Here is a 61,451-nt window from a genome sequence, read left to right as displayed (position 1 = left end):
AGAGGGTTTCTTATAGAAACATATATAATTCTTAGAGGATTGGATGCAGGAAAAATGTATCCGATGTTGGGGGAGTCCAGAACCAGGGACCACAGTTTAAGAAGAAGGGGTAGGACTGAGATGAGAAAAAATCTTTTCACCCAGAGAGCTGTGAATCTGTGGAATTTTCTGCCACAGAATGCAGTGGAGGCCAATTCATTGGATATTTTCAAGAGAGAGTTAGATTTAGCTCTTAGAGCTAACGGAATTGTTGTGAGGCAAATGAAACTTTTACACTTCTCGTAATTGACATAACTTCATTTAAGCTTTAAGCAACTCAATTCTGTAATACGTCTGGCAAACATGGCTGATTCCGCAGGCCTTTCCCGCCCACTTCAGGAATCAAGGGATATAGGGGAAAAGCAGGAACGGGGTACTGATTTTGGATGATCAGCCATGATCATATTGAACGGTGGTGCTGGCTCGAAGGGCCGAATGGCCTACTCCTGCGCCTCTTTTATATGTTTCTATGCTGGTTTATACCAAAGATAGACACAAAGTGCTGGAGTAACTCGCTGAGTAACCCCAGCACTTGGTGTCTATCTTTGACAATAAAACTCTTAAGCCTTTTTTCCCCCACAGATGCTGCCTGACCCACTGAGTTACTCCAGCAGCTTTGTGTGTGTGTATTTTTCCCCACAGATGCTGCCTGACCCACTGAGTTACTCCAGCAGCTTTGTGTGTGTGTACTTTCCCCCACAGATGCTGCTCTGTACTGTACACTGACAATGACAATTAAAATTGAATCTGAATCTGAATCTGACCCACTGGGTTACTCCAGCAGCTTTGTGTGTGTGTGTGTGTGTGTGTGTGTGTGTGTGTGTATTTTTCCCCACAGATGACGCCGGGCTCCTCCTCCAGCAGCAGCTCCCGTCCCTTTCTTTTTTGTAAACAGCTTTGTGATCTGGGGAAACGAAACCTAACGAATTGAAAGCAGCAGAGTTTGCGCGTCTGCTCGCTGTTGCGCTTTGGGCCACAGATCAGATCCGCTTCGCCTTGAACAGTCGTGTGCCAGTGGGCCCTCAGTGAAAACCAAAGATCATAGAGGAGCTCTATGGTGAAAGGAGATAAGGAGATCTTTGGTGAAAACAGCGAGCATGAAGATGCTGGGACTCAACACTCTCCACTTCTTAATGTTGCAACCTGGTATTTATTATTCTATTATATTCTCTGTGCGTTATTAATATTCTATTATGTTCTTTGCATTCGCTCAACTCCAAATACGTTCTTGCTTTAGTTCCCTTGTTAGTGCAAACGTTCACCAGCTTTGCAAGCACATTAGTCTGCTGGAGCTGCAGTCACAAACAGAAACCTGCAACAAACACAAACACTCACCTGGGACACAAACGGCTGGACTAACTCAGCGGGTGTTTTTTGTTGTTGAATTTATTTTATTGGAAGCAATTGTACAGGAATAAGACAATCGACATAACAGTCATACAATTATTGTACAGCTTCAATTTTAACATTGAAACCTAAATTTTTAAAAAAGGGAAAAAAAGAGAAAAAAGGAGAGAATGAAGAAAAAGAAGTAAAATAAAAGAGAGAAAAGAAAAGACACAAAACTACCAACGTTCCCCCAACGTGCGGTTGTGGGGAGTGGGAGGAGGCGGCTGCTGCATGCAGCGTCACACACACTAACTATCCACCCCCCACCCGCACTCAAGCTAATTACCCCCCTTGATATTATATTTATATTATTAATTTGCTCCTTTTACCCCATAACCATTCTATCTACTGACGCATAGCCCCCAACTTGCAGTCACATCTAGAGGGGGGGGGGGGGGGGGGGGGGGGGGCAGAGAGAGAAGGGGCAGAAACACAGAGACACAGACACAGAGAGAGGGGAAAGAGGAATAGGGGGGAGGAGGGGAGGGTGAGAGTGAGGGGGAGAGAGAGGAGGTGTTGAGAGGGGGGTGAGGTGGGGAGCAGGGAGGGGGAGGGTGGAGGCAAGAGGGTAGGGGGTGTGGAGGGGAGAGAGAGAGAGGGGGGGTAAAGGGGGAGAGAGGGTGTGCTGAGGGGGTGAGGTGAGGAGAGGGGGAGTGGTGGGGAGCAGGGAAGGGGAGGGAGGGGGGTAGGGGTGTGTGGAGGGGAGGGGGGTTTAGGGGAGGGACGGTAGGGGAGAGAGGGGGGGGGGAGGAGAGGAGAGGCGAGAGGAGAGGACAGGGGGGAGAGAGGAGAGGGGGAGAGAGAGGAGGGGGGGGGTTGGGAGAGAGGAGAGGGATAGGGAGAGAGAGGTGGGGAGAGAGAGGAGGGGAGAGAGAGGAGGGGAGAGAGAGGAGGGGAGAGAGAGGAGGGGAGAGGGAGGAGGGGAGAGGGAGGAGGGGAGAGAGAGAGAGTGCCTTTTTACTTCAACCCAAACCCAAACAACCATTTGCAGGCAGTGCTTTTTTACTTCAAACTAACCATATATTCATTTTCAAACCACATTAAGGGTACTCACAGTGATGTAGACATTTGTTCAGTGACAGAGACTAATTGACAGAGCTCCATCTTGCAGAGACTAATTGAGGCACACCACTTCCTGGTTTTATAGTCCCTCCCTCCAGCAGGGGCAGCAGAGAGAACGGTGAATTTTGTAAAAACATTAATATCTATCATTTTTCATCAACGGGAAAAATCCTCGTCACACATGCGGCAGAGTGGGGCTCTGAGCGAGGTGGCCAAAAATGACGGCCGTAGGTGGCGGCGTTCTCTCGGAAATCGCAGCACAGACGGCCAAACGCGGTCAAGAACAGAGATTTAGTAATATAGATGGTGAGGCCACATTGTGCTCAGTTCTGTGCACTGATGTCACAGGAAAGATGTTGTCAAGCTGGAAAGGGTGCAGAGATGATTTACCAGGATGTCGCCAGGACTAGAGGGTCTGAGCTACTACACGCGTGTGAAGAAGGGTCTCGACCAGGAACGTCACCCATTCCTTTCTTTCCAGAGATGCTGCCTGTCCCGCTGAGTTACTCCAGCATTTCGTGTCTATCTTTGAGCTATAGGGAGAGGTTGCACAGGCTGGGACTCTATTCCTTGGAGCGTAGGATGATGAGGGGGTGATCCTATAGAGGTGTACAACATCATGAGAGGAATAGACCAGGTGGAGATGCACAGTCTCTTGCCCAGAGTAGGTGAATTAAGGACCAGAGGACATAGGTTTAAAGTGAAGGGGAGAAGATTTAATAGGAATCTGAGGAGTAACTTTTTTTCTACAAGGGGTGGTAGGTGTATTGAACAAGCTGCCAGACGAGGTAGTTGAGGCTGGGACTTACAACGTTTAAGAAACAGTTAGACAGGAACTTGGATAGGGCAGAGTGCTGGAGTAACTCAGCGGGTCAGGCAGCATCTCTGGAGAACATGGATAGGTGACGTTTCACAGAGTGCTGGAGTAACTCAGCGGTTCAGGCAGCATCTCTGGAGAATAAGGATGGGTGACGTTTCACAGAGTGCTGGAGTAACTCAGCGGGTCAGGCAGCATCTGTGGAGAATAAGAATGGGTGACGTTTCGGGTCGGGACCCTTCTTCAGACCAGAAATGTCACCCATCCTTTTACTCCAGAGATGCTGCCTGACCCGCTGAGTTACTCCAGCACTCTGTGTCCATCTGCGGTATGAACCAGCATCTGCAGTTCAGTACCAAGAACACACAGGGTCCCAGCAGGGTGGGGGTGGGGGTGGGGGTGGGGGTTAAAGGTTGTGAAGAGGGACTATGGGGACTGTAATGATTACTTTTGTAACTTTGTCGGTGTTAGATACGTGGTGACTCTTTGTGTACCTTCAGCATTGTATGTAAAACAAAAAATGTCACTGTACCTACATACTTGTCACAATAACGTAGCATTGAATCATTGTTTATGCACGCTGCCTGACCCGCTGATTTACTCCAGCATTTTGTGACTTTTTGTGTATTAACCAGCATCTGCAGTTCTTTCTTTCTACATTGATGGTTTTTTTTTAGTTTCGAGATACAGCGCGGAAACAGGCCCTTCGGCTCACCGGGTCCGCGCTGAACAGTGATCCCCGCACACTAACACTATCCTACACCCACTAGGACAATTTTTTTTAAAACATGTACCAAGCCAATTAACATACAAACCTGTACGGGTTTGGAGTGTGGGAGGAAACCGAAGATCTCGGAGGAAACCCATGCAGGTCACGGGGAGAACGTACTAACTCCGTACAGACAGCACCCGTAGTCGGGATCGAACCCGGGTCTCCGGCGCTGCATTCGCTGTAAGGCAGCAACTCTACCGCTACGCCTGTAATATCTGATTTGACTTGTATAAACCAGCATCTGCTGCACGGGTGGCGCAGCGGTAGAGTTGCTGCCTCACAGCGCCAGAGACCCGGGTTCGATCCTGACTACGGATGCTTGTCTGTACGGAGTTTGTACATTCTCCCCGTGACCTGCGTGGGTTTTCTCTGGGCGCTCCGGTTTCCTCCCACACTCCAAAGACGTACAGGCTTGTAGGATTAATCGGCATCGGTAAAATTGTACATTGTCCCTGGTGTGTGTAGGATAGTGTTAGTGTGCAGGGATCGCTGGTCAGTGCGGACTCGATGGGCCGAAGGGCCTGTTTCAGTGCATAGGTTCTGAGGGAATGTGTGGGGTGGAACTGCAGATGCTGGTTCAAACCGAAGACAGACACAAAAAGCTGTAGTAACTCAGCGGGTCAGGCAGCATCTCTGGTGAAAAGGAATAGGTGACGTTTCGGATTGAGTCTGAAGAAGGGTCTTGACCCGAAACTTTCCTCCAGAGATGCTGCAGAGATGACCAGTTGAGTTACCCCAGCGTTTTATGTCTGTTGCAGGTTTGGAGGGATATGGGCCAAACACAGGCAGGTGGGACTAGTGTAGATAGGGTGGGTGTGGGCAAGTTGGGCCGAAGGGCCTGTTTCCATGCTGTTTCACTCTGTGACCCTGGCTGTGGTCTCATTATGCTATTACAATTGGAATGCCTGTACATAAGCCTTAAAGGGCCTGATTCCTCACTGTGTGACTGTGACTCTATGACGATGCCCCTAACCTGTGAATGCCTCACTGTTACAGCATTGCTGTTCACTCTGAGCGCAGAAGACACAAAGGAAATTTATGTTGTGTTGGGCGAGAGAGCGGTGTTACCTTGTGATGCACACGAGAAGCAGGAGGTTGGCTACAGCGCTATCAGTTGGTACAAGGTAAGGACAACTACAGCATATGGGCGCTGTCTGTACGGAGTTTGCACGTTCTCCCCGTGACATGTGACATGTTCCCGATGCTGGGGGAGTCCAGAACCAGGAGCCACAGTTTAAGAATAAGGGGTAAGCCATTTAGAACGGAGACGAGGAAACACTTTTTCTCACAGAGAGTGGCGAGTCTGTGGAATTCTCCGCCTCAGAGGGCGGTGGAGGCCGGTTCTCTGGAGACTTTCAAGAGAGAGCTAGATAGGGCTCTTAAAGATGGCGGAGTCAGGGGATATGGGGAGAAGGCAGGAACGGGGTACTGATTGGGGATGATCAGCCATGATCACATTGAATGGCGGTGCTGGCTTGAAGGGCCGAATGGCCTACTCCTGCACCTATTGTCTATTGTGACCTGCGTGGGTTTTCTCCAGGATCTCTGGTTTCCTCCCACACTCCAAAGACATGCAGGTTTGTAGGTTATTCGGCTTGGTATAAATGTAAATTGTCCTTAGTGTGTGTGTGTGTAGGATAGCGTTAGTCTATGGCATTACCGCTGGCCGGCATAGGTGCAGGAGTAGGCCATTCGGCCCTTCCAGCCAGCACCGCCATTCAATGTGATCATGGCTGATCATCCACAATCAGTACCCCGTTCCTGCCTTCTCCCCATATCCCCTGACTCTGCTATCTTTAAGAACCCTATCTAGCTCTCTCTTGAAAGCATCCAGCGAACCGGCCTCCACCGCCCTCTGGGGCAGAGAATTCCACACTCACAACTCTCTGTGTGAAAAAGTGTTTCCTCGTCTCCGTTCTAAATGGCTGACCCCTTATTCTTAAACTGTGGCCCCTGGTTCTTGACTCCCCCAACATCGGGAACAGTGTACAGTTACAGGATAAATGGTCGCCGTTCGTGATGCGGGAGAGGGTTTATGTTTGTTATGGTCACGTGTACTTGGCAAGGCCACCAGCGTAATCAAGGACAAGTCTCACCCCAGTCACTCGAACAAAGGAGGACTCGGCATGGGGGGGGGGAGACCGCCTTGAGGGAGGGGGAAGAACAATGAACAATGGGGTCTGGGGGGAGAACAGAGGGGGACCTGGCGCGGATACTGTGTATACTTTGTCAACGCCCTTTTGTGGCAGCTATTTGCATACGTTGGCTGTGGCAAGCAAAGAATTTCCCTGTGACTTCTCAACAAACAATTCATTAATTCCCCCCTCAGGCACGAGGTTCAGAAGTGTGGGATGCAAGAGTCCCCGTGACAGTAGTCATGCCCAGCCACGTAGCACATGATTCTGGCCTGGGACATATGTTGTTTGTGATATATATTAAGTTCTTGGATAGAGTGGATACGGGGAGAATGTTTCCACCAGTGGGAGAGTCTAGGACCAGAGGCCACAGCCTCAGAATAAAAGGGCGTACCCTTATAAAGAAGATGAGGAGGAATATCATTCGTCAGAGGCTGGTGAATCTGTGGAATTCATTGCCACAGAAGTCTGCGGTAGTTGTCAGTGGGTATATTCAAGGTGGAGATTGCCAGGTTCTTGATTAGACAATAGGTGCAGGAGTAGGCCATTCGGCCCTTCGAGCCAGCACCGCCATTCAATGTGATCATGGCTGATCATCCCCAATCAGTACCCCGTTTCTGCCTTCTCCCCATATCCCCTGACTTCGCTATTTTTAAGAGCCTTATCTAGCTCTCTCTTGAATAGACAATAGACAAATTAGTACAGGTGTCAGGGGTTATGGGGAGAAGGCAGGAGAATGGGGTTGAGAGGGAAAGATGGATCAGCCATGATTGAATGGTCGGAATAGACCAGATGGGCAGACTGGCCTAATTTTGCTCCTATCATTTGCGAGCTCATATACGACTTGGACGTCAATGTATCGGAAGGAAGTGCAGATTCTGGTTTCAATCGAAGATGGGCACAAAAAGCTGGAGTAACTCAGCGGGACAGGCAGCACCTCTGGAGAGAAGGAATGGGTGACGTTTCGGGTCGAGACCCTTCTTTCAGACTGAGGGTCAGGGGATAAGGGAAACGAGAGATATAGACGATGATGTGGAGAGATATGGAGGACTATGAATAAAAGATATGTAAAAAAGTAGCGATGATAGAATCTAGGCCAATGTAGATGGGTTGGTTACTGAAGCCCCTGTCCCACTTTCACAACCTAATTGGCGACCTCTGCCGAGTTTGCCCTTGACTCGTACTCGCAGCATGGTCGCCACGAGATCGTAGGAGGTCTTCGTAACTCTTCCTCATGCTCTTGAGTGGTCTCCACGTACACGTGGCCTCAAGTAGGTCGCGGCACTTTTTACAGCCTGATAAAAAATGTCCACGGGTTAAAAAAAGGCCAGCATGGAAAAAAGTGATACTTTTTATTCGTAGGTAGGTCGTAGTAGGTTGTGATGGTAGCCGTAGGTAGTCGTAGATAGTCGTAGGTCGGTAACTGGCCCGAGAAATAAAAAATGCAAACATGACATCATTTTATCATGTGATCAATTTCCACTCGTAGATAGTCGTAGTTGGTCTTAGGTGTGGAAGACTAAGATCGAGGGGGATCGTAGGTGGTCGTAGACATAGTCGTAGGAGGTCGTAGACATAGCCGTAGGAGGTCGTAGACATAGTCGTAGACATAGCCGTATGAGGTCTTTTACTTCGGCGAGTCAACACAACCTTGACATTTTTTTCAACTCGTCTAGGGTCTACTAAACTCGTGGATTAGGTCGTCCAAGTGGGACAGGCCCTTTAGTTTGTAACTGATACCAAATAATGGTAGAGTGTGAGGAAGTATACAGCAAGATAGAGATCAAAGTCAAACTTATTCGTCACAATGCCACCAACTAACGTACAGGGAAATGAATTGCAGAAATGAGCAGAGAAATAGCAGAAGGGGTTTAATTCGAGCATCTGTGAGTACTTCCACTTTGGGAGGTTGGATGTACAGTTAATACCAAGACCCTTAACAGAGGTGATGTTGGGGGTACAAGTCTCTAACTCTATGAAAGTGGCAACTCAATTGGACGGCGTACGGAATGCAGGCCTTCATCGGCCAGGGGGATTGAGTACAAGAGTCGGGAAGACATGTTGTTTCTTTGTCAAACTGTGGTCGGGTCACAGTTGGAGTTTTGCGGGCACTTCTGGTCGCCATTACAGGAAGGATGTGGGCGGCTTTGAAGGCTGTGGGGAACGGCAAAGATCCTTTAGTGACTGATATACGATGAAACAATGGGTTGACTGAGCTTGTATTCACTGGAATTTAGAAGGATGAGAGGGCATCTTGTAGAAACATGTAAAATTCTTAAAGGATTGGACAGGCTAGATGCAGGAAAAAAAAATCTGATGTTTGGAGAGTCCAGAACCAGGGGTCACAGTTTTAAGAATATGGGGTAGGCCATTTAGGACTGAGATGAGGAAAAACTTTCTCACCCAGAGAGTTGTGAATCTATGGAATTCTCTGCCACAGAAGGCAGTGGAGGCCAATTCACTGGATGTTTTCAAGAGCGAGTTAGATTTAGCTCTTGGGGCTAAAGGAATCAGGGGATATGGGGGGCAAAGCAGGAACGGGGTACTAATTTTAGATGATCAGCCGTGATTGGGTGGGCGGCGCGACTCACCCGCTGAGTTTCTCCAGCACTTTTGTCTGGCTTGAAAGACTGGTCTGCCCACTATAGTCGCCAACTATTCACAGGGCGCTGTCTCTCTGCTGCGGGTTTGTTGTTTCCATAATAAGATTCCTGGCATCAGCCGGTGAAAGATAAATATTGCAAACAATCTCTCTGTATTGTATGGTAGACAGAAATGCTGGAGAAACTCAGCGGGTGCAGCAGCATCTATGGAGTGAAGGAAATAGGCAACGTTTCGGGTCGAGACCCTTCTTCAGACTAGTGTGAGGGGGGTGGGGTGCGGGAAGAAGAAAGGAAGAGGCGGAGACAGTGGGCTGGGGGAGAGCTGGGAAGGGGAGGAGAAAGCAGGGACTACCTGAAATTGGAGAAGTCAATGTTCATCTCTGTATGTATAATTAATCAGACTAGACTTTTGGACTTTAGAGATAGGGTGTGGAAACAGCGTTTAGTATTACGGTTTAGAGGTACAGCTCGCGCATGCGCGGAAGCAGGCCCTTTGTAGACTTGACGGGCCAAATGGCCCAATTCTGATCAGATCACTTATGGGGAGAGCACATGTGACAATTATTATAATTATAGGAAGGATGTCAACAAAATAGAGAGAGTACAGAGGAGATTTACTAGAATGTTGCCTGGGTTTCAACAACTAAGTTACAGAGATAGGTTGAATAAGTTAGGTCTTTATTCTCTGGAGCGCAGAAGGTTAAGGGGGGACTTGATAGAGGTCTTTAAAATGATGAGAGGGATAGACAGAGTTGATGTGATCAAGCTTTTCCCTTTGAGAATAGGGAAGATTCAAACAAGAGGACATGACTTCAGAATTAAGGGACAGAAGTTTAGGGGTAACATGAGGGGGAACTTCTTTACTCAGAGAGTGGTAGCGGTGTGGAATGAGCTTCCAGTGGAAGTGGTAGCGGCAGGTTCGTTGGTATCATTTAAAAATAAATTGGATAGGCATATGGATGAGAAGGGAATGGAGGGTTATGGTATGAGTGCAGGCAGGTGGGACTAAGGGAAAAAAGTTGTTCGGCGCGGACTTGTAGGGCCGAGATGGCCTGTTTCCGTGCTGTAATTGTTATATGGTTATTATATATGGTTAATCAACTGAACTATCATGGGTAGGGCTGCATGGGCGGATGACCTCAATGGGCTGAATGGCCCTAATTCTCTTATCTCTCGTGGGGTTATTTTTGGAAATGCTCACTTCGCAATGTGAGAAGTGGAACCGAAACTGTGACACTCTTCGTGGTGGGTGGGGACTACCACAGAAAAACAACCCAGCTAATGTGTTAATAACCCCAGGAATTACCCAATTCCATTGTTTCAAGTCACGTATTGTCTTTCCGCAACTGGATAGCACGCAACAAAAACTTCGGTACACGTGATAATAAACTAAACTAAAGAGTCTTAGAGTGAGACTGCGTGGAAACAGGCCCTTCAGCCCAACCTGCCCACGCCGCCCAAAAATGTTTGGCCCATATCCCTCTAAACCGGTCCTATCCATGTACCATGTCCAAAATTTTCTTCGTCGGCGGTCACTCGAAACGAGTATGACTGTCCTCTCCGGAGAACGCCTGTGCGTGACTTTGTTTAACGTGGGGAGACTGGTGCACAGTCTTTTCTGCTGCAGCCTTCATCCGCCTTCCCAGCCGTTGTGATGCTCCACTAAGGTCAGCCATCGTCCTCCGCCTGTTCCACCATTGAGGTCTTGGTCGGATTGCTCTTTGTCAGGGACCTCCCCCTCGCTCTTACCGCCATGGCAAAAGGATTTGAGTATAGGAGCAGGGAGGTTCTACTGCAGTTGTACAGGGTCTTGCCATAGAGGGAGTACAGAGAAGGTTCACCAGACTGATTCCTGGGATGTCAGGACTTTCATATGAAGAAAGACTGGATAGACTCGGCTTGTACTCGCTAGAATTTAGAAGATTGAGGGGGGATCTTATAGAAACTTACAAAATTCTTAAGGGGTTGGACAGGCTAGATGCAGGAAGATTATTCCCGATGTTGGGGAAGTCCAGAACAAGGGGTCACAGTTTAAGGATAAGGGGGAAATCTTTTAGGACCGAGATGAGGAAAACATTTTTCACACAGAGAGTGGTGAATCTCTGGAATTCTCTGCCACAGAAGGTAGTTGAGGCCAGTTCATTGGCTATATTTAAGAGGGAGTTAGATGTGGCCCTTGTGGCTAAAGGGATCAGAGGGTACGGAGAGAAGGCAGGTACAGGATACTGAGTTGGATGATCAGCCATGATCATATTGAATGGCGGTCGGTGCAGGCTCGAAGGGCCGAATGACCTACTCCTGCACCTATTTTCTATGTTTCTATGGGTGGCCCTACCAGGAGCATAGCTCCAGACGGCATCGCTCTCAGGATCTCATGACCACACGAGCTTCTCCACCACGACAAGATGACACGGAGAAGAAAAGTTTCTTAAACGTTGCGATAGTCCCTGCCTCAACGATCTCCTCGGGCAGCTCGTTTCATACACCCACCACCCTCTGCGTGAGAAAGATACTCCTCAGGTTCCTATTAAATCTTTCCGTCCTCTTCTTAAACCTATGTCCTCTGGTCCTCGATTCCCCTACTCTGGGCATGAGACTGTGTGTCTACCCGATCTATTCCTCTCATGATTTTATACACCTCTATAGGATGACCCCTCATCCTCCTGCGTTCCAAGGTATAAAGCCCCAGCCTGCTCAACCACTCCCTATAGCTCAGGGCCTCGAAACTTGGCAATGGGACTGTTGACTGTTCTTACAGTTTGCAATACACATATTGGCACATATCCAAGTTTTAAATATTGCTCCCTTTGTTCACTTAATCAACGTCTATAAATTCTTGAACTTGCCCCAACTCGAAACCCAATCAGAAGACGCCCAAGATAGTTTCAAAATGAACTTGGCTCAACCAGTTCATAAAGAAAAACAGCTCAAGGCTGAGTTCATGAAGAACTTGCACTGTTTACAGTTTTGTTTATTGTCACGTATACCGAGTTACAGTGCATTTTGTTGCGTGCTAACCAGTCAGCGGGAAGATAATACATGATTACAATCGAGCCATTTACAGTGTACTGAAATGTGATAAGGGAATAACATTTAGTGCAAGGTAAAGCCGGCAAAGTCCGATCAAAGATAGTCTGAGGTAAACAAAAATGCTGGAGAAACTCAGCAGGTGAGGCAGCATCTATGGAGCGAAGGAATAGTTGACATTTCAGGTCGAGACCCTTCTTCAGAGGACTAGAGGGTGTGAGCTATAGGGAGAGGTTGAGTAGGCTGGGTCTCTATTCCTTGGAGCGCAGGAGGATGAGGGGTGATCTTATAGATGTGTACAAGATCATGAAAGGAATAGATCAGGTAGATGCACAGAGTCTCTTGCCCAGAGTAGGGGAATCGAGGACCAGAGGACACAGGTTTAAGGAGAAGAGGAAAAGATTCAATAGGAATCTGAGGGGTAACTTTTTCACACAGAGGGTGGTGGGGGTATGGAACGAGCTGCCAGAGGAGGTTGGGACTATCCCAACGTTTAAGAAACAGTTACGACAGGTACATGGATAGGACATGTTTGGAGGGATATGGACCAAACGCTGGCAGGTGGGACTAGTGTAACTGGGACATGTTGGCAAGTTGGGCCAAAGGGCCTGTTTCCACGCTCTATCACTCTATGACTCAATTTACAATAACATGTACAATACAAAATAATTAAAAACAAAACCCACCACCATAATGAAAGTCAAACAAATATTATATTCAATATATTATTCAACAACTATTTCCCCATCCAATGATTTGACTGGTTGTATACAAAGCATTTTATTGTACCCAGTTAGATGTGATGATAAAGCATGTGTAAGCAAGAACTGCAGACGCTGGTTTAAATCGAAGGTAGATACAAAATGCTGGAGTAACTCAGCGGGACAGGCAGCATCTATGGAGGGAAGGAATGGGCGACGTTTCGGGTCGAGACCCTTCTTCAGACCGATTGCAGGGGAGTGGGCGGGACAGAGATAGAATGTAGTCAGAGACAGTAAGACTGGTGGGAGAACTGGGAAGGGGGAGGGGATGGAGAGAGAGGGAAAGCAAGGGCTATCTGATGTTAGAGAAGTCAATGTTCATACCGCTGGGGTGTAAGCGGACCAGGCGAAACACGAGGTGCTGTTCCTCCAATTTGCGCTGGGCCTCACTCTGACAATGGAGGAGGCCTCGGGACAGGAAAGTCACGTTGGGATCATGCATCATTGGATCATTGACTAACTCTCCCTCATCTGTTTATGCCTCTGTAGGTAGGTGACGATGGTATCAGGTTGTCAGGCATTGTTCTGAAGAATTTCAGGGAGAAGAGGGTGAGGAGCTATTTAGGATGCACCATGATTGTCACAGCCTCATCCGTCAGTCCCTACACCTTGACCATCTACAACGTCTCCAGTGAAGACCTGGGAACATATCGTTGCTCTCTGTGGGCGCCGATCGGCGAGAAAAATAAAAGCGGACTTGTGAGAGCGACTGTCAAGGGTAAGTTAGACAATAGACAATAGGTGCAGTAGTAGGCCATTTGGCCCTTCGAGCCAGCACCGCCATTCAATGTGATCATGGCTGATCATCCACAATCAGTACCCCGTTCCTGCCTTCTCCCCATCTCCCCTGACTCCGCTATTTTTAAGAGCCCTATCTATCTCTCTCTTGAAAGCATCCAGAGAAGCTGCCTCCACCGCCCTCTGAGGCAGGGAATTCCACAGACTCACCACTCTCTGTGTGAAAAAGTCTGGATGCTCTCAAGAGAGAGATAGATAGAGCTCTTAAAAATAGCGGAGTCAGGGGATATGGGGAGTAGGCAGGAACGGGGTACTGATTGTGGATGATCAACCATGATCACATTGAATGGCTGTGCTTTCTCGAAAGGCCGAATGGCCTACTCCTGCACCTATTGTCTATTGTCTATTGTCACTTATGACCTAAGATACATCTTAGGTAAGCATCTCAGATACAGTACAAGTGTATAGCAGCAGTACACTGAGACGGTTTGTACGTTCTACCTGTGACCACGTGGGTTTTCTCCGGGTGCTCCAGGCTTCCTCCCAAACTCCAAAGACGTGCAGGTTTGTCGGTTGATTGGCCTTGGTAAAGATTGCCCCTGGTGTGTAGGGTAGTGCTAGTGCACGGGGGCGATCGCAGGGCGGCGCGGACTCGATGGGCCTGTTTCCGTGCTGTATGTCGAAAGTCTAAAGTGGTCAAAGTCACAATGACACATCCCGGCACGATGCTGGGAGTGAAGGAAATGAAACCGACGGGAATCAGAAGTCACGATGACCAGAAACTATTTGCAAGGCAAAACTTCCTCAGTAACCCAGAGTATTTGCATGCGTTGAAGTCATGCCGGATGGAATCTTGCCAACTGAGGGACTGAAAGGTTATCACAGCTTGTTCGTGGTTCGTAGGTTCACAAGATCGTAGGTTCACGAGATTGATCCCTGGGATGGCCGGACTGTCATATGAGTATTCACTGGAGTTTAGAAGGATGAGGGGACCCCTTATTGAAACATATAAAATTATAAAAGGACTGGATAAGCTAGATGCAGGAAAAATGTTCCCAATGTTGGGTGTGTCCAGAACCAAGAGCCACAGTCTTAGAATAAAGGGGAGGCCATTTAAGACTGAGGTGAGAAAAAACTTTTTCACCCAGAGAGTTGTGAATTTGTGGAATTCCCTGCCACAGAGGGCAGTGGAGGCCAAATCACTGGATGGATTTAAGAGAGAGTTAGATAGAGCTCTAAGGGCTCTAGAGAGGGGATCTCATATAAGATTGTTAAGGGCTTGGACACGCTAGAGGCAGGAAACATGTTCCCGATGTTGGGGGAGTCCAGAACCAGGGGCCACAGTTTACGAATAAGGAGTAAGCCATTTTGAACGGAGATGAGGAAACACTGTTTCTCACAGAGAGTGGTGAGTCTGTGGAATTCTCTGCCTCAGAGGGCGGTGGAGGCAGGTTCTCTGGATGCTTTCAAGAGAGAGCTAGATAGGGCTCTTAAAAATAGCGGAGTCAGGGGATATGGGGAGAAGGCAGGAACGGGGTACAGATTGTGGATGATCAGCCATGATCACATTGAATGGCGGTGCTGGCTCGAAGGGCAAAATGGCCTACTCCTGCACCTATTGTCTGTTGTCTATAACTCGACAGCAGCTACAGTGAAGGAGTTGCCATGGTTACCGGTCAGCCCTCCAGGATAGCGAGAGTGTTGGAGGAGCTGTTCGTAGATAGTCGATGCGAGGCGTAGAACAGGTCCATTCTGAACTCCTCCCGTGTTAAACGCGGGGGCATGAGGAACGGCAGAAACTGCAATCCTGAGAAATGGCACAATGCGCTGGAGGGACTCGTCGGATCAACCAGCATCTGAGGGGGGGGGGGGAAATGAACACAAGGGAGGCATGGTGGCGCAGTGGTAGAGTTGCTGCCTCACAGCGCCAGGGACCCGGGTTCGATCCCGACTGCGGGTGCTGTCCGTACGGAGTTTGTGCCTTCTCCCTGTGACCTGTGTGGGTTTTCACCGGGTGCTCCGGTTTCCTCTAAAGATACACACCAGCCAACATGTCCCACTGCCTGTGCTTGGCCCATATCCCCGATACCTGCCCAAATGTTTCGTGAACGTCGCGATAATCCCTGCCTCAACTACCTCCTCCGGCAGCTCGTTCCACACACCCACCACCCTCTGTGTGAAAATGTTGCCCCTCAGTGTCCTATTAAATCTTTCCCCTCCTCACCTTAAACCTATGTCCTCTGGCCCTCCATTCACCTACTCTGGGCAAGAGACTCTGTGCATCTACCCAAACTGTAGATTGATGATGCATGTCAAGCCAGCATCACTAACTCCACCCCACTGTGACACTTATACTAACACTTGCTTCCAGCACAGTTCAGTTCGAGCAGCCAGGATGTACTGACAACTAACCACCCTTTATGCTGTTAAAATCTCAGTGCTGATTAAAGATGAATTTAAATCACAATCTGTGTCTGGTGTACATCTACATGGTGTCAGAAGTGGTTTGATCCTTCTGTATATCATTTTTGTGAGTTTTTATTTTGCTTTATGATGGCCTCTTGTCGAAAGCCCGACCCACTAGTCTTTGATGCGGATATCGGCTTGTTCAGGATTGTTACCAGCGGTTGGTGGTCCGTCTCGACCGTGAAGGTGTTTCGATTTCGCTATTACCTACAAAAAGGGTAAGAACATGCACTTCGCGGCCACTCTCGTTCACCTCGGGCATCTTGTGAACAACATCCCTACGAACAGGGAAATTTCACTGTGTTCGGTGTTGATTTTATCTCCACCAAGCAACTGCGCACCCTGGCCGCGCATACTGCCACTGACGATACCCTCCAGGATTCTCTACTCCATCGTCAAAACAGGCTGGCCAGACAAACAATCCAACACGCCAACAGAGGCGCAGCCGTTCTTCCTGGTCCGTGATGAACTGGTGGTTCAGGATGGTGTTGTAGCCACAAGGTAGTGATGCCCTCATCACTACGCGATAAATACTTCCAAGAGGCACACAGTGGACACCCAGGAACCAATGCCACACTGGCATGTGCTCATAGTCTGTTCTACTAGCCGGGAAAATATATATATAATATATATTTATATTATGGTATATGGACACACTTATCTGTTTTGTAGTAAATGCCTACTATGTTCTGTGTGCTGAAGCAAAGCAAGAATTTCATTGTCCTATACAGAGACACATGACAATAAACTCACTTGAACTTGAATGGCCAAGTACATCCGGGACCGCATAGCCTCCTGCCCCACTTACAACAACCTTGCGCCTCATCGGCAGAGGCAGTCCCTTCTGCAACGACCTCCACCAGCACCGGCCTGGACGTCGCTGGCGAATGGTGCGGAAAGCACTACCTCGTTTTAGTCGACTCCTTTTCCAACTGGTTTCAACTGGACCAGCTGACCTCCCTCACGTCTGAGATGGTCATCAAGAAGCTGAAGAGACACTTCTCCGCCTACGGCGTCCCTGTCAGCCTGAGAACCGACAACGGTCGGCAGTTCACCAGCCACACGTTCCAGCTTTTCGCAGACCGATGGAACTTCCAACACGTCACGAGCAGTCCCGAGTATCCACAGAGTAATGGTCTCGCCGAACGCGCTGTCAGAAGCGCCAAGCACCCGTTGGAGCGAGCGCGCATTTCAAGGTCGCAGACATGTATCTCGACCTCCTGAATCTCCGAAACATTGCCAGAGCCGAAACCCTGGGATCGCCAGCCCAGCGACTCATGTCCAGATCGACAAGACCTCCAGTCCCGATCGCACAACAGCAGCTGGTCCCTCGGGTGCTGAAGCCTACCGCCGTCCTGAAACGTCTCCAACAGAAGCATGACATCCAGAAACGGTCATACAGCAGACCTCTACTGCCGGGCCAGGTCGTCCGTCTACAAACTCCAACTGGACATTCCCGTCTGGGCACTGTTGTCAGCCCGACTGACGAACCACGATCCTACATAGTGGACTGTGAGGGAGCGGTATACTGGAGAAGTCGACAACACCTGCTTGATGTGAGGGAGCCCCGCCCACCGCCTGCTGGTCCCTAAGCTCCGCCGCTCCAGTTCCAGCCTCCTTTTGCCATGTCTTACACCCCTCCACGTCCCACGGTCTCCACTAACCATGGGGATTCACCTCCTGCATGCTTCCCCTTTCGGTCCCCGCAAGCCTCTCCCGCGCCATTCTCACCTTTCAGGAGAGGGAGGGGAGGAGGGTTGGGTCCGCACGCGCTCGGGCCGTGTGAGTAGACCACCAGACAGATATGGCGAATATATTTAACTCCATGGCCTGGGTGCCCCTTCCACACTTAGTCTATAGGGGGAAGGATGTAGATTGACCAACCAACCACACACAAGCCAGCATCACTAACTCCACCCCACTGTAACACTTATACTAACACTTGCTTCCAGCACGGTTCAGTTCGAGCAGCCAGGATGTACTGACAACTAACCATCCTTTATGCTGTTAAAGTCTCAGTGCTGATTAAAGATGAATTTAAATCACAATCTGTGTCTGGTGTACATCAACACAAACAATCCCTCTCATGATTTTCCCATTGAGAGTAGGGAAGATTCAAACAAGAGGACATGACTTCAGAATTAAGGGACAGAAGTTTAGGGGTAACATGAGGGGGAAGTTCTTTACTCAGAGAGTGGTAGCTGTGTGGAATGAGCTTCCAGTGGAAGTGGTGGAGGCAGGTTCGATTTTATCATTTAAAAATAAATTGGATAGGCATATGGATGGGAAAGGAATGGAGGGTTATGGTCTGAGAGCAGGTAGATGGGACTAGGTGAGAGTAATAATAATAATAATGGATGGGATTTATATAGCGCCTTTCTAATACTCAAGGCGCTTTACATCGCATTATTCATTCACTCCTCAGTCACACTCGGTGGTGGTAAGCTACTTCTGTAGCCACAGCTGCCCTGGGGCAGACTGACGGAAGCGTGGCTGCCAATCTGCGCCTACGGCCCCTCCGACCACCACCAATCAGTCACACACATTCACACACAGGCAAAGGTGGGTGAAGTGTCTTGCCCAAGGACACAACGACAGTATGCACTCCAAGCGGGATTCGAACCGGCTACCTTCCGGTTGCCAGCCGAACACTTAGCCTATTGCTGAGTGTTCAACACGGACTAGAAGGGCCGAGATGGCCTGTTTCCGTGCTGTAATTGTTATATGGTTATACACCTCTATACGATCACCGTTCATCCTCCTGCGCTCCAGCGAATATAGTCCCAGCCCGCTCAACCTCTCCCTATAGCTCACACCCTCGAATCCTTGCGACACCCTCGTCAGTTTACCAAGGCGAAACACACAAAGTGCTAGATTCTTGAAAATACTTGAAAATAATGCCTGTTGTATCATATAACTCCGTACGGACAGCACTCGCAGTCGGGATCGAACCTGGGTCCCTGGTGCTGGGCAGTCACGGTGGCGCAGCGGTAGAGTTGCTGCCTTACTGCAAAACTGAGACCCGGGTTCGATCCCAACTGCGGGTGCTGTCTGTATGGAGTTTGTACGTTCTCCCCATGATCTGCGTGGGTTTTCTCCGACATCTTCAGTTTCCTCCCACACTCCAAAGACGTACAGGCTTGTAGGTTAATTGGCTTGCTGTAAAGGTAAAAATTGTCCAGCATAAAATTATCCAACTTCGAGTGCTGAGAGATGCTCTCCATCTAGAGCTTTTCAGCGTACTATATCCAGATCCAGATCCACATGTGCTGCCTGGTTTTCAAGAGAGAGTTATGCCCCTGTCCCACTTAGGAAACCTGAACGGAAACCTCTGGAGACTTTGCGCCCCGCCCAAGGTTTCCGTGCGGTTCCCGGAGGTTTTCGTCAGTCTCCCTACCTGCTTCCACTACCTGCAACCACCTGCAACCTCCGGGAACCGCACGGAAACCTTGGGTGGGGCGCAAAGTCTCCAGAGGTTTCCGTTCAGGTTTCCTAAGTGGGACAGGGGCATATGATTTAGCTCTTGGGGCTAAAAGAATCAAGGTATATGAGGAAAAAGCAGGAACGGGGTACTGATTTTGGATGATCAGCCATGATCATATTGAATGGCTCGAAGGGACGAATGGCCTATACCTGCAACTATTTTCTATGTTTCTGTTTTCTGAGTGAAATTTGTTTCTATCTAGGTGGTGCAAGGACAGAAAGTACGGTCTCGACCATGTGGTTGATGATATCCATGACAAGTGGCCTGTGCGCTCTTTGTTTAATCTGTCTTCTGATCAAGGTAGGTCAGCTAAAATTTGCGTTGGATAAAATCAGTTCTGTTTTTTATTAATAGATATACAGCGCGGAAACGCCCTTCGGCCCACCGAGTCCGTGCCGACCAGCGATCCCCCGCACACTTCACACTAAAAACGCACACCTCCAGATTCAGGGACAGTTTCTTCCCAGCTGTTACCAGGCAACCGAATCATCCTATCACAACGTGATAATACATTTGTTAATAAATTAAATGGAAACTAGATTCGTTTTTTTCCGGGATGCAGCGTGGAAACCAGCGATTCCACACCAACCAGCGATCCCCGCACACTAACACTGTCCTCAGTGTCAAATTCGGCCCGAAACGTTGCCTATTTCGTTCGCTTCATGGATGCTGCCGCACCCGCTGGGTTTCTCCAGCACTTTTGGCCACCTTCGATTTTCCAGCATCTGCAGTTCCTTCTTGAACAATAATCAGTTTAGTTTATTGTCACGTACCGAGGTACAGTGAAAAGCTTTTGTTGCGTGCTAACCAGTCGGCGGAAAGACAATACATGATTACAATCGAGCCATTCGCAGTGTACAGATACATGTTAAAGGGAATAATGTTCGAATTACGTTTAGTGCAAGATAAAGTCCAGTAAAATTCGATCAATGATAGTCCGAGGGTCTCCAATGAGGTAGATAGTAGCTCAGGACCGCACTCCAGTTGCTGGTAGGACGGTTCAGTTGCCTGATAACAGCTGGGAAGAAACTATCCCTGAAACCTGAATCCAAAGCTTGTTTCTCATCGCTAGCAATATTGTGGGAAGCAAGGTGGCGCAGCGGTAGAGTTGCTGCCTCACAGCGCCAGAGATCTGGGTTCCATCCTGACTACGGGTGCTTAATAGTACCGAGTTTATACGTTCTCCCCGTGACCTGCGTGGGCTTTCTCCGAGATCGTGTGTTTGTCGGATAGTATTAATGTACGGGGATCGCTGGTCGGTCTGGACTCGGTGGGCCGAAGGGCCTGTTTTCGCACTGTATCTCTAAACTAATCTGTTAGAACATAGAACAGTACAGCAGCACAGGAACGGGCCCTTCGGCCCACAATGTTTGTGCCGAACACGATTCCAACACCAACCCTTACTTGCCTGCACTTGATCCATATCATGTGACAGGAGCAGAATGAGGCCACTCGGCCCATCAAGTCTACTCCACCATCCAATCATGGCCGAACTATCTCTCCCTCCCAACCACGTTCTCCTGCCTTCTCCCCACCACCCCTGACACCCGTACTGATCAAGAATCTATCCCTGCCTTGAAAATATCCACTGATTGGGTCTCCACAGCCTTCTGTGACTCAACAGACAATAGGTGCAGGAGTAGGCCATTCGACCCTTCGAGCCAGCACCGCCATTCAATGTGATCATGGATGATCATCCCCAATCAGTACCCCGTTCCTGCCTTCTCCCCATATCCCCTGACTCTGCTATTTTTAAGAGCCCTATCTAGCTCTCTCTTGAAAGCATCCAGAGAACCTGCCTCCACCGCCCTCTGAGGCAGAGAATTCCACAGACTCACCACTCTCTGAGAAAAAGTGTTTCCTCGTCTCCGTTCTAAATGGCTTACTCCTTATTCTTAAACTGTGGCCCCTGGTTCTGGACTCCCCCAACATCGGGAACATGTTTCCTGCCTCTAGTGTGTCCAAGCCCTTAACAATCTTAAATGTTTCAATGAGATCCCCTTTGAAACATATAAGATTCTGCTCATGCTGTGACATATACGAGTTGGGCCGAAGGGCCTGTTCCAGTGGGGCGAGAGTCTCTGCCTCCGTGACTGATGTCGCCTCTAACATTTTCCTGGGTTTGCCCCGTTTTTCCCGTGTTCCCAGGTCTGCAGCGGACGTAAGGAAAAGTACGGCAAGCTGGGCCAGGATTTGTCAGACTGCACCATCCCAGCCAAGGACTGTGGGGTCATCAAGACGTGACGAAAAGAGTCCGGCTCTGTGAAAGAAAACTTCAAAACACAACTCAAAGACTGTATAAGAGGGCCAAATACACTGAACTCTGGCAGCAGCTCCACAAGCACAGATTAATCTATGTACTAGACTAAGTGTCACATGGGAAGCCTGGTTTCACAACACAATATTCCACCATTCAGGCATAGCCCCAACTGATAGGCACGGCAAGCGTAAAGTGGATTTATTAAAGCTTAAAATGACTTGACATAACAACAGTTTAAATGTTGAAGATAAGATTTATTCAGTCCATTCTTTCTTGTTGCGACCCTTGTTGCGTTCTGCAGCCGGGGGAGGGGGTCGGCTTCAGGCGGGGCCTGTTGGGAGCCGGTGTGGGATGGAGCGCTGCCACAGCCCACCTTCAGGAGGGGAGGGGAACGGCATCAGTCAGAGGCTGGGGGGGGGGGGGGGGGAGCATCCTGCAGCTGGGGATGGGACGACTTCAGGCAGGGTCCGGCAGGAGAGTTCTGTATACGGGGGAGGGGGACGGCATCAGGTGGGGCCTGTCGGGGATTGGTGAGGGGGGGGAACACTGCCGTGGCCTATCGCTACCTACCCCGGCCGCTTGACGTAGCCTATCGCTGCCGCTTCAGTCGGGGACCGGTGGGGAGTATCCTGCAGCTGGGGACGGCTTCAAGCGAGGGCTGTCGGGGGCCGTTAGGGGAGGGGAGAGCGTCCTGCAGTCGGGGGAAGGGGACGGTTTCAGGCGGGGGCTGTTGGGGGCCATTAGGGGTGGGGGGGGCAGGAGCTAGTGGGGGGAATGATCCTGCAGCTGGGGATGGCTCCCGGCCCCACTCAGTAGCTCCCGGCCCGGGCCCCGGCCTCACTCAGCGGCTCCCGACTCCACTCCGCTGCTCCCGACTCCACTCAGTGGCTCCTGGCCCGTCGTGGTGGTCGCTGCAGATGCTCTCTCCACGCTTAAAGCGGCCTTTTCACGGGGCGACTTGACGCAAGAGTTAACCAGAGTTTAACATCGTGGGAACCTCGTGCGATAACAGTACGGCATTCGTGGACCACCGTGGCGCTAACGGCAGGTAATCGTGTATCTTGGTCACTCGGGAGAAAATTCAAGAAAGTTTGAATTTCTCCAAGAGTGACTTGTACACTTGTGGGTGAGCATTGCAACATTATATGGACGTAGTGGCCAGTGCGATATCCGTAATAACTCTTGCGGGTACCGTGGGAACTCCTGCGAACGGTGAACCCGGAAGCTGGACAGAGGGGACAGAAGGTGAGTAAAAATTGTCTTCTGTGGGATTGAATTTAAAAAATAAATAAAAATAAAGATTTGCATCCGCATATTGAATTGATTGATTGATTGAATACCTTTATTGTCATTCAGACCTTACGGTCTGATCGAAATTTCGTGCCTGCAGTCATACATACAATCATACAATAATAAACACAAATTAACATCACCACAGTGTATCCTCCAAGCACCTCCTCACTGTGGTGGAGGCAAAAATCTTAGGGTTACTGTCTCTTCCCTCCTCATCTCCCTCTGCGCTGAGGCGATTCCCCACCGGGCGATGGCAGAAACAGTCCCGCGGCTCACCGAACCCCGCAAACGGGCCGGTTCAAACACCGCGGCCCGGGGGTGGTCGAAGCTGCCGCCCTCCAGTCCAGCACACGCAGCCGCTGGCCCGCGGCTGAACCCCGGACTCAGGTCACCGCCGCCAGAACGCCGTCCCAGCCACCGGAGCACCGTTCCAGCCCCGAGCCGGATCGCCCCCACGTGAGTACCGTTCTCCCTCGGGCTGGGCCACTCCGACGGGAGTGCCGTTCTCCCTCGGTCTGGGCCACTCCGACGGGAGTGCCGTTCCACCCTCGGGCTGGGCCACTCCGACGGGAGTGCCGTTCCACCCTCGGGCTGGGCCACTCCAACGGGAGTGCCGTTCCACCCTCGGGCTGGGCCACTCCGACGGGCCACAGCCCCTCACGGGAAAGTCTCTCAGCCCCTCGCCAGGCCGCTCTCACGAGAGCGCAGTTCCAGCCCCGGGCTGGGCCACCCTCACGGGAGCTCAGGGCGAGTCCTGTCAGCTGCCTCCAGAGTCCCGAGGTCGCCAGCTCCGCCATTAGGCCTCAGCGTAGACGGAGGCAGAGAAGGGGGATACGGCAAAAAGGTCGTATTCCCCCGAAGGGAGAGACAGCAAACCCCGTTTCACCCCCCACCCCCCCCCCCCCACATAAACACGACCTAAAAACCAAAAACGTAACTAGACAAAACGAAAAAAATACAACACAAAAAAGTAAAAGACAAACGACACATATGGACATCAACTTATTCATGAGTTATGTTAATGAGATTCAAGAAAATAACTATAATCTTTAAAAGGGACTTTACTGAAAGGTTACGCATTTTTATGGTCCGTGAGAAATTTTTCACATGTACTTCTTTGAGAGATACAGGTCGGAGTCCTCGCCGACTAGCGATCGATGCCTTTCCGAAGCAGGGTCCGGAACGCTACCAATCAATGTTGTACAGAGACCCGTGTAAGGAGTGAACTGCACATGCTGGTTTAAACCGAAGACAGACACAAAAAGCTGGTGTAACTCAGCGAGTCATGCAGCATCTCTGGAGAAAAATAGCTGATGTTTCGGGACGAGACACATCTTCAGACTCAATTCCGATTAGGCTGTCTGAAGAAAAGTTCCGATTCGAATCGCCACCTATTCTTTTTCTCCAGAGATGCTGCCTGACCCGCTGACTTACTCCAGCTTTTTATGTTTTTCTTCCCAGATCTGACTTACCTGCTGAGTTACACCAACATTTTGTGTCCTTCTGTGCGTATTAACCAGCATTAACCAGCGTCTGCAGTTCCTTTAGACATTACCTAACTTCAGATTTTAGAGATATAGCGTGTGGGAACTCCTGCGAACGGTAAACCCGGAAGCTGGACAGAGGGGACAGAAGGTGAGTAAAAAAGGTGGTCTCAATATCGACAAGGGAACATGTGTCCTTCGAGGACGTCCCACCTAATTGTCATTGTTGGATAATCTTTTTAACAGGAACACTTGCAGAGATGGCTCCCAGAAAATCTCAAAGAAAGGGGGTAAAGCGTGTCAGAGATGTTTTTGCCATGTTGCTCTATTCAGTTTCTATATTGTTTCAGTTTCTATATCTATATTGTTGCTCTATTCAGTTTCCCAGGGGGTCGGGACGGGACTGGAGTTGGGAGGGAAAGGTGGGGGAGTCGAGGGAGAGAAGGGGGAGACAGATGGGGGTGTCTTCATTTACTGGCGGCGGGTGTCTGTCACTGAAACAGGCAGGTGAGATTTCACATCCACCTTGTGTGTGCCTCTCTCTCTCTCTTCCTCCCTCTTACACAGGCTGAGAGACTCTGCCTCCGTGAGTGTACGTCTCTTTCTCCCCCTCTCCCACACACAGTAAGACCGAGGTACTGTGCTCAGTCCATCTGTGTCTCCCACATACACAGTAAAACATGTCTCCAAATGAGCCAATTCAACCAAGGGAGGTTTATAGTGTGTACACCTAATCTCCTATGTGGGACCTCATTTATAGTGTGTGAAAAAAAAAGTTACATCATTTGTGTCACGTGTAGTTCACGATGTTCATTCAAGATTTAACGCGAAAGCTCGGGAGACGGACAAGTCACTCGCACAAATAACAGAAATGCTGAGTACCGTGGGAACTCTTTATCTACCCCCCGTTATATCGTGCGAGACTCGTGCTGGACCACGACCACTTCACTCTGGTGACATCTTGCGTCAACTCGCCCCGTGAAAAAGCCCCATTATTCTCCTCACCGCCGGTGATTGAAAGCGGGTGCTGGAAGTGGCGTCGCCGTCTCGGCAAATGGCAGGAGAGAAAACCAATCTGTTGACAGAAGAGGAGACCAATCTGCGCGTTTTTTTACGATTTTTAAACTAACAGCTTTGTAATTTTCCACCAATCAGAACGAAACTTAGTGCACTTGCAGCACAGGAGAACGGCGCAAACCGGAAAATAACAAGATCAGAGTTTTAGTTACGTAAATAATAATAATAAAAATAGTAATAATAAAATATAGAAATAGAAATAATACTAGACCAAGTGGGACCCGTTGGGTCCCTGTCACACGGTAGGCCTGGTCCACAAAATGCAACCCGTTCCCCAACGCAATAATCCACCACTCACCCATCGCCACAAGGGGGGGATGAAGAGAAAGGCTGGGGAGAGAGAGGGTGGGTGAGAGAGGAGGGGGTGGTTAAAGAGAGGCCGGGGGAGGGAGAGAGCCGGGGGGGGAGAGAGAAAATAGCCAATAGGTGCAGGAGTAGGCCATTCGGTCCTTCAAGCCAGCACCGCCATTCAATGTAATCATGGCTGATTATCCCCATTCAGTACCCCATTCCTGCCTTCTCCCCATGTCTCCTGATTCTGCTATTTTTAAGAACCTTATCTAGCTCTCTCTTGAATGTATCCAGAGAACCTGCCTCCACCGCTCTCTGAGAAAAAGTGTTTCTTTGTGTTTCTAAATGGCTTACCCCTTATTCTTAAACTTTTGTCCCTGGTTCTGGACTCCCCCAACATCGGGAACATGTTTCCTGCCTCTAGTGTGTCCAAACCCTTAATATCTTATATGTTTCAATAAGATCTCCTCTCACCCTTCTAAACTCCAGTGTGTACAACCCCAGCCGCTCCATTCTCTCAGCATATGACAGTCCCGCCATCCCGGGAATTAACCTTGTAAACCTACGCTACACTCCATCAATAGCAAGAATGTCCTTCCTAAAATTAGGGGACCAAAACTGCACACAATACTCCAGGTGTGGTCTCACTAGGGCTCTATACAACTTCAGAAGGACCTCTTTGCTCCTATACTCGACTCCTCTTGTTATAAAGGCCAACATGCCATTCTCTTTCTTCACTGCCTGCTGTACCTGCATGCTTACTTTCATAGACTGATGAACAAGGACCCCCCGATCCCATTGTACTTCCCCTTTTCCCAACTTGACGCCATTTAGATAATATTCTGCCTTCCTGTTTTTGATACCAATGTGGATAACCTCACATTTATCCGCATTAAACATCATCTGCCATGCGTCTGCCCACTCACCCAACCTGTCCAAGTCAGCCTGCATTCTCATGGCATCCTCCTCACAGTTCACACTGCCACCCAGCTTTGTGTCATCCGAAAATTTGCTAATGTTACTTTGAATCCCTTCATCCAAATCATTGATGTATATTGTAAATAGCTGCGGTCCCAGCACCGAGCCTTGCGGTACCCCACTAGTCACTGCCTGCCATTCTGAAAGGGACCCGTTAATCCCTACTATTTGTTTCCAGTCTGCCAACCAATTTTTTATCCATGTCGGCACTCTACCCCCAATACCATGTGCACTAATATTGCCACCTAATCTCCTATGTGGGACCTCATCAAATGCTTTCTGAAAGTCCAGGTACACTACATCCACTGGCTGTTTAAGAAGGAACTGCAGATGCTGGAAAATCAAAGGTACACAAAAATGCTGGAGAAACTCAGCGGGTGCAGCAGCATCTATGGAGCGAAGGAAATAGGCAACGTTTCGGACCGAAACCCTTCTTCAGACTGATGGGGGGGGGCGGGAAGAAGAAATGAAAAAGGAGGAGGAGGAGCCTAAGAGAGAGGTGGGAAGGGGAGGAGACAGCAAGGGCTAACAAAATTGGGAGAATTCAATGTTCATGCACCCAGGATGCAGACTGCCCAGGCGGAATATGAGGTGCTGTTCCTCCGATTTCCGGTGTTGCTTGCTCTGGCCATGGAGGAGACCCAGGACAGAGAGATCGGATACGGAATGGGAGGGGGAGTTGAAGTGCTGAGCCACCGGGAGGTCAGGTTGGTTAATGTGGACCGAGCGGAGGTGTTGGGCGAAACGATCGCCAAGCCTACGCTTGGTCTCACCGATATAGATCAGCTGACATCTAGAGCAGCGGATGCAATAGATGAGGTTGGAGGAGATGCAGGTGAACCTCTGTCGCACCTGGAACGACTGCTTGAGTCCTTGAATGGAGTCGAGGGGGGAGGTAAAGCGACAAGTGTAGCATCTCTTGCGGTTGCAAGGGAAAGTGCCCGGGGAGGGGGTGGTACGGTAGGGAAGGGAAGAATTGACAAGGGAGTTGCGGAGGGAGCGGTCTTTGCGGAAGGCAGATATGGGGGGAGGTGGGAAGATGAGGCGAGTGGTGGGGTCACGTTGGAGGTGGCAAAACTGACGGAGGATTACTTGTTGTATGTGACGGCTGGTGGGGTGGAAGGATAGGACTAGGGGGACTCTGCCCTTGTTGCGAGTGGTGGGATGGGGAGAGAGAGCAGTGTTACTGGGTATGGAAGTGACCCTGGTGCGAGACTCATCTATGGTGGGGGAGGGGAACCCCCGTTCCCTGAAGAATGAGGACATTTCATATGCCCTGGTGTGGAATGCCTCATCCTGGGAGCAGATGCGGCATAGACAGAGGAATTGGGAATGGGGGATGGAGTCCTTACAGGAAGCAGGGTGGGAAGAAGTGTAGTCCAGATAGCCATGGGAGTCAGTAGGTTTATGTGGATGTCGGTCAGAAATCTATCACCTGCGATGGAGATAGTGAGGTCAAGGAATGGTAGGGAATGTCGGAAATGGTCCAGGTGTATTTGAGTGCCGGATGGTAGTTGGTGGTGAAGTGGATGAAGTCAGTCAGTTGTGTGTGGGTGCAGGAGGTGGCACCAAAGCAGTTGTCGATGTAGCTGGACCATGTATGGTCCAATGTATGGGCAAGTCTATCTTGGGATGACATTATGTGCTGACTGTGGTTTTGTACTTTGTACTCTGTGTGACGAGATTAAGTTGTGGTCAATACGTCCTTCTTTACTCCATTGTATAAAGGAATGAGTTCGGGCGCTGCTTCGGCAGAGAGACACGTTCAGACTCCTGTACTCTGTGAGATCCTCATGTATTAAACATTCAGTTGGATCTAAATTGCTGTGACTGTAGTTTGTTGGGAAAATATTTCTAACAGGGGGGGAGAGAGAGCTCGGGGGGGGGGGGGGGAGGGGGAGAGAGAGCCCGGGGGTGATGAGAGCCTGTGGGGGGGAGAGAGCCCGGGGAGGGGGAGGGGGAATTTACCCTGGGGAGAGAGAGAGCCCGGGTGGCGAGAGAAGAGGTGACCGAGGAGCTGAGAGAAAGCTCGGGTGCTCTTTGGAAACCTGAGCCGAGGCGCGAGCGTGCAGCGCTCGGGACCTCGGAAACCCTCGGAGGTGCTCGGGAGTGCTCAGGAGCTGCAATACAGAGCTCACTTGCTCGTTCTTTCTGCGTCTTTTGAAGAACTGGGGTGGGGGTGTGACGTCACTCGCTGCGGGCCACGAGGAGCCATTGTGATGTCATCAGCGAGACCATCTCGTTTATTTTCCAAGTTATTTGAAATTTTTGCACATTTTCATATATAACTCGAGAAATAATGCATGAAATTTTCAGATAAGGCGATGTTTGACATCACAGTCTAGACCCTTGGTCTAGTAACAATTATAAACCCTGCAGCTCCGAAAGACTCAGCAGAATAAATACAGCACAGATCCACCCCATTACAGATAAGCCAATGTCCTGTTACCCTTTCGACCTGATCTTATTGTTTTACGATGTGTCATTTGTCCTTTGACAACAGAGAACAGAACGGAAGATAGACACAAAGTGCTGGAGTAACTCAGCGGGACAGGCAACAACTCTGGAGAGAAGGAACGGCTGAGGTTTCGGGTCGAGACCCGAGACTCTTCTTCAGACTCTTCTGTGTGTTCTGTTCTGGGCATCGTGTTATAGGAAAGATGTTGTCAAGCTGTTGCCAAGAGAAGATTAACGAAGATGTCGCCATGACTCAAGGATGTGAGCTATAGGGAGAGGTTGAGTAGGCTGGGACTCTATTCCTTGGAGCGCAGGAGGATGAGGGGTGATCTTATAGAGGCGTATAAAATCATGAGAGGAATAGACATTCAGGCAAGAGGAATATTAAATATTGTCTGGCACACAACAGGTGAACTAATATCTGCCTCGCTTGCCCGACAGGTTTGAGGCAAGATTACATTTCAAACTCATTAAGTGATTCAATGGAACCAATTCTTTAATAACCCTTTGTATCAAAGCCGCTCCCAAAATGTCAACATTTGGAACATGTCCTGGCAACATGGAATAGGCAGGGTCAATGCACACGGCCTCTATTCCAGGGAGCGCAGGACGATGAGTGAGTGATCTTATAGTGGTGTACAAAATCATGAGAGGAATAGATCGGTTAGATGCACAGAGTTTTATTACAAGAGGAATCGAATATAGGAGGAAAGAGGTCCTGCAGTTGTACAGGGCCCTAGTGAGACCACACCTGGAGCATTGTGTGCAGTTTTGGTCCCCTAATTTGAGGAAGGACATTCTTGCTATTGAGGGAGTGCAGCGTAGGTTTACAAGGTTAATTCCCGGGATGGCGGGACTGTCATATGCCGAGAGAATGGAGCGGCTGGGCTTGTACACTCTAGAGTTTAGAAGAATGAGAGGGGATCTCATTGAAACATATAAGATTATTAAGGGCTTGGACACACTAGAGGCAGGAAACATGTTCCCGATGTTGGGGGAGTCCAGAACCAGGGGCCACAGTTTAAGAATAAGGACTAAGCCGTTTAGAACGGAGATGAGGAAACACTTTTTCTCACAGAGTGGTGAGTCTGTGGAATTCTCTGCCAGAGGGCAGTGGAGACGGGATCTCTGGATGCTTTCAAGAGAGAGCTAGATAGGGCTCTTAAAAATAATGGAGTCAGGGGAAATGGGGAGGGCAGGAACAGGGCACTGATTGGGGTTGATCAGCCATGATCACATTGAATGGCGGTGCTGGCTTGAAGGACCGAATGGCCTACTCCTGCACCTATTGTCTATTGTCTATTGAGTCTCTTGAGGACCAGAGGTTTAAGATGAAGGGGGAAAGATTTAGTCAAGACTGTTTTATTCTCATATGTCCCAGGTAGAACAATGAAATTCTTGCTTACAGCAGCACAACAGAATGTCTAACCATATGAACATTGTAAATAATAACCAGAGAGAAAAAAAAAGTTCAGTGTGTATATCTACACATCCACACATACTCAAAAAACAAACAAAACCAGTGCAATAATAATAATAATAATAATAATAATAATAATAATAATGATAGTCTATTGTAGTTTGGAGCCTATATGTGGTTGTAGTGTTTAATAGCCTGATGGCTGTAGGGAAGAAGCTGTTCCTGAACTTAAAAGGTAAACGGAGCGAATGAATAATATTAATATAATATCAAGGGGGGTGGTTAGTGTGTGTGACGCTGCAGGCTGCCCCCATCCCACCACATTGAGGGGACGGGACGGGACGGGACCCAACGGGTCCCCCATAGTCTAGTAACTATTAGAAGTCTGATCTTGGATGTGTGTGTATTTATTTGTGTGTGTGTGTGTGTGTGTGTGTGTGTGTGTGTGTGTGTGTGTGTGTGTGTGTGTGTGTGTGTGTGTGAGTGTGTGTGTGTGAGTGTATGTGTGTGTGTGTATGTGTGTGTGTGGTGTGTGTGTGTGTGGGTGTGTGTGTGTGTGTGTGGTGTGTGTGTGTGTGTGTGTGTGTGTGTGTGTGAGTGTGTGTGTGTGTGTGTGTGTGTGTGTGTGTGTGTGTGAGTATGTGTATGTGTGTGAGTGTGTGTGTGTGTGTGTGTGTGTGTGTGTGTGTGTGTGTGTGTGTGTGTGTGTGTGTGTGTGTGTGTGTGTGTGTGTGAGTGTGTGTGTGTGTGTGTGGTGTGTGTGTGTGTGTGTGTGTGTGTATGTGTATGTGTGTGTGTGTGTGTGTGTGTGTGTGTGTGTGTGGTGTGTGTGTGTGTGTGTGGTGTGTGTGTATGTGTGTGTGTGTGTGTGTGTGTGTGTGTGTGTGTGTGTGTGTGTGTGTGTGTGTATGTGTGTGTGTGTGTGTGTGTGTGTGTGTGTGTGTGTGTGTGTGTGTGTGTGTGTGTGTGTGTGTGTGTGTGTGTGTGTGTGTGTGTGTGTGTGTGTGTATGTGTGTGTGTGTGTGTGTGTGTGTGTGTATGTGTGTGTGTGTGTGTGTGTGTGTGTGTGTGTGTGTGTGTGTGTGTCTGTGTGTGTGTGTGTGTGTGTGTGTGTGTGTGCGCGTGCTTGCGTGCGTGTGTGTGATGTTCATCTGCATTTCACATCGCTTCAAAAACACGACGAGCTAACGGTGAGATTTTTACATATTCCGATAGGGATTTACGCCATGATGTCAAAAAGCACCTTATCTGAAAATTTGATGCGTTATTTCTTGAGTTATTTATTAAAATTGTTCACAAATCTGAAATATTTTTTAAAGTTAACGAGCTGATGACGTCACAATGGCCGATCCTCGCGGCCTACAGCGTACTATTTTCCACGCGCATTCTGCAGCGCACTGTTTTCCACAGCGCACTGCGAGTTACGTCACCCCCCCCCCCGACTCGCAGTAATTTGGTCGCCGCCCGCTTGCAGTTGCCGTCTGCCCCGCCCCGCCCACAGCCAAGCCGCCCTTCCCTTCCCCTCCAGGCTCTGGATTGAAGCCGCTGAACACGCAGTCATTTGGTTGGGGTTCTTCAGGCTTCTGAGGTCCCCCGAGGTCCCGAGCACTCCCGAGGCATGACGCCCGCTCAGTGTCTGCACCGCCCGCTCGCCGAGTTCAACTCCGCCCTCTCCCTCTCTCTCCCCTCTCCCCCCTCCCTCCCTCCCTCTCCCCCCTCCCCCCTCCCTCTCCCCCTCACTCTCCCCCTCGCTCTCTCTCTCTCTGTCTATGTCCCTCTCTTTGTCCCTATGTGCCTCTGTGTCCCTTTCTGTGCCTCTGTATTCAGCCCCCCTGAGTCAATACTTTGTAGAACCACCTTTCGCTGCAATTACAGCTGCAAGTCTTTTGGGGTATGTCTCTACCAGCTTTGCACATCTAGAGACTGAAATTTTTGCCCATTCCTCTTTGCAAAATAGCTCAAGCCCAGTCAGATTGGATGGAGAGCGTCTGTGAACAGCAATTCTCAAGTCTTGCCAGAGATTCTCAATTGGATTTAGGTCTGGACTTTGACTGGGACATTCTAACACATGAATATGCTTTGATCTAAACCATTCCATTGTAGCTCTGGCTGTATGTTTAGGGTCGTTGTCCTGCTGGAAGGTGAACCTCCGCCCCTTGCAGACTCTAACAGGTTTTCTTCCAAGATTGCCCTGTATTTGGCTCCATCCATCTTCCCATCAACTCTGACCAGCTTCCCTGTCCCTGCTGAAGAAAAGCATCCCCACAGCATGATGCTGCCACCACCATGTTTCACAGTGGGGATGGTGTGTTCAGGGTGATGTGCAGTGTTAGTTTTCCGCCACACATAGCGTTTTGCATTTAGGCCAAAAACTTCCATTTTGGTCTCATCTGACCAGAGCACCTTCCTCCACATGTTTGCTGTGTCCCCCACATGGCTTGTGGCAAACTGCAAACGGGACTTCTTATGGCTTTTTTTCAACAATGGCTTTCTTCTTGCCACTCTTCCATAAAGGCCCAATTTGTGGAGTGCACGACTAATAGTTGTCCTGTGGACAGATTCTCCCACCTGAGCTGTGGATCTCTGCAGCTCCTCCAGAGTTACCATGGGCCTCTTGGCTGCTTCTCTGATCAATGCTCTCCTTGCCCGGCCTGTCAGTTTAGGTGGACGGCCATGTCTTGGTAGGTTTGCAGTTGTGCCATACTCTTTCCATTTTCGGATGATGGATTGAACAGTGCTCCGTGAGATGTTCAAAGCTTGGGATATTTTTTTATAACCTAACGCTGCTTTAAACTTCTCCACAACTTTATCCCTGACCTGTCTGGTGTGTTCCTTGGGCTTCATGATGCTGTTTGTTCACTAATGTTCTCTAACAAACCTCTGAGGCCTTCGCAGAACAGCTGTATTTATACTGAGATTAGATTACACACAAGTGGACTCTATTTACTAATTAGGTGACTTCTGAAGGCAATTGGTTGCACTGGATTTTATTTAGGGGTATCAGAGTAAAGGGGGCTGAATACTTTTGCGCGCCACACTTTTCAGTTTTTTATTTGTAAAAAAATTTGAAAACCATGTATCCTTTTCCTTCCACTTCACAATTATGCGCCACTTTGTGTTGGTCTATCACATAAAATCCCAATAAAATACATTTACGTTTGTGGTTGTAACGTGACAAAATGTGGAAAAGTTCAAGGGGTATGAATACTTTTGCAAGCCACTGTAGACATGCAGGCAAGAGGAATATTAAATATTGTCTGGCACACAACAGGTGAACCAATATCTGCCTCGCTTGCCCAACAGGTTTGAGGCAAGATTACATTTCAAACTCATTAAGTGATTCAATGGAACCAATCCTTTAATAATCCTTTGTATCAAAGCCGCTCCCAAATTCGCTTAACATTTGGAACATGTCCTGGCAACATGGAATAGGCAGGTCAATGCACACGGCCTCTATTCCAAGGAGCGCAGGAGGATGAGTGAGTGATCTTATAGAGGTGTACAAAATCATGAGAGGAATAGATCGGTTAGATGCACAGAGTCTCTTGAGGACCAGAGGTTTAAGGTGAAGGAGGAAAGATTTAGTCAAGAGGTTTTTTTTGTTATATGTCCCAGATAGAACAATGACATTCTTACTTGCAGCAGCACAACAGAATATGTAAACATAGTACACTGTAAATAATATGATAAACGAGGGAGAAGAAAAAGTTTGGTGTTTATATATATACACATTCACACATACTCAAAAAACTAGCAAAAACAGTGCAATAATAATAATAATAATAGTCTATTGTAGTTCAGACCTTATGAGGTTGTAGGTTTAATTATGAAACTTTTTTTCAGACTCAAGGGCCAGATAAAAGATGACATTACATAGAATACATTACGTATAAAAACACTATAAACTACATATAAAAGCTTAGTAAATTACTTATGAGATTATATACAAAAACACAATACATGGTTCAAAATCCAGAATAAAAAGAGATCAGTGTCCTACAATGAGACAACTATACAATGTCTCCACAGCTGGGATTGGTAGCGTGTAGTGCTAAACCTTCTGTTTGAAAAGACCAAGATAATTTCATTTTCAGAGTCATTAATCCTGCAAATAAATTTATCCATATGATTTCTTGGGCCAGCTTTTAAAGTACTGACTCCTGCAGCCACAAACATTTCACTTGCACTACACCATCTAGGTTTCTTTAGTAGTATTCTCATGCAGTGGCGTAGCGTGTGGGGGGGGCCAGAGGGGCGGTTGCCCCGGGCGCTAAATTTTTAGGGGCGCAAAAATAGTGTTGGATAAAAAAAAATTATAAAATGGCAAAAAAAATTGTTCTAAAGGCACGCTGCACCTCTTTGGCAGCCTTCCCCTGAATTATTGTAATAAAATGTAAATTTTTTGCCATTTTATAAAAAAAATGTATCCAACAATTTTAACCAACCAACGATCTCCGCACACAAACTTGGGACAATTTACACTTATACCAAGCCAATTAGCCTACTGCCTACAAACCAGTACATCTTTGTAGTGTGGGAGGCAACCGAAGATCTCGGAGAAAACCCACGTGGTCATGGGGAGAACGTACAAACTCCATACAGACAGCACCCGTAGTCAGAATATATCTCAGCCATAATGTCTAAAAGAAAGGAATCTGGTGCCCAGAACAGGAAAAGACAAAAAACAGAACAAGAACAGCTTGCTAAACTAACTGGAAGTCTTGACAGATTTATTGTGAACACTGCTGATAGCACCAGTGATGAAAGTACACCAGAATCTGTACGTCCAGATAATCCACTGCCTGTAAACTGTTCACTTTCTGCTTTAGAAGCAGAGACAGCTTTGCCTGAACATGCTTCAACATCTGGGCAGTCAAGTGCTCTTTCAGAGCATATTGATATGAGAGTTTTCACTGATATTGGTTATTGGCCAGAAAATGTAGATAAAACTTTGAAAAATGAACTTGTTAAGAGAGACGTCTGAACTACAGAATAAAGATGCATTTTTTCCAAGAGATAATAATGGCAGATCATTCTCTAAGGATTGGTTTTATATGAATTTAGATAATGGTGACAGTTTTAAGGACATGGTTGCTGTATTCTCCGGTGAAATGTGTTGTATTTTGCTTTCCTTGCATGCTTTTTCAAAAAAATAAAGGAAGAAGTTCTTTTGCACAGCCAGATGGATTTAAAACATGGAAAAAGCTAAACCCCAGAGTATTAGATCATGAAAAAAGTTGCCATCACGTCGAAGCATTTGAAAAGTGGAAAGAACTTGAAATGCGATTACAGAAATGTGAACCAATCGATGCGGCTGTTCAGATAGAACAACAGAAGTCATTTGAGAAATGGAAAGCTGTATTATCAAGAATTGTTGATTGTGTGCTGTATTTAGCCAGACAATCCTTACCCTTGCGTGGTCATTAAGAAGATCTAAGTGCAAGTGATAACTGTGGAAATTTCCTTGAAGTTTTCAAGTTACTTGCCAAATATGATCCAGTTGCTAATCAACATCTTAATAATAATAATAATATAATAATATATCTTTTATTGTCATTGCACGTCAGTGCAACGAGATTTAGTATGCAGCTCCACTGATGTACAAGAAAGGTAAATAAATACAATACATAAATAAGCAAGCTGAATTCATTGACGTGACCATCTGAGGGAGACTGTCCAAAGGGAGTGGGTGGGGGGGCACTCATTAGGGCCGGTTCAGAGCCGCTATAGCTCTTGGGATAAAACTGTTCCTGAGTCTAGAGGTTCGGTTCACAAAGTTCAACAAGCAGATGGCTATGTCGTGTCTTATCTTTCTCCACAGAGCCAAAATGAGTTCATCCAACTACTTGGTGATCACATCCGAACAGATATCTTTCAAAGAATTTTAAAGGCCAAGTATTACTCCATCATGTTTGATAGTACACAAGATATTTCGCATACCGACCAAAAGTCCCAAGTAATTCGGTATGTGCATATTGAAGATACAGAAGTCACAGTTGAGGTGTCCTTTATCGACTTCATTCAGTTACATGGGAAATCAGCTAATGAAATTACAGAACAAATTTGTGACAAGTTGCAAGCAGATGGTCTAAAACTTGAGTACTGCTATGGACAAGGATATGATAATGCTGCAACTATGGCTGGCCACATACCTGGTGTTCAGAAACGTATTCTAGATGTAAACCCCAAAAGCAGTGTTTGTGCCATGTAACAATCACTCACTTCATCTTGCTGGTGTACATGCAGCTAGTGTTGGAACAAAATCTGTGACTTTGTTTGGCACTGTGCAAAAAGTGTACACATTTTTCTCAAGCTCTACACACAGGTGGGATGTTCTTAAAGAACATGTGCCAGTTAATGTGAAGCGATCCTGTGACACAAGATGGAGTTCAAAGCATGAAGCTGTACACGTTCTTGCTGAGTACACTGAAAAAATAATAGAAGCTTTGGAAGTCTTGAGGGATGGATTAGAAGAAACCTCAGAAACCAAAGGAGATGCAGGCAGTTTGTTAGTTTGCATTATAACCATATAACCATATAACAATTACAGCACGGAAACAGGCCATCTCGACCCTTCTAGTCCGTGCCGAACACGTATTCTCCCCTAGTCCCATATACCTGCGCTCAGACCATAACCCTCCATTCCTTTCCCGTCCATATAACTATCCAATTTATTTTTAAATGATAAAAACGAACCTGCCTCCACCACCTTCACTGGAAGCTCATTCCACACAGCCACCACTCTCTGAGTAAAGAAGTTCCCCCTCATGTTACCCCTAAACTTCTGTCCCTTAATTCTCAAGTCATGTCCCCTTGTTTGAATCTTCCCTACTCTCAGTGGGAAAAGCTTATCCACGTCAACTCTGTCTATCCCTCTCATCATTTTAAAGACTTCTATCAAGTCCCCCCTTAAACTTCTGCGCTCTACCTATCCTTTCTTTGCATTCCTTTATTTTTGGAGCCCAGTGCTTACTGAAGTGAACGACGCTCAGATATACCTACAACAAAGAGGACTTGGACTTGATCAATGTATTCAAAAGCTAAAAGCATTGACTCTATTTTGTGAGGAAAAGCGTGATTCTCTAGTCACAGAGGCAGCTGAGAGAGCTACTTACTCTTCTTGGGCACCGGTATTATTGATGCCCTCTTGAAGCAGGTGGGAACCTCAGACCTCAGCAGTGAGAGGTTGGAATTGGAATAGGAGGGGGTAACCTTTTCAGACAAAGAGTGGTGGGTGTATGGAACGAGCTTCCGGAGGAGGTAGTTGAGGCAGGGACTAATGCAACATTATTAAAAAACATTTGGACAGGTACAGGGATAGGTCGGGTGTAGAGAGAGATGGGCCCAACGCAGGCAGGTGGGACTAGTGTAGAGGGGACATGTTGGCCGGCGTGGGCAAGGTAGTTGATTGCTGCCTGATTGATGGTTAGGGTCAGGTACCAACAGGCGCGGATCCTTCACCATTGTTACCATCTACCACTTTCATTACCATCTGCTTTCCATATTTTCATAGACCACTTCTTCTCCTTGCATATGGCGTGCACAGCCTAAAGTTGTAGGACAACTTGTTCTATTTGATCTTGTTTGATTGTGCACGCCGGGTTGATTGCATTCGTCGAAACAGGGCGGACCACGTGAAGGTTGCAATCTCACACCCCTTAGACCACTAAGTGTGCAGCACCCGGCTGGTCTATGACTCACAGCGGGAGGCGTTTTCCCACTTAGTTATTCTGACACATTAACATCAGCTGGCAGCAGAGATGCAGGATTGGAAGTCCATCATTTCCCTTCGCTCTATATGAGTTCTCTAACTTCAAATCGTACGAATATTGATTTCTCTAACTTCAAGTAGTAGTCTGATGAAGGGTCTCGACCCGCAAACGTCACATCTGTAGCCTCCTTCTGCCGTGGTATTTTATTTAATTCACATGTTTAATCAATAATGTTTTATTATTAATGTTTAAGATTAATAAGATTGTTAAGGGCTTGGACACGCTAGAGGCAGGAAACATGTTCCTGATGTTGGGGGAGTCCAGAACCAGGGGCCACGGTTTAAGAATAAGGAGCAAGCCATTTAGAACAGAGACGAGGAAACACTTTTTCTCACAGAGAGTGGTGAGTCTGTGGAATTCTCTGCCTCAGAGGGCGGTGGAGGCTGGTTCTCTGGATGCTTTCAAGAGAGAGCTAAATAGGGCTCTGAAAAATTGTAGAGTCAGGGGATATGGGGAGAAGGCAGGAACGGGGTACTGATTGGGGATGATCAGCCATGATCACATTGAATGGCGGTGCTGGCTCGAACGACCGAATGGCCTACTCCTGCACCTGTTGTCCATTGTCTAATGTTTCATGCGTCGTTCCTAACTGTCACTGTATGTCATGTTGTCACTTGCGGGCAGAGCACCAAAGCAAATTCCTTGTATGTGAATACTTGGCCAATAAATGTATTCATTCATCCATATTCATTCATTCTATCTCTCCAGAGATGCTGCCTGCCCCGCTGAAGGTTTCCAAGGAGGTGGATAGTAGCTCAGGACTGCTCTCTGGTTCTGATAGGATGGTTTAGTTGCCTGATAACAGCTGGGAAGAAACTGTCCCCGAATCTGGAGGTGTGTGTTTTCACACTTTAGAGTTTAGTTTAACGAGAGAGTTTAGATATGCAGCGCGGAAACCAGCTCTTCGGCCCACCTGGTCCGCTCCGACCAGCGATCCCCGCACATTAACACTATCCTATACTCACTAGGGACAATTTTTACATTTACCAAGCCAAGTAACCTACAAATCTGTACATCTTTGGAGTGTGGGAGGATCTCGGAGAAAATCCATGCAGGTCTGTTAGAGATTTTCCAACAAAGACTATTACAAAAACGGAGGTAGAAACTGAATGAACTTTATTGTGAGAGAGAGAGTCACACAGAGCCCAAGTGTCTGTGGGAGTCCTCTTTGACCTAATGCTGAAAACCATCTCTTTTATACATTGATTTAAACAAAAAAGCATCCAGACAAATGGTAATGAACAAGGACACTCAGGATTCAAAGGAAATAACATTTAGCAGTGGAAAGTTACAAGATTAGCTGTTCTGCAAGTTCTGTGATAGACTCTTAATCTCGTGACCGAGACCTGTCAATTACTTGTGCCCTAGGCAGTTTCGGTAAACAATCTTGTGCAGACACAAATAGAATACACAAGGAAATAGTTACATAAATGTTTCCATCAAGGTCACGGGGAGAACGTACAAACTCCATACAGACAGCACCCATAGAAACATAGAAACATAGAAACATAGAAATTAGGTGCAGGAGTAGGCCATTCGGCCCTTCGAGCCTGCACCGCCATTCAATATGATCATGGCTGATCATCCAACTCAGTATCCCGTACCTGCCTTCTCATCTGCCTTCCCATACCCTCTGATCCCCTTAGCCACAAGGGCCACATCTAACTCCCTCTTAAATATAGCCAATGAACTGGCCTCGACTACCCTCTGTGGCAGGGAGTTCCAGAGATTCACCACTCTCTGTGTGAAAAAAGTTCTTCTCATCTCGGTTTTAAAGGATTTCCCCCTTATCCTTAAGCTGTGACCCCTTGTCCTGGACTTCCCCAACATCGGGAGCAATCTTCCTGCATCTAGCCTGTCCAACCCCTTAAGAATTTTGTAAGTTTCTATAAGATCCCCTCTCAATCTTCTAAATTCTAGAGAGTATAAACCAAGTCTATCCAGTCTTTCTTCATAAGACAGTCCTGACATCCCAGGAATCAGTCTGGTGAACCTTCTCTGCACTCCCTCTATGGCAATAATGTCCTTCCTCAGATTTGGAGACCAAAACTGTACGCAATACTCCAGGTGTGGTCTCACCAAGACCCTGTACAACTGCAGTAGAACCTCCCTGCTCCTATACTCAATAGTCGGGATCGAACCTGGGTCTCCGGCGCTGCATTCGCTGTCAGGCAGCAACTCTACAGCTGTGCCACCGTGACACTGTCTGACATGTAGACACTCTAAGATCAGAAGGGGATAGGAGGAGAATTAGGCATTCGGCCCGTCGAGTCTACTCCGCCGTTCAATCGTGGCTGATCTACCTCCAAGCCAGATTCTCCTGCCTTCTCCCCATAACCCCCCGACACAGTGTATACTGTAACTATTGCCTGATGGGAGAGGGGAGAAGAGGGAGTGGCCGGGGTGCGACTGGTCATTGATTATGCTGCTGGCCTTGCTGAGGCAGCGTGAGGTGTAGATGGATCAGTCACCTGCGAACAGCTGGGAAGAAAATGTCCCTGAATCTTCAGATGCAGAGACTTGCAGGGAAACAGGTGCAGAATATAAATGTTTAATAGAAACATGGAAAATAGGTGCAGGAGGAGGCCATTCGGCCCTTCGAGCCAGCACCGCCATTCATTGTGATCATGGCTGATCGTCCCCAATCAATAACCCGTGCCTGCCTTCTCCCCATATCCCTTGACTCCACTCGCCCCTAGAGCTCTATCTAACTCTCTCTTAAATCCATCCAGTGATTTGGCCTCCACTGCCCTCTGTGGCAGGGAATTCCACAAATTCACAACTCTCTGGGTGAAAACGTTTTTTCTCACCTCAGTCTTAAATGGCCTCCCCTTTATTCTAAGACTGTGGCCCCTGGTTCTGGACTCGCCCGACATTGGGAACATTTTTCCTGCATCTAGCTTTAAGAAAGAACTGCAGATGCGGGAAATATCGAAGGTGGACAAAAATGCCGGAGAAACTCGGTGGGAGCGGCATCGCCTATGGAGCAAAGGAATAGGTGACGTTTCAGGTCGAGACCCTTCCTCAGACGTCTGAAGTAGGGTCTCGACCCGAAATGTCACCTCTTCCTTAGCTCCATAGATGCTGCCTCACCCGCTGAGTTTCTCCAGCATGTTTTGTCTGCCTGCACAATATAACTGATTTATTTCACTGATTTTTTGCTGTGTGATCAGCCCGTTCCTTCAACCTCTTTATTATCATCAGCGTCAGAAAACCATCCCTCTGATTCACCTTCCTGACGTTTCCTGAAGAACACTGGCAGATTTTCATTTCATTTCGGTCATTAAATTCGGAAATGCATCACCCAGCTCCTCTCCCATCCCCTGAGTGCCCCATTTATTTTCTCTTCCCCCTCTTTCCCCTCCCTCCTGTCCCTTTCCACCCACATCCTTTCCTCTGGCACAACATTTCTGTCCAATCCTCTCCTTATCTGAGACTCCTTTGTCTCTTATTCACCTTTGTCACTTACTCCACCTATCATCATTGATTGGGTACTGATTGGGGATGATCAGCCATGATCACATTGACATGCAGTACTGGCTCGAAGGGCCGAATGGCCTACTCCTGCACCTATTGTCTATTGTCTAGCACCCCCTCACCTGTATCCACCTATCACTTGCCAGCATTTGTTCCACTTGCAAACTCCTTTTTTCCAGCTTTCTCTCACCCCTGCCCCTTACAATCAGTCTGAAGAAGGGTCTCGACCCGAAACATCACCTATCCATGTTCTCCACAGATGCTGCCTGACCCGCTGAGTTACTCCAGCACTCTGTGAAACGTTACCTATCCATGTTCTCCACAGATGCTGCCTGACCCGCTGAGTTACTCCAACACTCTGTGAAACGTCACCTATCCATGTTCTCCACAGATGCTGCCTGACCCGCTGAGTTACTCCAGCACTTTGGAGCGGCACGGTGGCGCAGCGGTGGAGATGCTGCCTGACAGCGCCAGAGACCCGGGTTCGATTCTGACTATGGTTTCAATTTTCAACTAAATCTTTAATGTCAAATTTAAGTTTGAAATCTTGCTTGGTAGCACCACCCGCAGACATTGTGTGGTACTACACCCCTGGCTCTGTGAGTTGAGTTATAGTCATAAAGTGTGGAAACAGGCCCTTCGGCCCAACTTGCCCACACCGACCAACATGTCCCAGCTACACTAGTCCCACTTGCCTGCGTTTGGACCATATCCCTCCAAACCTGTCCTATCCATGTACCTAATGAAGTGGGCGCATGTGCGCATGTGAGGAGCTCTTCTAGAGTGTGCGCATGCGCAGGACATTTCTAGAGTGTGCGCATGTATTTCGGGCGGGAAAAGGCTGCGGAATCAGCCATGTTTGCCAGACGTTTCTGAGTTTGTGTATTGCAGAAATAAGTTGCTTAAAGCTTAAATAAAGTTAAGTTAATTACGAGTAGTGAAAGTTTCATTTATCTCACGACAATTTAAGCAACTTATTAGAAACAATTGGAATCTGCGACATTACACGCCATCGATGAGGATCTCCCCTTTGTTGTTGAATGTGATGCCTCTGATTTAGCAGTATCAGCAACATTAAATCAAGGAGGATGACCAGTGGCTTTCATGTCTCGTACTCTCCAAGGTAGTGAATTGTACTACCCATCCGTCGAAAAGGAAGCTACAGCAATTATTGAAGCAGTGAGGAACTGGAGTAATTTCCTTGCTCGCCAGCACTTCACTTTGATAACAGATCAGCGATCAGTAGCTTTTATGCTGGATAATCGGAAACGAACGAACATTAAAAAGAGTAAAATTCATGAATGGAGGATTGAATTATCCGCATATAGTTATTCAATTGAGTACCGCCCTGGTAAGGATAATGTTGCTCCGGACACATTAACTCGAGCATTTTGTGCCTCTGTTCATTCTTCTGCACTCACTGATCTTCACAATGGGCTGTGTCATCCTGGAGTCACTCATTTGTTACACTATGTTCGTTCCAAAAACTTACCTTTCTCTACAGAAGATGTGAAGATGACGTGTGCTTCATGTAGAATCTGTGCTGAATTAAAACCAAGGTTCTTCCGTCCTGAAGAAGGAAGATTGATCAAAGCTACTCAACCTATGGGACGTTTGAGTATTGACTTCAAAGGGCCTTTACCATCCTCCTCTCGAAATGTTTATATACTTACCTTAGTTGACGAATATTCGAGGTTTCCATTTGCCTTTCCTTGTCCAAATATTTCAGCTGCTATGGTTATCAAATGTTTAGATCAACTGTTTTCATTCTGTGGATTTCCAAGTTACATACATTCTGATAGGGGCACCTCATTCATGTCAAAAGATTTAAAGGACTAGCTTTCTAAGAGAGGAATTGCAACAAGTAAAAACAACACCATATCATCCTATTGGAAATGGTCAGGTTGAGGTATAACGGAATCATTTGGAAAGCAGTGAAACTGGCTTTAAAGTCAAATGATATACCAGATCAGCAGTGGGAATGTGTTCTACCAGATGCATTACACTCCATCCTATCTCTACTGTCAACTGCTACCAATACTACTCCACACGAGCGGTTCTTTAACTTCAAACGGCGTTCTTCTAGTGGTACTTCTCTGCCATCATGGTTGACGAGCCCTGGGCCTGTGTTGCTTCGTCGTTATGTCCGATTAAATAAGAATGAACCTTTTGTTGATGAAGTTGAACTGACTGATGTCAACCCTTCTTATGCAACTATCAAGTATCGGGATGGACGTCAGTCAACTGTCTCACTTCGTGACCTTGCACCATGTCCATCTTCTCCATCAGCTCCGTCACTTCCTGATAACACTAATCGAGAACTTCCTCCGTCAGCTCCGTCACTTCCTGATAACACTAATCGAGAACTTCCTCCGTCAGCTCCGTCTCTTCCTGATAACACTAATCGGGAACTTCCTCCAACACTTCCAGCATCCTCTATGGAAACTTCTACAAGAAATTCTAAAATTGAAAATCTAAATAACTATATGAGTGAAGTTGATGACCAAGCAATATATCTACCCCCAGCTAATGAAACACCGGTATCTCCTGAGGCTCCAGTGCTGCGATGGTCATCAAGACGTATTAAACCTCCTGACCGTCTCAACATATAAATAGGAGGGGAGAATGAAGTGGGCGCATGTGCGGATCTCTTCTAGAGTGTGCGCATGCGCAGGACATTTCCGGAGTGTGCGCATGTGCGAAGTATTTCGGGCGGGAAAAACCTGCGGAATCAGCCATGTTTGCCAGACGTTTCTGAGTTTGTGTATTGCAGAAATAAGTTGCTTAAAGCTCAAATAAAGTTGTTAATTACGAGTAGTGTAAGTTTCATTTATCTCACAACACCTGTATAAATGTTTCTTAAATGTTGGGATAGTCCCAGCCTCAACTACTTCCTCTGGCAGCTCGTTCCATACACCCACCACCCTCTGTGTTAAATAGCTATCCTTCAGATTCCTATTAAATCTTTTCCCCCTTCACCTTAAACCTATGTCCTCTGGTCCTCGATTCCCCTACTTTGGGCAAGAGACTCTGTGCATCTACCCAATATATTCCTCTCATGATTTTGTACACCTTTAATAGATCACCCCTCATCCTCCTGTGCTCCAAGGAATAGAGTCCCTGCCTACTCAACCGCTCCCTATAGCTCAGGCCCTCTAGTCCTGGCAACATCCTCGTAAATCCTCTATGCATCCTTTCCAGCTCGACAACATCTTTCCTCTAACATGGTGCCCAGAACTGCACTCTAAATGCGGCCTCACCAACGTCTTAAACATCTGCAACATGACCTCCCAACTTCTATACTCAATGCTCTGACTAATGTGCGGCTATTTCATCTTTTATTATTGACTCCAGCATCTTCCCCACCACCGATGTCAGGCTAACTGGTTGGATGTGCAAAAAACCTTTTTGACCACCCGATCTACCTGTGACTCTGCCTTAAAGGAACCATGCACCTGCACTCCTAGATCCGTCTGCTCTACCACACTCCCCAGAGCCCTGCCGTTCATTATGTGGGTAATGCCCATGTCAATTCTTCCAAAATGCAACCAAAACCTGTGGACTGCCTAGGTGAGGTCTGCTGTATGATTTTAGTTTCGTTTTCTTTTGAGAGACAGTGCGGAAAACTGGCCCTTCGGCCCACCGAGTCCCCACTGACCAGCGATCCCCAAAGTTCTTTAGATTCAGGATCAGTTCCTGTGGATTGGAGGGTAGCTAATGTTATCCCACTTTTTAAGAAAGGCGGGAGAGAGAAAACAGGGAATTATAGACCAGTTAGCCTGACATCGGTGGTGGGGAAGATGCTGGAGTCAATTATAAAAGATAAAATAGCCGCACATTTGGATAGCAGTAACAGGGCCGGTCCGAGTCAGCATGGATTTACGAAGGGGAAATCATACTTGACTAATCTTCTGGAAATTTTTGAGGATGTAACCAGGAAAATAGACAAGGGCGAGCCTGTGGATGTAGTGTACCTGGACTTTCAGAAAGCATTTGATAAGGTCCCACATAGGAGATTAGTGGGCAAAATTAGGGCACATGGAACTGTGCTCTCTCTCTGTCTGGAAGTGGCGGCTCGCCTGCAGTCCGTTTGTCTTGTCCTTTTTTTGTGTTTTTTTGTCCTGTTTTAGTTTATTTTGGTTGTGTATGTGTTGGGGGATGGGAGAAACATGTTAATAGTATCTTCCTCCGGGGGGGATGCGACCTTTTCTTGTTGTTTCCATCTGCGCTGAGGCCTAATGGCGGAGCTGGCGGCCTCCAACTCCGCCAAGAGCCAGGACTTTCCAACGCGAGGCTGGCCGGCTTTGGGGCTATTCTGGCTGCGGCGGCGGTGACCCGACTTCCGACCTGACTTCGAAGCCTCGGAGGCTTTGGCTGCGGGCCCAGTGGAAGACATCGTCTGGAGCTCGCAGGTCCCAGGTTGGTGACCTGTTTTACGGAGCTCCCGCAACTACAGCTTCGTCCGCTGGACTGGAGGGCGGCAGCTTCATCTGCCCCGGGCCGCAGAGTTTGAACCGGCCCGTTCGCGGAGCTCGGATTCGGCCGCGGGATTTACCAACACCCGGCGGGGTCACACCATCGGAAGCCTGGATTGCCTCAACGCAGAGGGAGAACAAGGAGGGAAGAGACAAGGACTTTAAGGCTTTTTCCTTCCATCACAGTGAGGAGGTGCCTGGTAGACGCACTGTGGTGGATGTTAAACTGTGTTTTTTGTGTGTTTTGTTATTTTATTCTATGTTATGAATGCAAGGCACGAAATTTTGTTCAGACTAAAAGTCTGAATGACAATAAAGGATACTTTACTTTATTGGGGGTAGGGTGCTGACATGGATAGAGAATTGGTTGGCAGACAGGAAACGAAGGGTCGGAATTAACAGGTCCCTTTCAGAATGACAGGCAGTGACTAGTGGGGTACCACAAGGCTCGGTGCTGGGGCCGCAGCTATTTACAATATATATTAATAATTTGGATGAAGGGATTCAAAGTAACATTAGCAAATTTGCAGATGACACAAAGCTGGGTGGCAGTGTGAACTGTGAGGAGGACGCTATGAGAATGCAGGGTGACTTGGACAGGTTGGGGGAGTGGGCAGATGCATGGCAGATGCAGTTTAATGTGGATAAATGTGAGGTTATCTACTTTGGTATCAAAAACAGGAAGACAGATTATTATCTAAATGGTGTCCAGTTGGGAAAAGGGGAAGTACAACGGGATCTATGGGTCCTTGTTCATCAGTCAATGAAAGTAAGCATGCAGGTACAGCAGGCAGTGATGAAAGTGAATGGCATGTTGGCCTTCATAACGAGAAGAATATAGGAGCAAAGAGGTCCTCCTGCAGTGGTACAGGGCCCTGGTGAGACCCCATCTGGAGTATTGTGTGCAGTTTTTGTCTCCAAACTTGAAGAAGGACAGTCTTGCTATTGAGGGAGTGCAGCGTAGGTTCACGAGGTTAATTCCCAGGATGACGGGACTGTCATATGTTGATAGATTGGAGCGGCTGGGCTTGTATAATCTGGAATTTAGATGGATGAGAGAGGATATTATTGAAACATATAAGATTATTAAGGGTTTGGACACGCTAGAGGCAGGAAACATGTTCCCGATGTTGGGGGAGTAAATAACCAGGGGCCATTGTTTAAGAATAGGTCGTAAGCCATTTCGAACGGAGATGAGGATAAACATTTTCACACAGAGATGTGAGTGTGTGGAATTCTCTGCCTCAGGGAGCGGTGGAGGCCGGTTCTCTGGATGCTTTCAAGAGAGAGCTAGACAGAGCTCTTAAAGATAGCGGAGTCAGGGGATATGGGGAGAAGGCAGGAACGGGGTACTGATTGTGGATGTTCAGCCATGATCACATTGAATGGCGGTGCTGGCTCGAAGGGCCGAATGGCCTACTCCAGCATCTATTGTCTATGTCTATTAACACTACCCTACACACAATGGACAGGTTATATTTATACCAAGCCAATTAACTTACAAACTTCAGACTGAAGATGGGTCTCGACTCGAAACGTCACCTACTCCTGTTCTCCAGAGATGCTGCCTGAGTTACTCCAGCATTTTGTGTCTATCTTTGGTTTAAACCAGCATCTGCAGTTCCATCCTACAACACCTACAAACCTGTGCGTCTTTGGAGTGAAACCGAAGATCTCGGAGAAAACCCACGCAGGTCACGGGGAGAACGTACAAACTTCGTACAGACAGCACCCGTAGTCGGGGTGGAACCCGGGTCTCTGGCGCTGCATGCGCTGTAATGCAGCGACTCTACCGCTGCGCCACCGTGCCGCCCTTTTACCGGGTTGTATGCAAAGGAAATTTCACTGTACCTACATACATGTGACAATAAAGTGTCACTGAATCCTTGGCGTTTTCCCGACCCCCAGGCCCAAAAACGGACCAAATTTACAACAAATGAACAAAAAGACTCTTAAATGCCCCACATAAATCCCATATATACAGCTCAGAAATCAGATGCCCAAGAGTAGGAGCATTTGAATGAATGAATACGTTTAGTGGCCAAGAATTCACATACAAGGAATTTGCCTTGGTGCTCCTCCCGCAAGTGACAACATGACACACAGTGACAGTTAGGAATGACACATAAAACATTAAACATTAATAATAAAACATTATTGATTAAACATGTGAATTAAATAAAATGCCAGGGCAAAAGGAGGCTACAGATTTTGGGTTATTGAGTAGAGCTACTACTGGAACTGCAAATAGGACTATTCACTGGAATTTAGAAGGTTGAGAGGCGGTCTTATAGAAACATACAAGATTCTTAAGAGATTGGACAGGCTAGATGCAGGAAAAATGTTCCCCATGTTGGGGGAGTCCAGAACCAGGGGGTCGCAGTTTAAGAATAAGTGGTAGGCCATTTAGAACGGAGATGAGGAAAACCTTTTTCACCCAGAGAGTTGTGAATCAGTGGAATTCTCTGCCGCAGAAGGCAGTGGAGGCCGATTCACTGGATGTTTTCAAGAGAGAGTTAGATTTAGCTCTTAGGGCAAGGGATCAAGGGATATGGGGAGAAAGCAGGAACGGGGTACTGTTTTTGGATGATCAGCCATGATCATATTGAATGGCGGTGCTGGCTCGAAGGGCCGAATGGCCTACTCCTGCACCTATTTTCTATGTTTCTATGACCAGGAGTATTTGCTGGAACTGGAATAGATTGTTGCTCTGTGGTACACAAAAATGCTGGAGAAACTCAGCGGGTGCAGCAGCATCTATGGAGCGAAGGAAATAGGCGACGTTTCGGGCCGAAACCCTTCTTCAGACTGATGGGGGGTGGGGGGGAGAAGGAAGGAAAAAGGGAGGAGGAGGAGCCCGAGGGCGGGGGGGGATGGGAGGAGACAGCTCGAGGGTGAAGGAAGGGGAGGAGACAGCAAGGGCTAGCAAAACTGGGAGAATTCAACGTTAATGCCATCCGGACGCAAGCAACCCAGGTGGAATATGAGGTGCTGTTCCTCCAATTTCCGGTGTTGCTCACTCTGGCAATGGAGGAGACCCAGGACAGAGAGGTCGGATTGGGAATGGGAGGGGGAGTTGAAGTGCTGAGCCACCGGGAGTTCAGGTAGGTTATTGCGGACTGAGCGGAGGTGTTCGGCGAAACGATCGCCCAACCTCCGCTTGGTCTCCCCGATGTAAATCAGCTGACATCTAGAGCAGCGGATGCAGTAGATGAGGTTGGAGGAGATACAGGTGAACCTTTGTCGCACCTGGAACGACTGCTTGGGACCTTGATTGCTTGTTGCTCTGTGACAGGTTCACGGTGTGGTGAGATTGCCCCCCAGTGGTAGATCTGGGTCTTGCATAATAGCACCGGTCCCTATTTCACATTTCTGGAGAGAAGGAATGGGTGACGTTTCGGGTCTACGACCCTTCTCGGCCCAAAATGTCACCCACTCCCACGATCCAGAGATGCTGCCTGACACGTTGAGTTACCCCAGCATTTGGTGTAATCCAGCATCTGTAGTTCGTGCGACTTCCATTAACATGGATACTTACAAAGGCAGCACGGTGGCGCAGCGGTAGAGTTGCTGCCTCACAGCGCCAGGGACCCGGGTTCGATCCTGACTGCGGGTGCTGTCTGTACGGAGTTTGCACGTTGTGCCCGTGACCAGGTGGGTTTTCTCCGGGAGCTCAGGTTTCCTACCACACTCCAAAGACGCATAGGTTTGTAGGTTAATTGGCCTGGTATTAATATAAAATTGTCCCTAGTGTGTGTGTGTGTGTGTGTAGGATAGTGTTGATGTATGGGGATCCATCAGTGCAGACTCGGTGGGCCAAAGGGCCTGTTTCCATTCTGCATCCTTAAATTATACTATAAACAAAGGGGCAGCATAATAAAAACTGAAAGGCCATCTAGATATCAGGAATTGCAGAATGTAAAGTGCAAGTGTATGGGCTCTCAACCTTGTTACCCCCCCCCCCCCCCCCCCCCCCCCCCCCCCCCCCCCCCCCCCCCCCCCCCCCCCCCCCCCCCCCCCCCCCCCCCTCGCCTGTTTAGTTTAGTTTAGTTTAGAGATACAGCATGGAAACATGCTGATCTGTGTTAGGGGAAATGGGGAAAAGGCAGGAACGGGGTGCTGATTGTGGATGATCAGCCATGATCACAATAAATGGCGGTGCTGGCTCGAAGGGCCGAATGGCCTACTCCTGCACCTATTGCCTATTGTCTATTGACCAGCAATCAATCCGTACACTAACACTAACACACACACTCACTGGGGACAATTTACAATTTTACAGAAGCCAATTAACCAACAAACCCGCACGTCTTTGGAGTGTGGGAGGAAACCAGAGCTCCCGGAGAAAACCCATGCAGGTCACGGGGAGAACGTAGACACTCCGTACAGACAGCACCCGTAGTCAGGATAGAACCGGGCTGCTCTGGTCTGCGCCACTGTGTTGCCCTGCTTCAAGCTTTGACTGTAAGTGCTGGGTATGTTGCCTGCGTCGGTTTCCCCAACATTGGCTCGACAATTAAGCATAAAACAAAGCTCGGGAAAGGCAATTTTGAACAATAGACAATAGACAATAGGTGCAGGAGTAGGCCTTTTGGCCCTTCGAGCCAGCACCGCCATTCAATGTGATCATGGCTGATCATCCCCAATCAGTACCCCGTTCCTGCCTTCCCCCCATATCCCCTGACTCCGCTATTTTTAAGAGCCCTATCTAGCTCTCTCTTGAAAGCATCCAGAGAACCTGCCTCCACCGCCCTCTGAGGCAGAGAATTCCACAGACTCACCACTCTCTGTGAGAAAAAGTGTTTCCTCGTCTCTGTTCTAAATGGCTTACTCCGTATTCTTAAACTGTGGCCCCTGGTTCTGGTCTCCCCCAACATCGGGAACATGTTTCCTGCCTCTAGTGTGTCCAAGCCCTTAACAATCTTATATGAAGTAAGGTCCCCATATACACGATTTGTTGGTGTGTCGGCAAGCAGGTTTCTAGGACATTGTGACATTATGTAAGAAAGTTTGATTTATTGTTACTGAAAAGAACTGCTGAGCTTAAAACTTCTTCCATTGACTTTGAACCATTTAGTTTAGTTTAGAAATACAGCGTGGAAACAGGCCCTTCGGCCCGTCGAGTGGGTGCCAACCAGCGATCATTCTGTACACTAGCACTATCCTACACACACTAGGGACAATGTATAATTTTACCGAAGCCAATTAGCCTACAAACCTACATGACTTTGGAGAGTGGGAGGAAACCGGAGCGCCCGGAGAAAGCCCACGTGGTCACGGGGAGAACGTGCAAACTACACACCTGTAGTCAGGATCGAACCCGGGGTCTCTGGCGCTGCACGGCAGCAACTCTACCGCTGCACCACCGTGCCGCCCATCATTTACTTAATGCGAAACTTGTTATATTGGGTAGCAAAGGCAGTGCAGCTGGTCGAACCGCTGCCTCACTGCACCAGAGACCCGGGTTCAATCCTGACCTCGGGTGCTGTCTGTACAGAGTTTGTACGTTCTCCCCGTGACCGCATGAGTTTCCGCCGGGCGCTCCGGTTTCCTCCCACATCCCCAAGACGTACAGGTTTGTAGGTTAATTGGCCCTCTGTATACTGCCCCTAGTGGCAAGGGAGTGGAACTTCTTCATAGCAAAAGGATTTGAGTATAGGAGCAGGGAGGTTCTACTGCAGTTGTACAGGGTCTTGGTGAGACCACACCTGGAGTATTGCGTACAGTTTTGGTCTCCAAATCTGAGGAAGGACATTATTGCCATAGAGGGAGTACAGAGAAGGTTCACCTGACTGATTCCTGGGATGTCAGGACTGTCTTATGAAGAAAGACTGGATAGACTTGGTTTATACTCTCTAGAATTTAGGAGATTGAGAGGGGATCTTATAGAAACTTACAAAATTCTTAAGGGGTTGGACATGCTAGATGCAGGAAGATTGCTCCCGATGTTGGGGAAGTCCAGGACAAGGGGTCACAGCTTAAGGATAAGGGGGAAATCCTTTAAAACCGAGATGAGAAGAACTTTTTTCACACAGAGAGTGGTGAATCTCTGGAACTCTCTGCCACAGAGGGTAGTCAAGGCCAGTTCATTGGCTATATTTAAGAGGGAGTTAGATGTGGCCCTTGTGGCTAAGGGGATCAGAGGGTATGGAGAGAAGGCAGGTACGGGATACTGAGTTGGATGATCAGCCATGATCATATTGAATGGCGGTGCAGGCTCGAAGGGCCGAATGGCCTACTCCTGCACCTAATTTCTATGTTTCTATGTTTATCTTCATATCCTGCGCTGTTGCCTTTTCTTTGGTGCCAACTACAAATTCCTCGGGGTACACATCTCTGAGGATCTGTCCTGATCCCTCAACACCGCCAAACTGATTAAAAAGGCGCACCTGTCCCCCCAGATCCTGTCCAACTTCTACCGCTGTACCATCAAAAGCATCCTGACCACCTGCTTCACGGTATGGTGCAGCAGTTGCACCACAGCTGACAGGAAGGCACTGCAACGGGTGGTGAAAACCGCCCATCGCATCATCGGTGCCCCGCTCCCTGCCATGGCTGCCCTTCACCCGCACACGGTGTCTGAGACGGGCTGGCAAAATCATTAAGGACCCCTCACACCCTAACCATGGACTGTTTGCCCTCCTCCCATCAGGGAGGCGGTACAGGAGCCTCAGGTCTCGCACCAGCAGGCTAAGGAACAGCTTCTTCCAAAATACCATTACCCTGCTGAACTCACAGGCCCGGTGCTAGCCCTCCCCCCACCCCTCTTCTCATCAGTATTATTTATAGTTTATATAATTCACAGTTAAACTCTATTCACCAGAATATAGCACATGTCAATCTTGTATCTGTATATATGTATATGCCTATGTACATAGATCAATATATCCTCATTTATATATATTGTTTAATCGGCATTTTACTACTTTGCACTCTGATTAGATGCTAAACTGCATTTCGTTGTACCTGTACGTGTATTTGTGCAATGGCAATAAAGTTGAATCTAATCTAATCTAATCTCACAACAAGTCTGACTCTTCCAAAAAACTCTCTAGCTATGAATGAATGGGCCCTGGTATGACGGCATCACCTGCTGCTGTTTACTTACCTTTTTCCCCTCAATGAGCTATTACCTTTGACTATCTTCGATTGCCTTCGATTACCTACGATAGCACTACGACCTACCTCGACTAAACCTACGAGTAAAAAAATATCGATTTTTTTCCACGGTGATCTTTTTTTACTGGCTAGCATTTTTCAGCTTGTTAAAAAAAATGCCGCGACCTAGCTGAGGCCTCGAGTACACGGGGACTACTCTCGAGCATGAAGGAGAGTTACAAAGACCTCCTAGGACCAGGACCTCGTGTCGATCATGCTGCGAGAATGTCGAGGGCAAACTCTTCTGAACTTGTGGATTAGGTCGCCGCAGTGGGACAGCCCCTTAAGGAAGTTTATCCTCATCTCCTTCCTAAAAGAACGTCCTTTAATACTGAGGCTATGAGGTCCTAGAGGGTATTTTTAAGGCGGAGATTGACAGATTCCTGATTTGTATGGGTGTCAGGGGTTATGGTGAGAAAGCAGGAGAATGGGGTTGAGAAAGAAAGATAAATCAGCCATGATTGAATGGCGGTGTAGACTCGATGGGCCAAATGGCCTACTTCTGTTCCTGTAACGTGAACATGAGTCCACACACAAGATTAGAAGTCGTGCAGCCAGAGCTGAACACACTTCTCGGCATCTGCATACAATGGTATCTGTCTTGTCGCTTCTTGTGCTTCTTGTGTGTGGTGGTGGAAAGATTGGTGGAAACAGGGCCGCGACGTGAACACTCTTTCCTTGACCCCAGGCAGTGGATGAAAAAAATGGGATAACAGAACTAGTGTGAAAGGGTGAAGACTGAGCCAATTCATAGCATAGAATCATAGAATGATACAGCCTGGAAACAGGCCCTTCGGCCCAACTTGCCCACACCGACCAACATGTCCCATCTACACTAGTCCCACCTGCTTGCGTTTGCCCATATCCCTACAAACCTGTCCTATCCATGTACCTGTCTAAATGTTTGCGATAGTCCCAGCCTTAAGTACCTCCTCTGGCAGCTCGTTCCGTACACCCACCGCCCTTTTGAATGAAAAAGTTATCCCTCAGGTTCCTATTAAATCTTTCCCCTCGAATAGTGAAAGGCCCGGATAGAATGGATGTGGAGAGGATGTTTCCACTAGTGGGAGAGTCTGGGACCAGAGGCCACAGCCTCAGAATTAATGAACATTCTATTAGGAGGGAGATAAGGAGTAATTTCTTCAGTCGGTGGTGAATCTGTGGAATTCATTGCCACAGACGGCTGTGGAGGCCAAGTCAGTGGATATTGTTAAGGCAGAGATAGATAGATTCTTGATTAGTACAGGTGTCGGAGATTATGGGGAGAAGGCAGGAGAATGGAGTTGAGAGGGAGAGATAGATCAGCCATGATTGAATGGCGGAGTAGACTTGATGGGCTGAATTGCCTAATTCTGCCCCTATAACTTGTGAGTTTATGAACATGAATTCACTAAACCTTGACATGGGTGAAGGAGGACATTTATTAAAATTAATAACTCCTTTATTGATCAAAGTAAAAAGCAGTGCTGAATTGGCATTGTGCTTTCTCAGAATTAATATCTAATACCGAGTGAGTCATCGCAATATTGATTCCATTTTGTTAAAGTATTAGGTAATCCTGGAGTTCATTATTCCATAAGACCTAGGAGCAGAATTAGGCCATTCGGCCCATCAAGTTTACTCCGCCATTCAATCATGGCTGATCTATCTTTCCCTCTCAACCCCATTCTCCTGCCTTCTCCCTATAACCCCTGACACCCGTACTGATCAAGAATCTGTAAATTGTTTCGTATACTCTCTCCCTGCGCTCTATGTTCCATGTTCCATACGCTATCTACTGAAAGGTAAGCATGCAGATACAGCAGGCAGTGAAGAAAGCCGTTGCTGGCTCGAAGGGCCAAATGGCCTACTCCTGCACCTATTGTCTATTGAGTTGAGTATAGGAGCAAAGAGGTCATTCTGCAGTTGCACAGGGCCCTAGTGAGACCACACCTGGAGTATTATGTGCAGTTTTGGTCCCCTAATTTGAGGAAGGACATTCTTGCTATTGAGAGAGTGCAGCGTAGGTTCATCAGGTTAATTCCCGGGATGGTTGGACTGTCATATGTTGAAAGAATGGAGCGACTGGGCTTGTAGACATTGGAAATTAGAAGGATGAGAGGTAATCTTATTGAAACATGTAAGATATTAAGGGTTTGGACATGCTAGAGGCAGGAAAAATGTTCCTGATGTTGGGGGAGTCCAGAACCAGGGAACACAGTTTAAGAATAATGGAGTAAGCCATTTAGAACGGAGATGAGGAAAAACGTTTTCACCCAGAGAGTTGTGAATCTGTGGAATTCTCTGCCTCAGAGCGGAGGCCAATTCTCTGGATGCTTTCAAGAGAGATTTAGATAGAGCTCTTAAACATAGTGGAGTCAGGGGATATGGAGAGAAGGCAGGAACGGGGTACTGATTGGGGATGATCAGCCATAATCACATTGAATGGGAGGCTCGAAGGGCCGAATGGCCTATTCCTGCACCTGTTGTCTATTGTCTATTAAACCTATGTCCTCTGGTTCTTGATTCAGATTCCGTCTGTACGGAGTTTGACCACGGGTGCTGTCTATATGGAGTTTGCACGTTCTCCCTGTGACCGTGTGGGTTTTCTCCGGGTGCTCCGGTTTCCTCCCACATTCCAAAGACGTGGGTTAATAGGCTTCGGCTAAATTGTAAATTGTCCCTACTGGGCGTAGGATAGTATTAATATGCGGGAACCGCTGGTTGGCGTGGACCCGGTGGGCCGAAGGGCCTGTTTCCACATTGTATCTCTAAACTAAACTAAATATAACACCCGGAGAAAACCCACCCTGCGTTTGGTCCATATCCCTCCAAACCTGTCCTATCCACGTGCCTGTCTAAATGTTTCTTAAATGTTGGGATAGTCCCTGCCTCAACTTTCTCATCTGGCAGCTTGTTCCATACACCCACCATCCTTTGTGTGAAAATGTAACCCCTCGGATTCCTATTAAATCTTTTCTCCTTCACTTTAAACCTATGTCCTCTGGTCCTCGATTCCCCTACTCTGGGCAAGAGACTCTGTGCATCTACCCAATCTATTCCACTCATGATTTTGTACACCTCTATAAGATCAGCCCTCATCCTCCTGCGCTCCAAGGAATAGAGACCCAGCCTAATCAACCTCTCCCTGTTGCTCAGACACTTTAGCCCTGGCAGCATCCTTGTAAATCTTCTCTGTACCCTTTCCAGCTTGACAACATCTTTCCTATAACACGGTGCCCAGAATTGAACACAATACTCTAAATGCGGCCTCACCAACGTCCTATACAACTGCAACATGACCTCCTAATTTTATAGTCTGACTGATGAAGGCCAAAGTGTCCAGAAGCCTTGTTGACCACCTTATCTACCTGTGACTCGACCTTCAAGGAACCTTGCACCTGTACTCCTAGATCCCTCTGCTCAACACTACCCAGAGCCCTGCCGTTCACTGGTTAGGTCCTGCCCTTGTTAGACTTCCCAAGTCCTTTCCCTGTTGTCATAGTTACACGGGAACTTGCAAAACAACATACCAGCGTCACCCGATTCAGTCTTCGGAATGTGCAGGAAGGAACTGCATAGTCTGAAGAAAGGCCGCTGAATTACTCCAGCAATTTGTGTCTATCTTCAGTCTAAGGATTATGAATTGATGAGAATTCAAGATTCAAGATTCAAGAGAGTTTATTGTCATGTGTCCCAGATAGGACAATGAAATTCTTGCTTTGCTTCAGCACAACACAATATAGTAGGCATAAATAAATGCAGAACAGATTAGTGTGTCCATATACCATTGAATATATATATATACACGCATAAATAAGCAGATAAAGTGCAATGGGCTATTAATATTCAGAGTTTTGTTTGAGTTGAGTTTAATAGCCTGATGATATTGCTAGGACTAATGCTAATATGAGAATATTGCCAGGACTAGAGGGTGTGAGCTACAGGGAGAGGTTGAGTAGGCTGGGACTCTATTCCTTGGAGCGCAGGAGAAAGAGGGGTGATCTTATAGAGGTGTACAAAATCACGTGGGGAATAGATCGGGTAGATGCATCGAGGACCAGAGGACATAGGTTCAAGGTGAAGGGGAAAAGATTTAATAGGAATCTGAGGGGTAACTGTTTCCACACAAAGGGTGGTGGGTGTATGGGACGAGCTGCCAGAGGAGGTAGTTAAAGGCTGGGACTATCGCAACGTTTGAGAAGCGTTTAAAGTGCTCTCAATTTCCTGCGACAGTGCGATTGGCTGCGATTGCAAGCTTCCTTGCAGCTCCTGTTGCTAACTGACTGAGCTGTGTGTGACCTACTTTACTCACCAGGAACAGCCGTTCCAAAATCCATGGCTGGAGTGCTGCCAGCAAGTGCTTTGTTAAAGCATTCCTCACTGCAAGGATTGCCTGGGATAAAATGCCCCACTGAGTTTCATCACCAGGAGTTTGCCTTTCCTTGTTCCCCCGTGAACGTCTCCCATTCCTTCTCTCCGGAGATGCTGCCTGTCCCGCTGAGTTACTCCAGCTTTCTGTGTCTATCTTCGGTGTAAACCAACATCTGCAGTTCCCTCCTACACATTCAGTTTAGTGTAGTGATAGGGCACGGAAACAGGCCCTTCGGCCCACCGAGTCCGCACCGACCAGCGATCCCCATCACATTAACACTATCCTACACACACTAGGGACAATTTACACGTACACCAAGCCAATTAACCTCCAAACCTGCACGTCTTTGGAGCGTGGGAGGAAACCGAAGACCTCGGAGAAAACCCAAGCAGGTCACGGGGAGAACAGTGAACACAAACTCCGTACAGACAGCACCCGTGTTGGGATCGAACCCGGGTCTCCGGCGCTGCAAGTGCTGTAAGGCAGCAACTCTACCGCTGCGCCACCGTGTTGATTTGAATTGAATTGAATTGAATTGAATGCCTTTATTGTCATTCAGACCTTACGGTCTGAACGAAATTTGTGATACAGCGTGGAAACATACCCTTTGGCCCAACTCGCCCACACCGACCAACATGTCCCAGCTACGCTGGTCCCACCTGCCTGCGTTTGGCCCATATCCCTCTAAACCTGTATTATCCATGTACCTGTCTAACTGTTTCTTAAATGTTGGGATAGTCCCAGCCTCAACTGCCTCCTCCGGCAGCTCGTTCCGTACATCCACCACTCTTTGTGTGAAAAGGTTCCTGTTACATTTTTCTCCATTCACTTTTAACCTATATGTGCAATTTATCTTTGTTGTGCATTGAAGTACAGCGCTTTGCTTTGCTGCATTGCTTTGCTTATTTTTTATTTTAGTTTAGAGTTTAATTTAGAGATACAGCGCGGAAACGGGCCCCTTGCCTCACCGAGTCCGCTCCGACCAGCAAAGCCTGCACACTAACACTACCCTACACACACTAGGGTCAATTTATTAATTATACCAAGCTAATTTACCGACAAACCTGTAGCCTTTGGAGTGCGTGAGAAAACCTACACGAGGAAAGCGAAGATCTGTGAGAAGCAGTAGAGTTGTTGCCTCACAGCGTCAGAGACCCGCGTTCCATCCCGGTTTGCTCCGGTTTGTCCCGCAGTTGTACACAGCCCTAGTGAGACCACACCTGGAGTATTGTGTGCAGTTTTTGGTCCCCTAATTTGAGGAAGGATATTCTTGCTATTGAGGGAGTGCAGCGTAGGTTTACAAGGTTAATTCCCGGGATGGCGGGACTGTCATATGCTGAGAGAATGGAGCAGCTGGGCTTGTACCCTCTGGTGTTTAGAAGGATGAGAGGGAATCTCATTGAAACATATAAGATTGTTAAGGGCTTGGACACGCTAGAGGCAGCAAACATGTTCCCGATGTTGGGGGAGTCCAGAACCAGGGGACACAGCTTAACAATAAGGTGTAAGCCATTTAGAACGGAGACGAGGAAACACTTTTTCACACAGAGAGTGGTGAGTCTGTGGAATTCTCTGCCTCAGAGGGCGGTGGAGGCAGGTTCTCTGGATGCTTTCAAGGGAGAGCTAGATAGGGCTCTTAAAGATAGCGGAGATATGGGGAGAAGGCAGGAACGAGGTACTGATTGGGGATGATCAGCCATGATCACATTGAATGGCGGTGCTGGCTCGAATGGCCGAATGGCCTACTCCTGCACCTATTGTCTATTGTCTATTTCAAAGACGTGCAGATTTGTAGGTTAATTGGCTTCGGTAAAATCTGTAAATTGTCCATACTGTGTAGTATAGTGCTGGCTTACTATCCGCGCAGGTCAACGTGGACCCGGTGGGCCGAAGGGCCTGTTTCTGCCCTGTTTCTCTAAAGTGTAAAGTCTGAGGTTCAACCACATGCATGTCAGGGTGGGGCAGTGGGCGAGAGAGCGGGCGTAAATGAGTTCACGTCTCAGTCAGCTGGAGATCGTTCTTTCCCTTGTGCAGGAAGGAACTGCAGATGCTGGTTTAAACCGACGGTAGACACAAAATGCTGGAGTAACTCAGCGGGACAGGCAGCGTCTCTGGAGAGAATGGAGGGGTGACGTTTCGGGTCGAGACCCTTTCCTTCATTCTGACCCGAAACGTCACTCATTCCTTCACTCCAGAGAATCTGCCTGTCAATAGGCAATAGATAATAGGTAGCAGGAGTAGGCCATTCGGCCCTTCGAGCCAGCACCGCTGTCCCGCTGAGTTACTCCAGCATTGTGTGTCCATCTTTGGTTCTCTCCCCTTGGTCATGCGGGACCTGATGAACCTTGACCCTTGCTCATATTGACGAATTACCGAACTTTATCCGATTGTGCGCGGGAAGAAGTGATTCTTCTGCGGCTAAGAGGAATGAAAGGCTGCGTTAAACGCAGGCAAGAAGCTTACAAAGGCTCCAGAAATAGCTGCAGCCTTGAGGATTGCAATCTATTTATTCACGATTGAGTCGGGGGATAAGTGGGAGGGGAGGCGGGGAGAGAGTGGTTTGTAGAAGCTGCCCATTAACCTCATTGGAGACCTTTAATCTGAGTGTTTCAGAAGGAACTGCAGATGCTGGAAAATCGAAGGTACACAAAAAAGCTGGAGAAACTCAGCGGGTGCAGCAGCATCTATGGAGCGAAGGAAATAGGCAACGTTTCGGCCCGAAACGTTGCCTATTTCCTTCGCTCCATAGATGCTGCTGCACCCGCTGAGTTTCTCTTTAATCTGACTTTATCTTCCATTAAATTTCATTCCGTTAGCCAGAGTACACTGTGTCAGAGGTTACGGGGAGCAGGCAGGAGAATGGGGTTAGGAGGGAGAGATAGATCAGCCACGATTGAATGGCGGAGTAGGCTGGATGGGCCGAATGGCCTCATTCTGCTCCTATCCCTTACGACCTTATGAGCTGTCAACGCGTGGAAGCGTGGAAACGCACACCTCCAGATTCAGGGACTGTTTCTTCCCAGCTGCCATCAGGCAACTGAACCATCCTATCAACGACGAGAGAGCGGTTCTGAACTACTATCTACCAGATCGGGGACCCTCGGACTATCTTTGATCGGACTTCACTGGACTTTATCTTGTACTAAACATTATTCCCTTATCATGTATCTGTACACTGTGAATGGCTCGATTGTCATCATGTATTGTCTTTCCGATGTGTATTTAGGACGCAACAGAAGCTTTTCACTGTACCTCGGTGCATGTGACAATAAACCAAGACATTCGAAACTAAGACGTACAGTTTTTTTTTTGCCTGGATGGCATCAAATGCAGGGGTAGAGTTGCTGCCTAACAGCACCAGGGTCCCGGGTTCGATCCCAACTACGGGTGCTGTCTGTACGGAGTTTGTACGTTCTCCCCGTGGCCTGCGTGGGTTTTCTCAGAGATCTTCGGTTTCCTCCCACACTCCAAAGGCGTGCAGGTTTAGTGTATGTGTAAATTGTCTCTAGTGCGTGTGGGATAGTTAGTAAGTTAGTGTGCGGGGATCATTGGTCAGTGCAGACTCGGTGGGCCGAATGGCCTGTTTCTGGGCTGTATCCCTAAACTCAAACTGAACTAAACTAAAAGCTTTTCGCTGTACTTCCGATAATACTTGCCAATAA

The 61,451-nt window shown here is 47.9% G+C and overlaps 1 protein-coding gene across 2 annotated transcripts; it reads left to right on the top strand.

Annotated features, from left to right (window-relative positions):
- Positions 1–942: 942 nt before the first annotated feature.
- Positions 943–36,589, top strand: cd83 (CD83 molecule). Of its 2 annotated transcripts, XR_004410310.1 has the most exons (7): positions 943–1,064; positions 1,122–1,185; positions 5,076–5,203; positions 13,095–13,323; positions 19,496–19,593; positions 21,442–21,681; positions 36,579–36,589. XR_004410310.1 is itself a non-coding variant. In XM_033014353.1 (6 exons), the coding sequence occupies exons 2-6, from the start codon at positions 1,137–1,139 to the stop codon at positions 21,535–21,537; spliced, it is 600 nt and encodes a 199-aa protein (XP_032870244.1). In that variant the 5' UTR covers positions 943–1,064; positions 1,122–1,136; the 3' UTR covers positions 21,538–21,785. The 2 variants fall into 2 exon arrangements, 1 of the variants encoding a protein (XP_032870244.1); XM_033014353.1 differs by lacking the exon at positions 36,579–36,589 and having other exon boundaries at positions 21,442–21,785.
- The last annotated feature ends 24,862 nt before the right edge of the window (positions 36,590–61,451 follow it).

Source organism: Amblyraja radiata, chromosome 2 (assembly GCF_010909765.2).
Source record: "Amblyraja radiata isolate CabotCenter1 chromosome 2, sAmbRad1.1.pri, whole genome shotgun sequence".
Classification (NCBI taxonomy): domain Eukaryota; kingdom Metazoa; phylum Chordata; class Chondrichthyes; order Rajiformes; family Rajidae; genus Amblyraja; species Amblyraja radiata.
This window is presented reverse-complemented; position numbering and strand designations above follow the sequence as displayed.

Excerpts from the sequence above, each read along its gene's own strand:
- cd83 (XM_033014353.1), top strand. The coding sequence starts at position 1,137 with ATGAAGATGCTGGGACTCAACACTCTCCACTTCTTAATGTTGCAACCT. Across the intron at positions 1,186-5,075 it reads CTTCTTAATGTTGCAACCTG|CATTGCTGTTCACTCTGAGC; the intron begins GTATTTATTATT and ends TCACTGTTACAG. Across the intron at positions 13,324-19,495 it reads TGTGAGAGCGACTGTCAAGG|GTGGTGCAAGGACAGAAAGT; the intron begins GTAAGTTAGACA and ends GTTTCTATCTAG.